Genomic DNA, 62,713 nt, shown 5'->3' with positions numbered 1-62,713 from the left:
GCCATAATAGTAGAAATGGGAATTTTCAGGTGAGGAGCAATTTTAATACCCATTCCTGACTTACGAAGGTCAACAAACTTCTCCCTCATTTGATTTTTATGTTCTGTTATGTTTCCCATGTTAATGAATGAGTTAGGGAATTTATTTCAATGAAATAAAGTGAATTTATTTCAGTGAAAGGTTGGAATTTTTTCAGTGTGAGATGAAGCTACTTCACTAAAAGGTACATTTTTTTAAACTCTTTTGACAAATCTTTACAAGGGATGCCAATAATTGTGGAGGGTGCTCTACATTCTGTGCCACAAAAACATTATTTAGTGAAGAAATTAAGTGATCCTTTGCTGTATTCTGTCCACAAAGCAAAAAAGACTTCACTTTCGTGCACAGAAATCAAAATGAATGTTTCATTTTCTGTACAAATTGATATCAACACTTTGCATTCTATGGATAAAAGAAAGTCATTTTGTGGTCGAAATGCCTTCCATTAATGACAAAGTCATTTTGTGGATGAAATGCATTTCATGAATGAACGTCATTTTGTGGATGAAATGCATTTCATGAATGAACGTCATTTTGTGGATGAAATGCATTTCATGAATGACATACAATCATTTTGTGAATTAAAGACGGTCATTTTATTGACAAAATGCATTTTGTGAATGAAAAAGTCATATAGTGTACGAAATACATTTTGTGAATTAAAGAATCATTTTTTTAATTAAAGAAAGTCATTTTGTGGACGTCTTTTGCTGACTTATGAAAGGTACCACGAAATGCATTAGGCAGTTGACCAGTGATTGTCCTGTTCTGGCTGTTCTCCTGAACACTGTGCTGACAAGGTCGAGTAACTGTAGCTCCATCAGCAGTTTGCGACACCAGTGATTCTACGAGGATCTGCAGACAGTCTGTGACTCCTTGTGTTAATCCATTTATGTTCACCATTTTAACATGCAGGTTACCCAGTGTGTCTGATCTGAACTTTCGGGGACAATGTTATTCAGGGGAAAATGGCATGGTAACATAGCCTACAATTGGAGAAAAATAGTAACACTAGTGAGTACATGCAACAGTAAAAGTATGAGACCAGGGGTTATTTGTATTTTTCTTACATTTAAATGCAAATTAAATGTAATTACGCATGTCTGCAAAATCAAAGCTGGTACTCCACCCAAATTTGTAAATTATTTTGTTGTTTGACAAGTCTATAAATCACAAATGAAATCTATGCTGGATCGATGATTCAATTACCCCACTAACTGTGAAAGCAATAGGAATACTGCAGATCAAACTTACTCAGTCTGAAATAAACACATTTACCTCTTAGGGCATTACAGGCAAATGTCTAATTAGTACTAGACTGCGAATGATGAATTATTCCTTTATTCGTAGATAAAAGAGAAGACAATCTGTACTGTATATGGCACGTGATACTGGCCCAGATGGTAGAATACATGGAACCATTTGGCCTTAATAGCATGGGTGATTTTTTTCCATGCCTTGTTTTTATACTTTGTACTGATTTAATAATAGTTTTCATTTGTGTGAAAATACTGAAGTATACAGACGCTCCTCTACTTACGAATGACATACGTTCCGAATGGCCGTTCTTAACTTGAAATGTTCGTAAGTCGTTATTCAACATCATTTTAAGGTTATATGCAAGTACAAATAACTAGGATGCTGGGAGTATGGACGCTACACTGCTGCACGGCGGGAGTAGCAGCCGGAAATCATACTATCCGGAATTGGCGCGCAGAAAAAAAAAATAATACTGCGGCCAGCAAACAGTAGCCCAAAGAACACAATTTGGACTTACAGTCCTCTTCGTTCGTTTGTCTGAAAGTTTGTAAGTAGAGGAGCGTCTGTATGTATCTTATTAAGCTGAGTATTCTTGAACCTAAATTATGTTAGGGGATTAGTGACTACAAAATGTTAGGCATTCAGTAAACTGCAAACAATTGAAGACAATTTAACAGACAATACTCAAAATCTGTCAGACAAAAAAGCTGTGAAATTTATTTGCCATGGATAACAAGTAATAACCACAAAGACTGTGAAGAAGGAAAACTGTTACATTTAAGAAGTTGCAGATATTATGTAGCTGGAAATGGAACAGGATATCTTTAATGAACGCTGTTCCATCATGTCCCATAAAGAACACTTATTAAGAATCAAGAAAACAATAACAGCTAATGTATTTAATACTTTAAAAAGCATAAAAGGGTATGTAGTATGAAGGCAAATACTGTCAATCATTCAAAAGATTCAATGAAATAGTACATTTAAACAATACAAAAATACAGATAGCTGCTAGACCAATACACCGTGAAACATCTAGATACTGTTTAACAGGGAAAAGTCATGTAAGGATGACTTTTCTTCAGGACCAGGTTTTACAGATGAATTACTGAGAGACTATCAGCCATACAAATACAAGCAAAAAGCTGTTTCATCAATACAGTATCAGTTAAAGAAATTGCATAAAACAAAATTTTTTATCTTGGACTAGGATTTGGAAAATCCAAAACTGTCAATTAGATTTTACACAGATCTATCATAACTAATGACTTAAAACATTTAAAATTACTGCTTTGTTTGTATATCAAGGAATAATGTAGCCTTCCATATTTTAATCCATCTATAAAATTTTCCTTTCACATTGTGATTTAATGTCCTATTTACAAAAAAAATTGTTTGCCTATGATTGACCATAGGCAACATGGAAAATATATATTTTTAATATTTTTACTATGTATTAAGTTTCCAAACTGAAAACAATGCAAAATGAAGTTTCTTTTGCCAAACAATGCATTTTCAACACTTCAAATAACTACACTACATCCTTATTATTTTGAATGGGATGTTCTTTTCTTAAGGCAAGCTGTGTATGACATTCATTTCTTTTCCTAATGTAAATCATTACAACTATAGAGAAAAAAAGAGAAAATAGAGTAAAATGTCCTCAAAAACATGAACTGGAAAATTTTGCTAAAAATTGCTACTACAGTATATGCTATGCAACTTTAAGTCTCCAATATGTAGATTTTGTGAGGGTCATGGCCTTTTTCCTTTTGCTTCATAACAGATATGAATTGGGGAAATGAGGACAGACATTTCATGAAGAAAATGAATATCTTGAAAAGCATTAAAAGCAGTGTTCTTTCTATCAGGTTATCCCTCCTTCAATCATCATCACTCCCAGTTGCCTCAGACTGATCCTGTTGAGATATGAGTACTATTATTAGCAAGTTTTCTGCACAAGATTGTCATTAAAATGGTGCACATGATGGTAAATCCAAGTGTAGCCGTCTGTACCGAACTGAATAGCCTTTTCACTTTTTACCAGTATGTAAAAGCAAGAGGAAGGACATCTAGTCAAATGTGCAGAAAGGGGGAAAAAAAAAAAAAAAAACAAAAACTTACCTTTTCCTCCGGCATTGAAGCACATAAAAACAAGGTTGCAGAGTTTAGAGACAACTGACTGATACAGCGATATATATACACTAACCCATCTGTCACATAAAATTCCACAGGAGTGAAATTACATGAATGCATCTACACTGAAGCTATATTTAAGAAAGATCAACGCATTTAGAAATCAAGCAATGGTATAAGTAACTGATAAATTACAATAGATAATCAGAACAGTTCAATATTGTTACCGAAAAATCAGCTAAAGCCACTGTTTGTCACATCTCCCACACATACATTAACATCCTGGTCCTCCTCAGTGTCATCATCACTGACGACAGGCTTGGCCTTAATTCGGCTCTGCCTCTTCTTTCCCTTTTCATAACCTCTGTCGTCCTTCTTGCCAATCTTGATTTTCACTCTCATTGATTTTGCTGCAATATAAATTTATTTTTGGAGAGAATAATTTTTCATGTAAAACTTCACCCAGCATTTGATGAAACATATATTTTATCTACAAAAATATAAAAAGAGTGTATAGACCTACACTTAATGAAAATGTTACATAGTGCGATAAGATACTGTTATCTTACACTCAGATTCAGAATCTTCATCTTCTTCATCCTCATAGGGACTTTCGTCTTCACTGTCATCCTCTTTAATGATTTTCTGTCTGGCACTTCTGAATACTGACTGCAGAACAATGGAGTCCTCGTAGATCTGCAGGGACATACATCATGAAGCAATAATCATAACATTATTACCAGTAAAAACAAGCAAGCAAGCAAACAAAGACCTGACCATGGCAAAGGATGGAAGAGGGATGGATAAATGGAATTATGCAGCTCAATATGCAAACATCTGTTGCATGTTCTGACACTGAATTATGGGTGTGGAGTCCATTCCCAGGAAACATGGGACATAATACAGTGTATACTAAGCCCGGGATGTCAAACCTCATTATTCAAATAGAAATATTTACATTAATCAATGGCAAAAATCCATGTTCCATTTAAAAAAAAAATTCTATAGGCTACTTTGTCATTTAACTTTGTTTTGTTTTGACTAAAGGCCCTCGAAGCACAATGTAGAATAAGGAATCTGTCACAAGGGGCAGACTTCCACATACAGTACAGTATTTATTCAGTTAGCTGGAATGGCTGAAGGGATGCAGTCAGCAAGAAACGAGTAGCAAGTGATTTACTATAATAATGTGACGATACAATAACTCCCGAAAACCTGAGCAGAGCAGTCTGAAAACTGGATTCACTGTAAATGGACATATTCAACAATATTAATGTTGCATGCAGCCTAAACCGAAGGCAGCATCTCAGCAAGCAGTTATTTTATACACATACACCTATAGTATGCTAGCTGTAACACAGTTACTTGCTAATTTCTGTAGGTTTCATAGGGATCTTGGGATAAACGATAACCGGAGATAGATAAATTGAGTGGTACTAGTCCATCCATCCATCGTCCAACCCGCTTATCTTACTGGGTCGCGGGGGGTCCAGAGCCTATCCCGGAAGCAATGGGCACGAGGCAGGGAACAACCCTGGATGGGGGGCCAGCCCATCACAGGGCACACTCACACACCATTCACTCACACATGCACACCTAAGGGCAATTTAGCAACTCCAATTAGCCTCAGCATGTCGTTGGACTGTGGGGGGAAACCGGAGTACCTGGAGGAAACCCCACGACGACACGGGGAGAACATGCAAACTCCACACACATGTGACCCAAGTGGAGACTCAAACCCAGGTCCCAGAGGTGGGAGGCAACAGTGCTAACCACTGCACCACCATGCCGCCCCAGTGGTAATAGTAAGAACTACAATTCAAATTTCATTTTAATGCTTTGATGATGCTTGTTGGGGCACCACAGTGCTGTTTCAGGGTTCCATGTGTGGAGTTTGCATGTTCTCCCTGTGTCGTTGTGGGGTTTCCTCTGGGTATTCCAGCTTCGCCCCACAGTCCAATTACATGCTCAGGCTAACTGGAGTTGCCAAATTGCCCATACTGTATGTATGTGTGTGGTGTATGAGTGTGCGCTGCGATGGGTTGGTGCCCATCCTAGGTTGTGCGATACTAATATCAACATTGCATGTTATGCACATGCAATTCTTACATCCATGTATGCGCATCCATGTAATAATGTACTTGCAGCAAGTGCTATTTCCCAACTGGCTGGTAGTTGGCTAACTCTGTCTAACATGATCAGGATAGCTATGAACTCAGCGGAAAACTCTACTCCGTATGCCTGCACATTGTCCATTAATTCAATATAATGGGAGACCTTGACTGCCATTATCCATTACTTCTGTGAGCATGTGAACTGGTTGAAATGCATGTGTGTCATAGTCAATGCGTGAGACTTCTGATATTACTTATATGACCCGCAACATGTTTGCAATTCGTAAATAATCTGGCCAGCAGATCGATCTTTCATTTTCCACAGAATAAAAAAAATGATGTAACGATATCCCACTAATAAGCACTGGCACGTTTCACCGTCGGCTTGCAGACGCAAGCAAAAGGTATTCAATCTTACTGAGGTACAAAAGTAATACCATCTACTCTGTATTTTTTTCTGTACTTTTGCATAACTTCCATGTTAGCGTTGGTGCTTGTGGTCAAGTAATCACTGTAAGCACCTCCACAGTAGTACCTCCGAGGACCTGCAATCGAACCGAGTTCTGATGATCTCACACACACACACACACACACACACACACACACACACACACACACACACACACACATAAACTCTCTTTCTGGATGTTTCACATGATACATGACAATGTGGTCAGTCACTATATGGGGGGCATAAATGTGGGGCATATTTGCAAGTAATACTGGTGCACCTGGTTATAAGATTTAGTCGCACTGTATCCAAAAATGGTCAGAAAATGCGACTAAATGGTTGCAGGCTAGAATCCTGTGGAGCCAAGCTTTTGATTTCTTAGACATTTTTCACACCACGGGACAAAAACCACAACACACACGCAAACCAGTTTGCAAGTTTGTCTCTGAGCATACGTTTTTCCTCAGGCCTCTATGACATGCTTGTGAAATGTTACGTTAGACAGCCAATCTCCATTGACTTGTGATATTTACACAAGCATGCTGCATGCTTATTAGCTAACAGGCACTGAGATTTACAGTTTGGGTATTGGAATTTGACACTGAAAGAAAATTAATTTTTCGATCATCGATAGGATTGGAGCATTTCGGTTGGTACTACAAAAGTACCAAACTTCGGTACCCAGCCGTAACTTTAGGTACACTAGCACTCAATTGGAAGTCAGTGGAAGAGGGAAAGCATTGAAAATACCATACCAAAAGTACAGTACCTGGTGTGGTGGAAAAGCGCCCGAAGTGAATTGGAGTGTTTAAATTGACATTATGAGAGTGCACCGTGCAATGGTTAGCTGGTTCTTGCCTCATCCCAATTGCAATATAAAATATAATGTAATATAATACAGTGGTACCTCAGAACTCGAACTTAATCCGTTCAGAACTCCAGATCGAATCCTAAAAAGTTAGAGTTCTGATTGAATTTTCCCCATAAGAAATAATGGAAAACAAATGAATTGGTTCCCGGCCCCCAAAAAATTACACCTAAATGTGTTTTTTTTAGGATTTAAACACAAAATGAACCGGATAAAACAAGAAGAGCATATACTGTACTAAATACATCTAAGCACATTTATCAAAACAGTAATTTGTAAAGTAAGAAAATAAATTTATCCAAACAATGTGTAAAGTAAAAAAAAAAAAAAGTGTCCTTCCCCGATCGTCTGCTCCTTCCGTGTGCCACGCCACCTCATTAACGCCATGTGGAATCCCCATGTGATCAGCTGTTTCTGGTCGTTTTCATTAGGGCTGCAACTAACGACTATTTTGATAGTCGACTAGTCATCGACTATTAAAACGATTAGTCGACTAATCGGATTATAAATTGCATAATTATAAAATGGCTCCTATTTAGCTACCAGCTTTTACATTTAGCATGAGGTTATTGTTCGACATCAATGCCGCAAAACAACACATGTAAAATGGGAAAGAGCTGTAGTGCGATTGATTGTGCAAACAGATTTAACACGAAATGGGAGGTTTCTTTTTAGAGATTGCCAAAAACTAAATAAGTAAGTATAGGATGTGGATTGGTCACACATGGCTGATACCCGATCCGTCAAATAGGTCTGGATCGGCACCGATCCGAATTTCTGATACAATATTTGTTATAATCAGGGCTGCATATAACTGGTACGCAAGTACGCATTCACCTTTTATAAGCGATACGTGCGGCAATCTTTTGCTGTGACAGTGCAAATACGTATTTTATGTGCATTTGTGCTGATATGACAAGAAATTATCATGCATTTAAACCTGTATATGCTAATTCGTACTTCATTTGCGGTATAGGGATTAAAATGCACGGTAATTTCTTGTCATATCAGCTATTTATATAGCCTATGTTTACAAATAAAAACTCATTTTAAAGCAGGCTGAAAAATCCCAAGATCCTGACCCAAAATACGGGAAATTTAGAGCAGCTTCCCATTGCCATTCCTCTGTTAACAGCAAGAAAACGGACTTAAACTGCTGTTATTTATTTTTTAAGGGAGCATAAGCTCTCGCAGCACTTGCGACATCGGAGCCACTGTCCTGAATCTTGAGCTTCAGAGTTTTGGCTTCTTTATTTAAGCAATGGGTTTTCTACACTGTTTTCTGACCTTTATTAGCAAAATTTTTAGCGAATGAGACACTTCATGACACACCACCGACTTCCAAACAAAAATACGTTCTATTCTGATCTTTTTTGAAAATGTAAAATATACTACTACTAGACTATTATTATGCCCTATTATTATGGTTGTTGTTGTTATAATTATTTATTATTATTATTATTATTATTATTAGATACACCAGACAACAAGAAGTCCGTGCTATTCACCCTTTTGTAGATCTCGTCTTTGTTTTCGGACATAGAAGCATTTGAGACTTTAGAGCGTTTAATATGTGACGATGCCTGATTTGTGGCCACCATTCTTCTACCTGTTGCTGAATGCTATTGCGCAAGAGCGAATCTCACCTGTGTGGTGTATTGGTGCAGTCTATTGGAAAGCGGTAGTATTGCACAAGTATAAAGGAAGGAAAACGTCTCGCTCCGTTTAAAAATACGTCTGGCGACAATTATCGACAATCAAATTCGTCGGCGACTATTTTTATTGTCGATTTTTCATTAGCCCTCTGTATTTAGTCCGCGTTTCAGTTTGTTTCCCCAGTCCGGTGATTGTATTGTCCGTCTGCCTTTTGCCTGCCTTACCTGTAATTAAACCCCGTATTCCCCGATACCCTGATGTCTGCGCCTTTGTCTCCGTTCCGTCCCCGCTCAGCACGACAATATTATTATAATTAAATGTATTAATGGCTTATTATTAATATTAAAATGAATAAGAAACCTTTATTTTTAAATGTATTTTATTATATAATAATAATTACTGTTACTATCATTGTCTAAATGTATTTTTACTGTCTAAATATATTCAGCTAGTGTAAACATGCATGATGCTCTCACAGCAAATGCGAGGCAAAGACTGAAGCGTTACCCTTTGTTTCCGCTGAGAGACATGCCACGTGACTCATTTCCTGGCGCATGCAATTTCTTAGGTCGACGTTCACGGTTTGACTTCTGAGATTCAGATCGAGCTCTAGGTAATTTTTTTTTTTTTTTTTTAACTGGTTGATTCAACTTTTAAGAAATTCGAGTTCTAATGAGTTCGAGAACTGAGGTACCACTGTATATGAAAAAGTACTTGATGAACCGTTAGATAAATAGCTGTAGTGCAAACCATGGACTGTCCATAACAAACATCATGTTCAAATACAGGAATGCTAATGTGTACACTGCAGTAGAGCACCTATGGCCAAAAGGTAAAAGATTAACTTCACAGTTCAGTCATATGACTTGAGGCCATGTTTTTTGAACACTCAAGTGAAGAACGGGCAGAGCTACCAAACAATAACCACGTGATGTTGAGTTGTATTTGCTGCATGGGAAGGAGGCCAGATGGACCAGCATGACCCAAGCAAGTAGTCTGGGTTTGCTGAGAATGACTGGTTGCGGCGTCTGTGTGAGATGAATTCAAGTCACACCTCCAGAAAAAATTCTCCGGCATGCCAAGTGAGGTCAGGGACGTTGAGTCTGAATAAACTATTTAACGCCTCAATTGTTGCAACAGCTGCAAAGAGTTGCGGTCAGAAAGCAGTCTGTGCCCATCATGGCAGTAACCCCTAGACCTGCTAGTAGACATATGTGATGAACAATGCTGTCAAGCTGAAAGAGACCTTTAGGGCAATGCGGGAACAAGGCTCTCCTGAGACTTAGCGAGGCCTTAAAATAGAGCTGCAAGCTCCTTCAGATCGAGAGAAGCTAAGGTGGTTCAGGCACGTTATAAGGATGCCACCTGGTCACTTTCCAGAGATCGATTCTGGATAAGTCTCACTGTGTGGAGGCTTTGTGGCAGACATACAATACGCTGTATTTTCCAGACGGGACAGAAACGTCTATAGAGTCCCTGGCCAGTGAGGGAGATCTGGTCTGACTTGCTTAGCATGCTACCACAGTGACCCTCACTAGGAAAAGTGGCATGATGAACGTGAGAAGATTTTGGTTAATCACATACCACACATGACAGTACATTCATGGCTAACCTACTTGAAATTTTTAAAACAAACCTGAGACCCTTCAAGATTGAAAGTCTGGGCATTGTGACAGAGAAGCATCACATCCTTCTCCAGATCACCTACACTTCTGTATTTGTGGTTACGGACACGGTCCTGCAAAACAAAACAATAAAACTTGAGTCAGAACAAGACATACAATTGAGAATGCTTGGAGAAATGCAAATTAGAAAAATAGTATATATTAATAGTAATATATAAATATGGAAAGAAACAATATTTACATTTATTTCTTTAGCAGAGTAAAATTGTGAAAGCAGGGTCAGACATTCCCTGGAACAAATGGGGGCTAAGGACCCAATAATAAAATCACTCTGCCAATCACAGGACTTGAACCAGCAACCTTATGATCGCAGGCACACAGTCCTAAACCGCAGAACTACACACCACCCCAGCATCTGCTTTGATTTGAAATACTGTTAGAAAGCCAAGATAATCTAATGCTAAAATAGGCCTTAATGGTAAAATATGCCTACTGGGTATTGTTTCAAATGATTGACTTAAGGATACCTTGATCTTCTTAAAGTCTACAGGCTTCCGGATCAACTCGTAGTACTCTGGTAACTCTTTCCTGGAAGGCAGCTGGACAAAAACTTCACTGAGCTGTCGGCCTGACCTGGTAACCAGACAAAAATCTGCTATAAAATACCACAGTCAGAAGAGGCTTGCATAATAAAAGTTCTGTGACAGCAGTGTTTCATATATGTATATAATGTACAATTATATAAAATCCATCTATCTACCAAGCTTTTATATTGTTCATGGAGTATGGAGCCTACCTCATGCAGTGCAGAACACAAGGCAGGGTTGCCAGGGATGTACTTTATAATGTATTGAAAAATAACCATTAAAATGTTTTAAATGCCAGATGATCATTTTCTGTCCTTCTGATAATAACTGAAGGAAAATTGTGGCAATGTATACACTACTTATGTTAAATGTTTTCATCAACATAAAACGTATACCTCACAAAATGTAACCAGAATGCTAGCCCAATTACTAAAATACAGATTTTAGAGATTTTTCTGAATGACATAACTGCACTTTTTAATAAATATGCAATACCTCAGTTTGGGAACTCATTAGAACTCGAATTTCTTAAAAGCTGAACCAACCAGTTCGAAAAAAAATTACCTAGAGCTCGATCTGAATCTCAGAATTCAAACCGTGAACGCCGACCTAAGATAAATTACACGTGCCGGGAAATGAGTCACGTGGAAACAAAGGGTAAAGCTTCAGTCTCAGCCTCGCATTAGCTGTGATAGCATCGTGCATGTTTACACTAGCTGAATACATATATTTAGACAGTAAAAATACATTTAGACAATGATAGATAGTAACAGTAATTATTATATAATAAAATACATTTAAAAATAAAGATTTCTTATTATTTTAATATTAATAATAAACCATTAATACGTTTAATTACAATAATATTGTTGTGCTGAGCGGGGACGGAACGGAGACAAAGGCGCAGACATCAGGGTATCGGGGAATACGGGGTTTAATTACAGGTAAGGTAGGCAAAACGCAGATGGACAATACAATGACCGGACTGGGGAAACAAACTGAAACGTGGACTAAATACAGAGGACTAATGACAACAACCAGAAACAGCTGATCACATGGGGATTCCACATGGAGTTAACTAGGGGGCGTGGCACGCAGAAGGAGCGGACGATCGGGGCAGGACACATTGTTTGGATACATTTATTTTCTTACTTTACAAATTAATAATAAACCATTAATACGTTTAATTATAATTATACAAATTACTGTTTTGATAAATGCGCTTAGATGTATTTAGTACAGTATATGCTCTTCTTGTTTTATCCGGTTCATTTTGTGTTTAAACGCTTAAAAAAAAAAAACATATTCAGGTGTAATTTTTTTGGGGCTGGGAACCAATTAATTGGTTTTCCATTATTTCTTATGGGGAAAATTCGATCACAACTTGAACTTTTTAGGATTCGATCCGGAGTTCTGAATGTATTAAATTCGAGTTATGAGGTACCACTGTATACTGAAATAAAATTTTACCAGCAAATGGCAGTGTTCTAAAGGTAGTCAGGAAACTGGCCCATTAGTCACTTTAATATAAGCGGTTTAAGTAACATGGAATCACAATTGTGGATATTCTCTAACATGGTTAAGTCAGTTGAGTAGTCCACCCAAACCCCTGTGCTTAAGCTTGCGATAAACTGCATGGCAGCATACAGTAAGCCCTCGTGGATTCGCGATTCGCGAATTCATAGATCAGCGAAAATGTAATTGGAACCGAACTTATTTCACACCAAATACTGCATGCATTGGTCTATGGTGGTATTATTTTCTGTTTACATGTTTGTTATTTATCATGAGGTGCTGAACACACTGACATATTCATTCAGCAGTATGCTCTGCATGCAAGAAAGAATATCATTGTATTTATGTACACATAAAAACCTTGGATATTTGCATATTCTGAATGACTTGTGGGTTTCCACTAACTGTCAGACATGAAACAATAAAGTTGCGTAAGCACCTTTTTAATTAGACTGATTTTATAAACTGTATACATAGATACATGAATAACTTGAAATTAAAAACCTTACCCATCTCTGTAGTTGATGACTGTGTCAATGATGGCACTCATTTGTTTGGTGAGTTTCGGTGGGTTAGGAGACAACTTTTCTGCAGGTGGACGGCCCCTCCTCTTTTTTGCCTTCTCTCCATCATCCTTCCCAGTATCCTTATCAACATGTCTCTTGCGTTTGCGTTTCTTGAGCCGTATTTCCTCTTCAATTTCTTCCAAATTACCATCCTCAATCGCCTGCAATAAAACATTTTGGTGGTTTTGGGACTAAATAAAGAACAACCTGGTAATTACTGACAAATGAAAACAGTTACAACATTAAAAAGGTCATTTCAGTAATATAAATGTATGCTAAATATCTTACTACCTCCCAAACTACTATGATTTTGTTCAGACAGTTTGTGATATCTGGGAGCATTTAAAGATTCAAACCTGAATGCACTGATTCTTTGGAAGGTACTTCTCTTTTTGACCAATTTATCAGGCTTTTTTGGAGGGGAAAAACAGATTCATACAAGGAATGAAGGTTATCAATGAACCCTTCATCCAGAATTTAATCTGCAGAATTCTGTGTATGTCAGAGATTCTAAACTTATTCATCTCTCTAAGTTTTGAACCTATGTATAGAACATTAGAAAGCTGATAATTTAATCACACATACATTCTCAGGTATTAAACTGAATGAATCCTGGATCAATGCAGATACTAAAAATTTTGTGTTTTAGGTGACAAGGACTCTACCATTGACTCCAACGTTACAATATATCTTTATTTTACTGAATACAGAGATCGATCAATCGATCCATAGATCCAACCCTTCTCCACTTATTCTCATGAATCTCATTAATCACAAGGCAGAATGCCAGTACGATTCTCTTGACAAACATTTTTTAAATTATCCACTGTTCCATATTGAACCTGTCCCAAGAACTAAGCATTCAAGAAATTTCAACTACTTAAAAGACATCTTCCTAAACCTACCCGTAGCCACTGTTTCTCTGTCAGGGCATCACTGTAGTCAACATCCCGGCGGTGACGGGAACCTCTGCCAAAGATTTTCTCCTCCTCCTCCTCACACGTTAGTCGTTCCACCTCTGCATCATCCTTGATGATCCAGGATGGCAGTTCATCCTCCTCCATCAGCCGTGGCTTGCGCTTGGGGTTCCGGGCATCCTCGCGACGTCTGTCCATGTCCATACGCTAGTCACCCAAAAGTTACATTTTTAAAGCAATGCATAGGAAAAGCAGATATTGAAAGTGGATGAATGCAGAGTAAAGTTTACACACCACATACATGCTTTAGTCATATCAAATGCATCAAATGCACAATACCGTTATTTTGCAAAGATGCACATTTCACAAGCTTACTCTGCACTTTGATGGTTTTTGTGTGCTACTGGTCAGTGCTATTGAGTGGCTGCCAGAGGTAAATCAGACAGTTAAGATCAGTTAATTTCCAGAAAGGTAGACTGTTTGCCTTTTGTGTTGTATAATACGTCAATAGGTTTTATAGCAGGATTACCAGACTCAAATTTCATAAGTTGCATCCGAAAACATACAGACCAAGAAAGGTGAAATCTGTCAGACAAAGGATTAAATTCAGCAACCTTTCAAACCATAGATGTAACCCACAGAACCGCACACCACCCCAGTGTTTAAAACACAAACTATAATAAATAAATATTTAAATCATAAATGGAAGGTTTTGAATCTTTAAATGTGCAAACGTGTGGAACTTTTCTTTAGCACCGATTCTTCTTATCAGCCATGACTGATTCTGTTTATTCGACAGCATATTTGACCCGTCTTTGGGGTTATTACATGACACAAATGCAAATGAATTTAGAGCAGTCTGGTGGTATGTTATTCATTTTTTATTTATTTTTTTTTACCAAGTTAGGTAACTAGTTAGAACTGATCAATTAGTTTTTAGTTCACGAGCTAGTCACTAAAATGAGATCCACTGAGATATAATTGACCAAGAAATGAGACACAAACAGTACTAAGATGTTAGGCAGGCTGAAATTGCTTTGTTTCACACCGGCCTGTTTTTGTTGTAAGATGCCTGAGGCCTTAAAACATATATGCATTGTGTGACAGGTGTTTGCCGGTTTGCACTGTCATTATAGTGGAAGTGTTAAGTGGCGGTGTATCAATTCCTGCGATAACTGAAATGCTTATTATGGATACAAGTGTAACCTGTGATGATAAATTATTGTCATACCACCCACCACTAGAAAGCATTATATAAGGTAGGGTACATCCTGCAAGGAATACCAGTCCATCTTAAGAAACATACATACACACACAAAAGGCAATTTGCAGTTGCCAATCAGCTTACTGTATGATGGTAATTATTCACTGCATTAATGGTAATTCTACAAGTAGATTTTTTTTCCTGGTAACAATGGTAACATACCTGGGAATCCAATTTCATTAGTAAAAACACATTGTTATTTATTAACAATGTGGCTCAAGGGCCGAAAGGTGAAATCACTGTCAGACAAGGGATTAAAATCAGCAACCTTTCAAACCATAGATGTAACCCACATAACCACACACCATCACAGTGTTTATTACATCAGTTAGGAAAGATACCAAAAAAAAAAAAAAAAGAAATCACAAATGACATGGCTTCCTTTCTTACCATGAAAAGATCAAATTCTTCCTCTTGACGTGCAATCATTTGATTCAGTGTTTCATCATCAGGAACTTCATCTTCCTCCTAAAAATAACAGCAGGAATAAACACACAAATGAAAATTGGCCATTACTCATTTTTTGCCAAAAACACAAGTATTTCAATCTGCATATATACATGGGATATCTGGACAAATGTTTGATCACCATCTCCAAAAAGCACACTACAACTGTTCATTGTTTTTTCATGCATGTTCAGGTCTTAAATGACAGTATAAAAAAAATAGGAAGAAAAACTAATTCCTTCCTAATCACAGCTTTGTACATTTGAAATACAATACTATACACATTATATTGTATTTTTTAGTTTCATATTTTTGTTTTACAGTTTAAAGGTAAAAATAAGTGTAAGAAGGCTAAAAAAACTAAAGTAATTGAATATGTTAACGGCATACATGTAGAGAGGAGATACGATACAAGTAAATAATGCAAATGTGAATATGGACAGGAATTTGTTACTTGTATGACAGTATTGGTCTCTATTCTTAGTGTGTGTAATTTTTATACCTATGAACTTTTTAAAAGCATATTGAATGAAAATTGCCCAAGATATGTCATCATTTTTAATTTTAAATTTTTTTTTTTTTTAAAGTAAAAATAATCTTCACTTTAAAACCAAAACGATGAAATGACTATTTGTGCATCTTAAGAATAACTTACCTCATTCTGTTCCTCATGCTCCAAGATTGCCTGCAAGAAAGCCCGGCGTTCATGGCTGGATGATTTCTGGTCAAACATCCCCGCCTGAATGACCTTCTGGTCCACATTGAGTTTGTACTTGGCAGCTGCCAAGATCTTCTCCTCAACACTGTTCACAGTGCAGAGACGCAGCACTCGCACTTCATTCTGCTGTCCAATACGATGAGCTCTGTCTTGGGCCTGCAGATCCTACATCAAAGAAATCCAGCTAGTACATAACACATGCATAAATCTCTGCTGAAATACAAAAATGACCAAAATGTTGAACAGGAAAATGTAAGTAGCACTTAACATGCAACAATAATCTTGTTTCTAGAGATCAGTACTGCTTTGGCCGAACTCGTCTGTTAAATCGTTTGACCTATTAAACCATTTACGTGATCTTAAATGATCGCAAATGATCTTAAATATGTTTTGACACCTGCCTTGTCCATTGAACAGTTTACATCTTACTGCTGACATCTTATGACTGTTGTGGTTAATAAGATCCATGTTAGGAACAACAGAATATTTATGATACTGCTCAAGACAATTGTACAGAAGCATTCATATAAGTCTCAAAAGTCTATGCATCCTACCTCCATACAGTACATAGTTAATTGTTAGAATACTTACAAACCTATCAATATCCAGTATGGCTAAGCAGGGCATTAACCGCCTTCTTTATCAGACCAGGCCTGATTCTGAGCCTAAATAAATCCAGTGGAAATCTGACTATCATCATATTATAGCTGTCAGGTTCTAAAGGGTGATCATAAGATCACAGAAGTTTTGAAAACCAACCTGGTGTGGATTCCAGTCACTGTCAAAGATCACCACAGTGTCAGCAGCCTGGAGGTTTAAGCCTAGACCTCCAGCTCTGGTGCTCAACAGGAAAATGAAATACTGAGAGCCCTTCTCATTAAACTTCTTCAGCAAATCTGCACGGTCCTCAGATTTGGTTGTTCCTATCAAAGAAAAAAAGCAGTAAACATAATGATTATATATATATATATATATATATATATATATATATATATTTCCTTCTCGCCTGCATCGATCTGAGACATGCTAACATGCTGTAAGCCTAGCATGGTAAGGTGGAAACAGTCAACAGCAAAAATAAACTACTGAACAGTGAACTATTTTACTCTACTACATTTCGGTTGCCATTATGAAGACTTTTTTCCCCCAATAAATTTATCTAAAACAGTGATAGATAGATGAAAAGCTGCTTCTGTGGTTCATCATTTGTTTTCTCACAGTATGTAGGTTCAAATGCGGGCAACTAGTGCAATGATTATATGAGAATAGAACTGTAAGTAAACTGTAAATTCTGTTAACTGAAACCTGTACAATGTAATTTAACTTAATGCTTATATAATCAGTGAGGCCTACAAACTTCCACACCTACCTGGATGTACCATCACAACACTGTCATTTTATGTATAAGTCAATGTAACCAAAAAAGATTAGATAAAAAATATACCTTTAAACCAATGATTCCTGTATTCTTTCATTATATGAATACAGGAAGAAGGCCTGAGACAGACTAACAAAACATTCCAGATGAAAAGAAAAAGATTTAAGGCTATGTACAATTTGGAGAGGTTCCTCTGAGAGTTTTGGAAAACAGATAAACATTATTTCAGATTTTTATTATTGACAAGAATGGATTTTTTGCAGTGAATCCATATAAGCGTTTTAATTCAAGGAGAAATTTACAGTGTGACCTCATTTCCAGAGCTTCAAATCCCACCTCTGCTCTGTGTGCATAGAATTTGCACATTTTACTCATACTGGGTTTCCTTCTGTAGCAGAAAGGCAATTAGCAGATAGGCTAACTGGTGTCTCTAAATTGCCCCTAATGTGTGCATGCATGTATCCTGCCATGGACAGGCATTCCATCCATGGTAAACACCTGACTTGTGCCCTATGCTGCCCAGGCAACCAGCCCACTGCTCAGTAAAAGCAGCTGGAACATGAATGGTTGGAATAATAAATCCCTATTACAACAAAATATATAAAAATGCAACAGTTTATAGGATTGGCAATGACAAATTTCATATATCTATTTGCAGTAGCCACACAACAAACAGAAGTTGCCCATGAAGAAAAGATTTAATATTAAATTATGAAACTGATTATCCATTTTTTAGTTAATAAGTATTTTGAATTCTTAGCAAGACATGTGACATTGACCAAATAAGCGAAACCAACCATCAAGACGCAGATAGAGAAAATTTCGATAGGCAAAGTAATCCTCCATGATAGTCATGAGTGATGTCATCTGGCAGAAGAGCAGAACTCTGTGGTGGGTCGCTTGAAGTTTGGGTAGAATACGGTCCAATAGCTCAAACTTCCCTGAAGCCCGGTAGAGATCGGGTCTGATTTGAAAAGCAAAACGAAGCATTAGAATTCTTACATTTCTGTTTTAGGTGCCTGTATCTATACGCAATATAATGAAAAATACAGTCAGGCTACATTGTCTTAAAATGATAAAACAAATTAAATCACTTACCCACTGATGATGCCATTTGGGAATCCCAGGTGCTCTGCAAATGATTCCTTTTGGAGGAAAATCAATATTATACTCCAGAAAAAAATACTTCAACTTTGACATGAAGCAGGGTGCACATAAATGAGTACCGACGCTCCTCTACTTACGAACTTTCAACTTATGAACTTTCAGACATATGAACGAAGAGGAATATAAGTCCAAAGTGTGTTCATTGGGCTCCTGTTTCCTGTCTGCAACATAAATTCTTTTTTCCTGTGTGCCAATTCCGCCTAGTGCGACTTCTGGCCGCTACTCCCGACGTGCAGCAACGTAGCGTGCGTACTCCCAGCATCATAGTTCTTTGTATTTGCGTATACCCTTAAAATTATGTCGAATAACGACTTACGAACATTTCAAGTTACGAACGGCCATTTGGAACGTATCTCATTCATAAGTAGAGGAGTGTCTGTATATGGGCGTTTCAAATACAATGAAGCCACGCTCAGCAGAAAATTTAAATATTTCAATAAAATTTTATGTTCACAGATTACTTTTGGAACACGATTCCAGTTTCAAAGACACACACCTCTATATGCTGAAACATGTACGGGTGGTTGCAGATTTTCTTGAGCTGCATTATGGTGTTCATCAAGGTTTTTGCACCTCCTTTTCCCTATTAAACAAAGAAAACAAACCAAAAAAGCTGTGATTAAACAGATAATGACATGAATGTATGATGTCTATACAGAGGCTCAGACTGATTTTACCTTTTTGTCCTTCTCTGAACCATCTGTGAGAAGAATGCCTTTCCCTTGCATATGGCGGTACAGAACCTTCTGAATGGCAGACATGTCACATTTTATGACATACTCCACCTGTCAAAGAGCAATCATAAATAAGCATAATGTTTTAAACATTGTTGTGCCCCCTGCTTACAAGACAGAGGAGGTTGCACTTACTTTTTCTGGCAGTTGGGACTCTACTTCTTTCTTTAGCCGGCGCAGCAAGAAGGGTCTTAGCACCTTGTGCAGACGGCGGATGATCAGAATTGTCTCCTCTTCATTCAAATCCACCTAACATTCAGGTAAAAGACTGAACAATTAATTCAATCTAATAATCAAAGAAAATATATGTGAATTAGACATATTACAGTGGTACCTCAGAACTCGAACTTAATACGTTCAGAACTCGGGTTCGAATCCTAAAAAGTTTGAGTTCTGAAAACCAATTAATTGGTTCCCGGCCCCCCAAAAATTACACCTAAATATGTTTTTTTTTTTTAGCATTTAAACACAAAATTAACAGGATAAAACAAGAAGAGCATATACAGTACTAAACACATCTAAGCACATTTATCAAAACAGTAATTTACCACAGTAACGCAGTAACAGTAACATACCCTCTCTCCAGTCATGGCAAAGGGAGCATTGAACCATTGCTCAAAAGTGCTGCAGCTCTTAAAAATAGTTGGAAGAAGGAAATTCAGCAGAGCCCACAGCTCAGGGAGTTTGTTCTGCAATGGAGTGCCTGTTAGGAGGAGGCGACGTGGGGCCACGTAATGAGTATTTAGCACCTGGGTCAGCTTACAATGGTGGTTCTTCATTCTATGACCCTCATCCACAATCATGTACTTCCATCGGATCTAGGCAGAGAACAGGATGTTTATTACATGTAAATTAATGGACTGTATATTAATTATTTAAAGAGGGACAAATCATACTTTGGCAAGAATGTGCTTGTCCTTGATAATGTACTCGTATGTGGTGATCAGAACATTGAACTTTCCACTACGAAGCTGGGGCACGAGAGACCTTCGCATAGCTGGGGTACCCTTCATAATGAAAGGAGACAAAATGAACAACAAATTGAACAAAATATCAACAATAAAACATCACTGCCCACAGGCCAATTGCTGCATTTAGGCTATTACAATTTATGCATCCTCCACAACAGCTTATATGATGTACAATCACTACAGGAAATGCAGAGCAGGGAAGCCCTGAATGGGATGCCAGTTCATGGTAAGGCACATACTCATATAATAAGGGCAAATTAGAAGCACCAATTCACCTCAATGGATGTTTTTGGACTATGGAGGAAAACCAAAGTACAGACAGAAAACCTGCACAAACAGACCTGGGGCCTGTACTACGAAGCAGGGTTACTGGCTTATTGGGTAACTTGTCGGATTTAAGGTAGTCTGGGCAAAATGTAAGTGAACGAATATGAAGTCCATTTAAACTGTGGTACCTTAAATCCGACAAGTTACCCCAATAAGCCAGTAACCCCGCTTCGTAGTATAGGCCACTGGGGTTGGAAATTAAACCCACAACCCTGGAGGTCTGCACTGTCGCCTCACACCAGAGTGCATTTTTAAGTTTATAACAAGCATGGCAAAATTATTAAAAACAGAAAACAGAATACTAACCTTATAGGCAATTTTTACAACAGATGGTGCCCATTTGTCCAGTTCATACACCCAGTTGGACAATGTCCTACAGAAAAATAAATAACTGCTGACATGTACTCCTTTAAAGCATACTGTAAATGCTTAGGCATTAAACTACCTTCATTTAATCATTCCAGCAAAGACCCATTACGCTAATTAGAGTTAATCTGATTACTCACGAGAGTGGGACAATGATAAGGTACGGCCCGTTGAGGCGCTTGTGTTCCATCAGGTACGTGATTAGGGCAATGGTCTGGATGGTTTTCCCAAGGCCCATTTCATCAGCCAAAATCCCATTCAAATTGTTGTTATACAGCGACACCATCCATTCAAGTCCCTGTACCTAATGGAAATGTATAAATAAATATTTCCATTGTTAAATATTATATTTCATGTATTCTTCATATTTAAACTTCTTTTGAGATTTTTTTCAAAAGGAAAAGCAGGGGAAACTGCAGACATATAAACATGCTGCTGTATATGGTGCAAAACCAAACCCAACAAAAAGAAAAGACCAAACCCAACAACTGCTAATAACCATATGAAGTTCCTGGAAATCCAGTAGAATGGTGCACTGTCACTCAGTCAGATGTAATAATTTTAGTACTGGGAACTTCTATGCTGGTTTTTAGCTAAATGTTAATCGTTAAGGTTAACTTAAAGGCTCTAAAAGAGCAGGCACTGTTCAGTCCAAGCTTTTCCACCAGGGAGCTTGGTGGGAGCTGTGATGTATTTACAAATAAGTCAAACTGTGCTCCTTTAGTTCTCCATGCAAATAGTACATCCTAATTTTTTAAATAGACGGGTGCATTGTATACTTCGACTGATCAGTGGCCAACCTGTATCGTAATAGGTGTCTGTAAGCTGGTCAGACACACTTTTCCAGGCACTGAAGTGTTGTACAAATTGTGGAAAATGGGGCTAGTTTTTAGAAAATATTTGCTCTACATCAAAATGGAAGAGCAACGGGTTTACAACATCTAAATCTCTCGTGATAGGGCCATCTGAGTTCACACAGTATACTGCGGATGCAGATAATGACTAGGGGTGTAAATCACAGCTTTCCTCGAAATACGATACAATATCAATTCCTTAAGCCAACAGTTCAATTTTTGATACCTCAGAAATTCCCACGATACGATACGATGCAGTACGATTCGATTCAGTTCAATACTGGGGCAAGTAGTCGAAATCCTTTACATTTCAATTAATTAAAAAAGGCAAATACACTGAACAAAAATATAAACGCTACACTCTTGTTTTTGCTCCCATTTTTCATGAGCTGAACTCAAACAAACATCGGAAAATTTTTCTATATACACAAAAGACCCATTTCTCTCAAATATTGTTCACAAATCTGTCTAAATCTGTGTTAGTGAGCACTTCTCCTTTGCCAAGACAATCCAACCCACCTCAGGTGTGGCATGTCAAGGTGCTGATTAGACAGCATCAATATTGCACAGGTGTGCCTTAGACTGCCCACAATAAAAGGCCACCCTGAAATGTGCACAGTTTTGCTTTATGGGGGGGTGGTGGGGCAGAAAACCAGTCAATATCCAGTGTGGCCACCATTTGCCTCACGCAGGGCAACACATCTCCGTCGCATAGAGTTGATCAGGTTGTTGATTGTGGCCTGTGGAATGTTGGTCCACTCCTCTTCAATAGCTGTGTGAAGTTGCTGAATATTGGCAGGAACTGGAACACGCTGTCGTATACGCCGATCCAGAGCATCCCAAACATGCTCAATGGGTGACATGTCTGGTGAGTATGCTGGCCATGCAAGAACTGGGATGTTTTCAGCTTCCAGGAATTGTGTACAGATCCTTGCAATATGGGGCCGTGCGTTATCATGCTGCAACATGAGGTGATGGTCGTGGATGAATGGCACAACAATGGGCCTCAGGATCTTGTCACGGTACCTCTGTGCATTCAAAATGCCATCAATAAAATGCACCTGTGTTCGTTGTCCATAACATATGCCTGCCCATACCAGAACCCCACCGCCACCATGGGCCACTCGATCCACAACGTTTATATCAGCAAACCGCTCACCCACACGATGCCACACATGCTGTCTGCCATCTGCCCTAAACAGTGAAAACCGGGACTCATCTGTGCACAGAACGCTTCTCCAACGTGCCAAATGCCATCGAATGTGAGTGTTTGCCCACTCAAGTCGGTTACGATGACGAACTGCAGTCAGGTCCAGACCCCGATGAGGACGACATGCATGCAGATGAGCTTCCCTGAGACGGTTTCTGACAGTTTGTGCAGAAATTCTTTGGTTATGCAAACTGATTGTTGCTGCAGCTGTCCGGGTGGCTGGTCTCAGGCGATCCTGGAGGTGAACATGCTGGATGTGAAGGTCCTGGGCTGGTGTGGTTACACGTGGTCTGCGGTTGTGAGGCCGGTTGGATGTACTGCCAAATTCTCTGAAACGCCTTTGGAGACGGCTTATGGTAGAGAAATGAACATTCATTTCACGGGCAACAGCTCTGGTAGACATTCCTGCAGTCAGCATGCCAATTGCACGCTCCCTCAGAGGTTGCGACATCTGTGGTATTGTGCTATTTGATCAAACTGCACATTTCAGGGTGGCCTTTTATTGTGGGCAGTCTAAGGCACACCTGTGCAATATTGATGCTGTCTAATCAGCACCTTGACATGCCACACCTGTGAGGTGGGATGGATTGTCTTGGCAAAGGAGAAGTGCTCACTAACACAGATTTAGACAGATTTGTGAACAATATTTGAGAGAAATGGGTCTTTTGTGTATGTAGAAAAATTTTCCGATGTTTGAGTTCAGCTCATGAAAAATGGGAGCAAAAACAAGAGTGTTGCATTTATATTTTTGTTCAGTGTATAATTGCCATTTTATCATATTTTACTGGGAACTGTAAACAAAATCTAGTGTAGTCAAGTTTGTCCCATAAAACAAGCAAAATAAAGTGCAATAAGGTAAAAATAAAACATTACATGGACAGGCAATTAAATGGTCAGCGTGTTCAGGAGATTGTGTGCTCTGAGCGTAGCGTCCTGTGTCACCTGCCGTACTAAACACACGCTCTGAAGGTACGCTAGCCTGCGAGCTACTTATAAATGACCAAGTCAAAATGATCTACCTACGATAAAAATGCAAAACATATTTATGTATAAAAATATTGAGTATTCTTTAATAATATTATTATTTATTATTATTATTACTACTATTATTAATTTCCCTTTGGGATAAATAAAGTATTTTTTAATTGAACTGGGATTTTAGTTCCTTTACCTTTCTATTTCTCAGCTCGCTTTTCGGAGGGAAGTTGTATGAATGTCGTAGTTTTTATGAATAGTCCGAAAATGCTGCTCCACATTTCCCTTCTTCGGAATAGCAATAGTAGACTGACAGATGAGGTAAATGCACTTCGAATATGACATGGTGAAAAAAAACCAGTCTTCCTCCCATTCCGTATGGAAGTGGTAGGTTTTTGGCTTCTTACTTGGTCCAGCTCCCCCATTCATTTTTATACCCTTTTCTTAACCCTCTGGCGTCGAGGGCATCATCGGCGAAGCAGCGTACTTTGAGTCTATTTCAGTCTATATCTCGCTGAAATCTTTATGTAGAATCATGAAAAAAAACGCTGGCTAAATCTGTAATCTGTCTTCTTTTCAAAACGTCCATTGGCAGAAGTATTAAAGTTTTTGAAATTAGGTTAAATCGGAAAAAAAGGAAACTATGTCACCTTACTTTGTTTTACCTGCATCGGAGGCGTGTAGTGCCGCTCTCATCCTAAGATCGCTATTCACATTCTAAATAGCCGAATTAGCACATATTCACATCGCATTCGCATGGTAATCAGATGAACAACGCAACGGTGAAACACGATCCAGATACATCCCCATCAGCGCCATAAAAGGGGGGAGGGATGTGGCCTGGTGTCAATGGATCATTCATACTGTACACATGAAAGTTGCTACATATTCAATGATAGGAGCCAGACATAGTGACATGAGTTAGCTTTTTTTTTTATACAAATGAATGTTGCAACTACACTATTTAGTCATCTTCATGTAGCCAAGACTTTGGTGATCAGATATCTGGGATCAAAACAAACTGCCACCATTGCTTACTATGAACCATTGTAATGTTTCTGCAAGTGTTCCAAACTGCATTTTGCAATGTCTATACTGTGATGTCAAATTACAAACTTAAAAAAATCTGACATATTTACAATATACATTAAAATAAAGTTGAGTGTAATGGCAAAACAAATATATAAGAAATTATTTGCCATGAATTAAGTTTATGATATTTGATGAAATGTGTGATCATGCCCCAGTCAGTGAAAGTGTTTCCTACCCCTAGACCCCAGAGGGTTAAGTTTAGTAGAAATAAATTGAAGGCTAACTAGGGGACTCGGTAGCTTGCTAGAATTTTGCAGCAGCTGGTGCGGTTGAACGCGTCATCCATCCTCTATTTTTTATGCCATACGATCTACCCACGCTACCTTTGCGAAAGACCAGTAGATCACAAATCGACGTATTGGGCACCCCTGGTGTAGACCATGTATACGTCGGAGTGGATCATGAAAACAATGCTGGAACCGGCGAGAAAAAAAAACGCTTGCATCGACATTTATGCGGTCACGTCGATGCATCGGATCGTTTGCCGTTGAATCGATACAAATCGATGCATTGTTACACCCCTAATAATGACACCTACTAGTATGACAAAGTGGGCACATCAAATTCCTTAAAGACTAGAGGGAGATGGAACCTGTGTTCTAAACCCCAAAAATATTTAATAAGCTTGGAATTTCCCAAGAGAGCCAACTCTACGTTCAAGCCTAGGATTAGGTGGTGCAGTAACAGCGACTAGCTCAGAGTGATTACATATAATCAGAGTTTTCAAATGCATTTTTCCTTTCTGGGACACACAAATCTCATACAACATCTGACTGTCCCATAAAACACAGACAGACAAGTCAGTGAGGAGATTTGATGCATAATCCAATGACCTGAATCAATAAACTGAATGTGATCAATTTTATTAGACAGTGCATTTAAAAGAGATATTCTCATTTATAAATCTAATCTACACTCCTTTTGGTTCACAAATTTTACACACTCCTGCCTCAATTACATGGGGAATTATCCACATTACTGCAACTGAAAGACTGCATTCTATCTCCTTATAATGCTAATGAGTGGAATATTTCCAAGATAGTATTTATAGTTTTGACTGATTTCAGGATTAACATTTGTAGGCATTCCACCAGTCTCTGACAGATGTGGTTACTCATAGTGAATAAGGTGAAATGTGCAATTATTCAGAGAGCTGTACAGCAATTGGGGTTCCATATGAAGAGTGGATAAGTTGGCCAGCAGATTGCTAAAACTGACTAAAACACAAGTCTAAAAATAACTGGGTCTACAAAACTGCATCCAAGTTCACAAACAGAATCATAACACCACTGACTTCATAAAGACTTTCAAACTTAAGAGTCCAAGAAAACATACCTGGTAATGTTTCAGTGTTCCATTGATAAGAAGAGAAGATTGTTTGTCAACTCTTTCATTGACAGCATGAGCAACTCCATAATAGGACTGCAAGCTTTTCTCTCCAGTCTCAACACTGTATTCATCATCCACATCCTGTTTGGCAGACCTGGGGAAGAGATCCTTTTCACTTTCAGAAAAACCAAAAAGCAAACCCTGATGTTAACCTCAACAAAACCTTTGAAGCTCCACTTCAGACTAATTTGGGGGATGACTACATACTCAATTATGTGCTTTGCAGCAGTCTCCGACACCTCATCACTGTTTGGGTCAATCATCTTTTTTTCTTCAGATTCAGCCCTGGAAACAGTTTCATCCTCATCCTAAGCAAATGCAGAAGAGAAATCCTTTGAAAGGATAAACTGAAATTTACATTACAGAAACAGGTGAAAATTAACAACACAAAATGTAAGTAATAAATATACCCTGAGCTTTTTGTTGAAGAATGATGCCTCACTTAGAAATCACAAGCTGAAAAAGAATGTCACATACCTCCTCCTCAAAATCAGACCCACTTTCTTCACTGTCTGACCTTGGGGCAACTTCGTAACTTTTGGAGGGAAAAAAAAGCATTTTGACCCACAGGTAATCGACAAACAAAAGTCATCATAATGAAATAACAGCTTGTACAAATTGTTACGGATGTTTGACAGGATTTAGAAGAATATATATTGCTTCTTTAATTTATTAAGTAAATGGAAACACACACACTGCACAAATCAAAAAATTAATAAAATTGCATGAGCATTTTTATGAGAAAACAGTAATTATATTTGCATTTATCTTTCTTGCTTTACACAGAAGTAGACATAAAATGGGGATAGACTATTACCCAGGATTCATCTCCAGCCAGGCTTCCAACTGACTAGACTTGGGAGCATCCATACCCTGCAGCACCTTCCCAGTCTCTGTCTGAATGACCTTTACTGGGAGCTCACTCATCTGACTGCTCTCATCCATTGGCTACAAAAAACAAACAAATAGGGGGAAACATTCATGTAAATTCATAAGAAAAATATATTTTAGTATTACATACTACCTGAAATACTAGAGATGGATTCAGTAATACACATTCCTATTCTTGGCTGTCCTACCTCTCCATCTGGCCCAATAGCTCCAAGCACATCAGGATTCTCTTCCATTTTCTAAAAATCAAAGATGAAAGTAAGCGAAGCGCATACATTTTACATTTGATTTAGTACTAGGGCTGGGCATCATTTAAAATTTTTCAATACCAGTGCCAGAACGATACCTTGATTTAGATATCGGTTCCTAAACAATACTTTTTTCGATACCAATAGGTTTTAATCTCAAATTCAACAAAAAAAACATTAAATATTACAGCACTAATCTTATATATGAACAAGTTGTTTTGTTATTTATTGGTTAGTTATCGCAATTATAACAGGACATAGCCTTTTATTTATATTTTACCAGGGCTCTCAAGTTTCATGAAAAGCCTGGAGTAAGATTGCATTTGCTAGGGGCCCAATGTGTGACACTTTAGAGCCTTGCATACTGCATTCATCAGATCTTGCTCTGCCATCCCCACCTTGCCTGCATTCCGAATGTGTGCGCATCCATGTAATAGTGTGCTCGAAGAAGGATCACTTGTAGCTTATTTCGGAATTTACCTGAAAAAAACAAATGCTATTTTCTGATTGGCTGGTAGGTGCCTATTAACTCTGTATAACTCGGGACAGCTATGAACTTGGCGGAGAACTCCACTCCATATACCTGTGCCTTGTCCATTAATTCAACATAACGGGACACCTTGGTGGGCATTATCCCTAACTTCTTAACACAAGGTGTGGCGTGTGAGTGTGTGAACTGGTTGAAATGTGTCTCACGGTCAATGCGTGAAACTTGAGCCCTGATTTTACTTATACGATCCGAGACATGTTTATAATTCATAAATAAATCTGGCCAGCAGACCAATCTTTCTTTTTCCATAGAATAAAAAACGACGTAATGTTATCCTACTAAAAACCGCTGGCACTGACCGGAAACACAGGCAAAAGTTATTCAATTGTACTGAGGTACAAAAATAATTCCATCTACTCTGTCTTTTCTTCTGCATTTCCATGCAGCTTCCATGTTAGTGCTGGTGCTTGTGGCCAAGCAAATCAGAAAGATTATCACTGTAAGTGCCTCCACTGTAGTGCCTCCGAGGAACTGAATCGGACAGTGTTCCGATGATATTGCACACACACACACACCTGCATACACATACACACCAATTCTCACGCTCTCCGGATGTTTCTAGTTAATATACGACAATGCGGTCAGCCACTATTTGGGGGGGGTATATCTGGGCATAAATGAGGGGCATATTTGCAAGTCATACTGGTGCACCTGGTTATAAAATTTAGTCACACCGTCTCCAAAAATGGTTGCAGCCTGGAACCCCCAGAGCCACATTTTTGATTTCTCAGGCATTTTCACGTTACGTGACAAACAAAAACAACAACAACAACACACACACGCGCAAGCCAGTTCACAAGTTTGTCACTGGGCATACGTGTTTGTGCAACATTACGTAAGCCGATGACCAGCGACTTTAAGTCTTTACACAAGTATACTGCATGCTTATTAGTTCACGGGCTGGGTATTGCAATTTGGCACCAAAAGAAAATACATTTTTCGATCCTCGATAGGATTAGAGTTAGAGCTGGGCGATAAATCGATTTAATCGATTAATTCGAATTTACAGTTCAGGAAGATGTGTTTTCATGAAAATCGATTTTATTACTTTTTTTTACACACTAGCGCCAAAAGCGGAACTAATGCGACTCACCATTCTTCACGGGTAAATTAGCGCGGCGCACCCAAACACTGTAGCAGATTCACTAACAACATGGCAATGACAGGGGAAAAGCTGGCGCTTGTGCCCAAGAAAGGTGTTGCTACATCTGTAATATGGAATTGGTTCGGTTTTGCGAGGTCGGACACAGACCAAACAAGTCCTCGTTGCAAAGACTTTAAAAACTGTTGCAACCAAAGGAAGCAGCGCGACTAATTTATTCCAGCATGTAAAGCAGAGGCACGCAGCGGAGTGGGAGAAGTGCCGCTCCCAGCGAAATGAAAATAGCCGCAGCACCAGCACAACAAACAAAGTTAAGCAAGCAACCGTCCCTGACACATTTTGGAACTGTGTGCCATATGATAAGAAACGGGCACGATGGAAGACGATAGCAAACGCTGTCACGATGTATAGTGCAAAAGACATGGTGCCCATACATACTGTGGAAAAGCTGGGATTCATTAACATTCTAAAAGTTTTAGACCCGAAGTACGTGCCTCATTTTTCTTAACACTGGCAATTTTTTAAAAGCTTTCTTTTGCACTATGTCAAGCCCAATGGCATTAAGTATTTACTTAATACCAAGCTGACATGATAAAATTTTGTGTTTTTTTTTCTTTCTATTATTACAATATTACTTATTACTTTTATTTATAAGTTTGAGGGCGTATTGTGTTGTTGCCAGTTTGAAAATAAGCTATAGAGAAAGCTTTCTAAAAGTTTTTACAAGTTTCTAAAAGTGTTTACAATGGCGTGGTCTGCCATCTCACTTACAAGCATCTTTTATGGCTTGTCAGACTGCACTTTAACCCTAAATTAAAAAAAGCTAAATAAAGTTAAAAATTGTTTTGAACCATTTTTGTCATCTGTAGTTTGATTTTGAGTAGGGGGGGGGGGAAATCGATTAAAATCGGAAATCGGATTTTTTGTGAAAAAATCTGAGATTTCATTTTTAGGCCATATCGCCCAGCTCTAATTAGAGTATTTCAGTCTGTACCACAAAAGTACCGAAGTTCGGTACCCAGCCCTAATTGGTACAAACAAAATGAGAACAAGTAACAAATAATATACAACAAAAATGCAAGTGCAAATTGTCCTTACCTTCTTCTTCCTCTTCTTTTTCTTTTCCTTAAGAGCCTGTGCAGCCTTGTGCTCATACACCAGGTCAGTAAGGTTGGCCACATATTCATCAGTTTGCTGCAGTAAGTAGGCCAGACGCTTGTCCTTCTTCTGATCAATGAGTTTACGGTACCCTTCCTCATCTTCAGCCTTTAATGGGTATAAAGAGTGAGCAAAACAACACCAAATTGCAAATAAATTAAATTCTGTTAACATAACAATAATCTATTCGGAGGTGACCGGGTATGATCCAAATATCTTATGTCCAAATGTTAACTACAAACCATAAGTCTTCTCATTCTCTCTTTTTCAATCCTCTCAGTCTCCTTCTTCTGTTCCCTCTCTGTATTAGTGTGCCAGGTGGCAATGGCTTTAGACAGCTTCTGAATTTTCCCCGTAATAGACCGGTGATATTCCTTGAAGTCTTTAGCATGTTGTAGTATACTGTTAAGGTATTCCTACACAAGAGTAAAAGGAATTAGAAAAAACAAAAATGTGCATTTTTCTCTTAATTTAAATAGTATATGTTTGATGCAAAAATGCCACTTAACCAGTACAGGGTTGGAGTAAACCTGGAAATTAATTATTCAGGTAACAGGTAAGGCAAGATGGACTTATACAGGTCAGTTATCAGCAGTAATGCTGTATTTGTTATTGTAGGTAACCTGTACTCATGAATGCCCATGCTCTGCTGTTATTGAAAAGCATTCAGTAAATAAGGTTGCATACCTTCAAAGAAAAGGTTCTAATATTTCCCTGAGAAACGGATCACATTTCAATGTAACAGGAACTTTTTTCAAAGATACCAATATATTTACAGTGCCTTAATTCAGATTCAGATGCCTTAATATTGGTGTAATTTTACAAAACTGCATTAAAGGTTTAAATATTTAAGAACAAGAATAGTTTTTGCTAAAATGAAGTTAGAAACATGTACTTGCATAGATATTTATGCATTAATGCAACATACACTGCAATAGCTTCTCTATTCTATTCCTCTATCAGATTTGCATACTAGCCAATGCCATTTTTTTCTAATTTTTTTTCTTTCTGATGCATTAAAATGCTGACACAGGTAACTTAAGGACGCGTTACAGATTAGGAAGTACTGAGACATACACTGATTGTGCAAGGTTAACTACCTGGTGCTTTTGTCTGCGTTTCCGTTCTTGCTCAATCTTCTGCTGCTTTTCCAGCTTTTCAGTCATGCGGGCTTCCCGCAAGGTCTGACGCTTGCTACGCTTGTAGGCCTTGGAGTTAAGGGCTGTCTCCAAGGTTGTGTCTCTGCGCATGCAAGCTACTACATCCTGCCTCAACTATAAGAGAGAGCACAGTTTTTATGCAACCAGTTTTAAAATTACATATTTTTTAATCAGCACTCAAAACTCAGAGAACCTGTGATACTTTTATACTAAAAAAATAATAATAATTTAACTTTATGACCTGAGACTCATTCTGAAAAATGTAGTATTCAACTTTAAAACATTAACCATACTTTATAAAGCAGTTTTCTTCACTGGATTTTAGGTAAGGGCCCAGCTTATCAGACGTGGAGGGGGGTTGGGGGTAACCATTTACTTTTTAAAAGTTGACTAGCCAGAAGTATTCCTGATTCTTCTTCACTTGATTGTTAGTTAACTATGTGTAGTAGCTGCATATTATTGGGGAAGTTGTTTTGTGTCTAGATGAAAAAATTTAAAAACCAATAAAAAATAATAATAAGAATTTAAAAATTAATAAATCTGATAGTCAAGAAGGTTTGCTTTTCAGTCAGAGGCTGCCACACTGGCCTCCGGAGGCCACCAGTGGCATGCGGGCCATGCAGTGAAGACCACTGTCAAAAAGCATATGTTTAAACCTAAATCAGTAAGCAAGAGTAAAGCCAGAAATTTGATCTCAACCTGGCGTTGGAAGTTAAGCAGTCGTAATGCTTTTAACTCCACAGTTGCCTTGGTTCTTAAGTCCGGGGGCAAAGAACCGGGTAAATTCTCCAGCTCCTGGATTCTGTGAGCAATCCTAGCTTGAAGTCTTGCAATCAAGAAATATTGAGAAAGACAAAAAAGACTGACTTAACACAATATGATATATGTCACTAAGTGATAGGGAGAAAATCATTATAAATAATATAAAGATCAAAAAACTATTTTATAATAACATTATATTAAATACTGATTAAGACCTCACTTCTCAGATTTTAGCCAAAGAAACTATTTTCTGGCGCTATATATTTCACTGGAGCATTCAGCCATATACATTACACACAGCGATTTTCTTTTATCATTTAATTGTAAATGTTTAATTTCCTTCTTTATCAATTTGTATGTGTCACTAAAGAGTATTCAAGCTTAAAATGACCCATAACAATAGACCCACAAACACCTGTATTCTCTTTCCTGAAGTATCTCCACTGGGTCCAGGCCTTGGGGTTTCTGGATGGGTGTAATACGATTCTGTTTCTGTTGCAGCTGAATGATGTGTGACGGTTGACCTGGGGGCTGCGGGGTAACAGAGATGCTGGGAATGGTTGGGGGCACAGCCTGACTGGGAACAGGTGATGGTCTTCCACTTGCAGCAGACACCGGAAGCTTCTGGGAGGAGCTGGCAGCATCAGCACTCTGAACTGAAATATAAAAAAGCAGCTAAAAATCAGTTGCTGCAGATTTCAGCATTTTCTGAAATTGATATATCAACATATAAAATAGTACAGTCAAACTTCGGATTGCGAGTAACTTGGTTTGCGAGTGTTTTGCAAGACGAGCAAAAATTTTTAAATTAATTTTAAATTGATAAATGAGCGAGGTCTTGCAATATAGTATTACGTATAGGCTTTGTCTGCTGAGCATCACGTAATCACAACTGAGCCTATGGTTCTTCTCTCTCTCATGCAGGATTGTGGGTAATAGTGTCCCATGCTCGGTCTCAGTCGGCGTGCCTCACTTGTATAGTCAAAATTTAGTAGAAAAGCACCACCCAAATAAGGGCGTGGCAGTGCAAGCGATGAATCTGTTTAACGACAATGCAATGTCCACATTTCCACGAAATCGAAAATGAGGCAAAAGCGGCTGTTATTGGATAGGTTCCTTGTTAAAGTCGCACAAAAAGAAAAAGATTCCAGTGGGCCAACAGATAGCAGTGATTAGTTATAGTGGTTAGTTATAGTGAAAGTCGTCCTGCAAAATAACCCTCCTCTCTCTCTCTCTTCCCCCACACACCATCCATGATTCTTTTGAAAGGTAAAGTGCAGCATAATTTCTTTTATGTATTTTTAATTTATATTTTGCATTAATCATTTTTATATGAATATTTTTGGGTTGTGGAACAAATCATCAGAGTTTCCATTATTTCTAAATGTGAAAATTCGCTTTCATATACGAGTGCTTTGGATTACGAGCAAGTTTCCGGAATGAATTATGCTCGTAATCCGAGGTTTTACTGTACTTGAATTGCTTGTTCCCCTAAAGCAAAACAGACACTGTGTGGTGAGGAATATTTGACTAAGTACTGTAGCAGATTACAAATAAAAAAGCATTCCGGAATCTGGCCTCATGGCATTAGGCAGTCGCATTGAAGGCCTGCATGAAACATGTGTGGTAAATGTTGCAATTTTAATAGCCTAAGAGCACAGTTAGTACTAACATCACTAAAATAAAGAACTTTGCCTCAACAGGCCAAACTAATGGAAATACATAAACAAGCTTCTCTGCCATGTTTGGAGGCACTTTCACTGAGATCCTTATTCATAGACATATATGGCTTGAAATTCATCCTTGAACATGTTTCTTTCAGCTAAAGATTATCTCCCTTCCTGATAGCTGCCTCTAACACAGAGCAAGCTTCTCTGTAATATTTGCAAGGCAGTTCATTCAACAAGGACCTCATATTGATGGTCAAACATGCTAAGTATATTTCTGAAAGAAGCCTTCTCCGTCATGTGAAAACATACCACTTCTTTTTCAATGTCTCATGATTGCATTTGTGCATTCCTTCCATCTCACATTTGTACTTGATGCTTTTGCAAAATGTCTGATACCAGTTAACTAAATTTGAGTCTGAAGTGGGTAATTCACAAGTCAAACATGTGGTGCTGAACCTGCCACTGAAGCAGCCTTTCATATCTTTGCAAATTCAGATGAACTCTGATCTGATTGCAAAAATTTGTATTGAAAATATATTCAGGCACCTCCCGCACCTTACAAACTTATAAACACAAACTTTTTGTAAAACTGAAGGTAATCAATCTTGAAACTTTATCAGTATTGGTTTCAAACTCCTCAACTAGAAAAAATGCGCTGGAACAACAATGTATTTCCCAGACAACCCCATCAGCCCCCAAACTAATCCCTCCTCCTCCCACACCCCTAACCACTACAATTTCTAGAATTACTGGATGGATCAACTGGATATGTAAAAGTGAAACAATTAAATTACATCTATAAATGTATTGAACATTTCACTTTCATGCCAATTGGCACAATCTTTCCCCAACAATTAGATGGTCAACTGTATTTATTTGTGTGTTATAATGTTCAAGTCTTATAATGTAATTAATTTTTTATATTCTTTATGTCTAAATATTTATATTCCAGTTATTATTTATATTCCCGTTATTACATAACAGTAAGGACTGTAACAGACACATCAATGGTATAACTAAGTAACCACCAAGTAATGTCAGAGAACCCATTGTGATTTTCTTCCAAGCGTCAAATGTTACTGTTCCAGATTTAATCAGTTCCAGTTACAATCTGTCGGCAAAGTTTGAAAAAGAGCCGTCAAACATTTTGAGTTATTATTTTAACAAGAAAGTGTCTTTGGCATTGGATCGGTCTCAAATCCATATGTATCCCCTATCCAGCATTTTGATACCCAAATGGGGGAATAGTATGAGCGAAGATATTTAATAATGCATTGCACCTATAATATTCCTCCCTGGTTGTAAACAACATACTGTAGCACTCAGTCATGACATTCCCAAAATTCACAGATAAAATCAAAACAGTCTGTTAGTGGTGTGATTGAGGAGAAAGGTGAGAAAATATTATTTGGTTTCATTTTTTATTTTTTTTTTTAAACTTTCCAGATGGCTCAGAGGATATAAAATAATAATTTGCAATGTTTGTTTTATTTTATTAAAGGCTAATACCTTAAAATGGGGATCTAAAATTAATACTAAGTATACTTTCAATGGTTGTCACACTTCTGTTTTTAGAGCTACAGTATATGCCAAATAGACTCTAGATTTAGATGGCTTTTTGTTGTTAAACACTGCTCTCAAAACAGAAGGTGAACGTCAAAAACCGAGGAGAAAAAGGGTTAAGAAATGATAAGTAACTTTGGTTTATATTCAACTATTAATTTATATACTAAACATTTATATATAGCACGTTTCACATCATGTATTCTCTCTTAATACTTTAAACTGGAAGAAAATACATAATATATAAAATACATATGGTATACCAAAGCAGTGTTCTGACACTGAATTAAAATTGAAAATACTAATTCCTAGATTACTCAAAGAGCCATCATTTACTTTGGTAACAGCTTCAAAAATCAGCGTTTTTTTAACAAGTCTCAGCAGGAATCATCTAGCAAATTTTCCCAGCTCTTCTCCAGCAATTCCCAGAAATGGGTGTGTCTGGATTTCTTTGCTTTAACTCTTCCATCCATTTCATTTCATAAAAGTTTTATAGGATTGAGATCTGGAAACTGGGTGCCAGGTCATTGGTCTGAGTTATTTCATTTTCCTTCTTCCTCAGTTATTACACTATTTGAGGTCTTCTTGGTCGTTGTCTTGCTGAAGAATGAAGAACTGGCTACTCAGCTATTCTCCTGATGGAGTTGCATGTCTTTGAAGGTATGCTATGACAGTGATGCTTGCTAACACTACCATGGATTTAGTAAATATCAACTCAGTAGTAAAATAACAAATAACAATAGCCATATTTTTTGATGTCTTACAAGTTACTCTTTATGTCTTACAAGTAATTGGTAACAGGAACCAAATGTTTCAAATGATTCAAAATGTTCTGATCTTAATAGACATGTATACAGTTTAAAGCTTAAAAATTATGGTTTCAAGCAGGAACTGGAATTGGAACTGGAATTACACACACACACACACACACACACACACACACACACACACACACACACAAAACCACCTTTTAGTACATGTAAAACTTACTTTCTTGCCAGGGTTTTGATCCTGCACTTTGGGTGTGACCTTGCATCCCAGAGGTAGGACATGGTCCAGGACCAGTTACACCCATAGAATGAACTGGCATACCTAAAATGACAAAGTAACTGTGTAACAATGAGCTCAACAAGGCTTTGATGTTCACTATCCTCAAGCTTACTCAGTAACATCATGCAGTGCACATCATATTAGCACTTTTAAAACTATGCAAACTTTGCAGCACCTACCTGGGGACTTGTTGTATGGGACAGTTGTTGGTTGTTGCTGCATAGTTGGCAAGCTCCTCTTGCCCTGTACAGCCAGCTGCAGGTTCTCTGGAAGGGGCTGCCCTCGACCCAAGATTTTGTAGGCTAAAATCTGGGCTCGCAGTTGCTGCAGTTGGACAGGACTGAAGGCACATGGGCTGCGTCCCTGTTGGCTAATTGCTTGGGAATCTACCGGCATCATGGGGCCAGCCTGAGATGTAGCGATCTGGGGAGGCGTTGGGCCCCCTCCTGACATTGGGCTGGTGGCATGTTCAGGGACACCCATTGGTGAAGGGTGAGGAGATATGTAACCTGTACCCATTAAAACAACAGAGTTTTTTCTTAACATATTAAGTTTCCTTTTGGGTTCTGACAGTTTGCAGGGGTGCTGAAAACTGGCTGACCCTGGGCTGAGACACCCAAATTTGCTCTCACCGATGTATGCATCTGTTTGTCTCATAAGAACATGAGAACTATACAAACGAGAGGAGGCCATTCGGCCCATCAAGCTCGCTTGGGGAGAACTTAACTAATAGCTCAGAGTTGTTAAAATCTTATCTAGCTCTGATTTAAAGGAACCCAAAGATTCAGCTTGCACTATGTTATCAGGAAGACTATTCCATACTCTGACTACACTCTGTGTAAAGAAGTGCTTCCTTAAATCCAGTTTGAAATGTTCTCCCGCTAATTTCCACCTATGGCCACGAGTTCTTGTATTTGAACTAATGCTGAAGTAACTATTCGGTTGAACAGCATCCAAATCTGTTAGAATCTTATAGACCTGGATCATGTCCCCCCTCAGTCTCCTTTGCTTGAGGCTGAACAGATTTAGCTCAACTACCCTTTGCTCATATGACATTCCTCTAAGACCAGGAATCATTCTTGTGGCCCTACGCTGCACCTTTTCTAAGGCTGCAATGTCCTTTTTAAGATATGGTGACCAACCCTGCACACAATACTCTAGGTGAGGTCTCACCAAGGAATTGTATAATCTTAGCATTACCTCCCTTGACTTAAACTCCACACACCTGGAGTAAGATGGGCGAAAAAATAATTTCCCCATGGGGATGAATAAATCATCACTATTACTAATATTACTAAATCTGAAAATTTATTTGGCCAGCCATCTAAGGCAAGCGACCTTATTTGTCAACATTATTCAAAGGTATGGTGCTCTCTTTTCTTCATTGTTTGTAAGCAAACAATGTAACATTTGCACCATGTATACAGTACGTTTAGATTTTCAAGTAATTTTATAAAGGCGGAGATACATGTTCCTACAGAATACAAATTACTAACTAATGGTAAGAAAAATACATTTATGAAAATGAGAGACATTGCATATTGACTTGCATTTTAAAAACTCAATTTCACTGCACCAGAATTAGAAGGACTGCACCAAATACTACAAATGCATCTAATCTACATTTTCATTTCCACCACCAGTGGTAATTAAAGAGCTGTAACTAATACAGAAACTCAGTTGTATACTTCTCCCTGACTAAAAGTGAGAAATTTTAAACTGTCCAGTCCACATTTAATTTTTAAATCATCTTTTAAGATATTTCAATGTCAGCATATAAAGAGTATAAGCCATATGCTGAAGCTTCATCTCATCATTTAAAAACATTTTACCTTGACTGTGCTGATCCAACGGACTCTGTGGGGGTCCCATTCCACTGTGAAGGGACCTCATCCCCATACTCTTCATCTGGCTGAAGTGTAATTCTTCCCCCATACCTTTGTCATGAATACCTTCCAATGGCTACAGTGAAAATCATGATTTAAAAAACAAAAAAAAAAATCAGTGGCTCTCTTATTTGCAAAACACACCATAGTCATTAGCCAAGTTAAAATTTAAAGTTTACATTGTATATTTACAGTGTTCAGAATCTGTCTAGTGACAATGTGGCATAGAAACCATATTCAGCTTGCTAATGATTCAACTCTGTCGCACTATACGGTATTTACCCCAGTATACTATATCACATATCTATTCCATGTCTGTGCAAAATATAAATTTAAATAAATATAAATATCCATCTGCAAATCTGCTGGTGAATACATAACATTTTTCAAATAAAACACATGGGTTAAACGGTTTACGGCCATACACCATGTATCAGCTGTCATTGGGTCGTAAGATTTGCCTGCATCGACTTAGCCAAAGCAAAAAAGACAGAACCCTACATCACTTACCTGCAGCAATATTTGGTGTTGGAATGTATTAATGGCCTTCAATTTGTTAATGTCCAGGTTTTTTATAGCACAAAGATGGTAACCACGGCTCAACCACACATCCCTAATATTATTTTAAGACTTTTGTATACAACATAAGCATGTATTATGACAAATAAATCAATGAATGCCAATAACTGCTCAAAATAAATAAGTGTGGTCAATAGTGCAAAATATACAAGTGCACTCAAGGTAACAACTGTAACCCATATTACGGTCTGGCTGGTGAGACCACAACATAAAACTTAAAACTGCCAAAAAAAAAAGTACCCCAGTTGGTTTGGGATTTTAGGTACTGGAACTAAATTGGAAATCAATGGGAAAGTAAAGAAAGTACCGTACTGAAAGTATTAGGGATGGGCAGATGCACATTTTTTCAGTTCTGATCCGATTCCGATACAACTGCCAATACCAATTCAGATTCCGATACAAGAGCTTTTTTTACCTCAATATTTTAATATAATAAATATATTATATATTTATACTTTATATATTTATATTTTTAAGATAGTAAATACAGATGGAAAAAAAATGTGCGCCATAAAAATCTTTAATTAGGCTACTACAAACATACATAATGTACTGTTCCACCTTGTTTGTACATCTTGTTTTAAGCATTTTTGAGAATTTGCACTTCAATATGAATATCTTCCAAGCGAGCATACGCAAATGGCAAATGCTTAAAAGCCACAATTGCTCTCCCACTGGCAAAAGCATCACTTACACTTCATTGCAATACCAGCCACCCCGTACTACAAGCTGTAGCGAGGTCGCAAAGCAGCCCAAGCAAGCGATATCCAAATCATCCCAAATCATTTTTTCAAATTACTTGCATTGTCTCACACAATTGCATGTACTTAGCTTAATGGAATTTTCCGGTAAATGCTATTCCTACCTCTCAAAACTTTATTTTTATAAAGATTGCAAATGACTGCTATTAGTTGCTGCTAAAACCATAAAATACTCCCAGATTGTCACGTTCTTATGTTCCTGGTACTGCGAAGGGTATGCGTATGATGTCACAGCAGACGGAAGTCACTGCGCTTACACCCACTGAACAGCAAAAAAAACTGAGCGGCAGCATTAGAGTACGACTTAAATGCCACAAATAACAGCTCTAAAAGGAGAAAGATCGTGTGATTGATTTTACAAATAGGTTTAACACGAAATAGGAGTTGACTTTTTAGAGATTACCAAAAACTAAATAAGCAAGTATTGGCCATGGATTGGTCATGTATGGCCAATACCCAAGCTGTCAAGCAGGTCTCGATCGGCGCCGATACCGATCCGAATATCGCATCAGTGCATCTCTAAAGAGTACGGTACGATGCGGTGTGATGCAACACTTTAAAATTTTTAGAATCAGAGAATTTAGAATTTGGTAATTAATGGTCATTGTTGATACACCACAGCACACAGTACACAACAACGAAATGTGTCCTCTGCATCTGACCCATACGTGACATCGTGACATAGCAAGGGGCAGCTAATTCGGCACCCAGGGAGCAGTGCACGGGGGCGGTACTTTGCTCAGGGTACCTCGAAGGTGCCTTGCTGATCGGGGATTCAAACCAACAATCTTTCAATTGCAAATGTGCTTCCCTAAATATTAAGCCACTACTGCCCACTTATGTTCGAGCTTACATGTGGCTTGCTTAAGCTCCCTCTCATTTGCAAAACATATCCTAACCTTTAGCCAAGTTATGAAATTCGTCATAAAATATAGTCCATTATGGGGGGGGAATACATCTGCAAAACTTGGTGAATAACTAACATTTTTTGAATAAAACGTAACCTGCAGTTATTACTTCTTTAATCATATACATTTCCACCAATGTCCCTAAAAATGTAGTCTTTCAAAGTATATTATGTACCTTAAGCATCTGATGAATGTTGTCTTGTTGATAATCTGCCACCCCCTGGCCAGGCATGTTGTGGGAAACACTTGGTGTACCAGGACTTGGACCCATCATGCTATGAACAGAGCCTGGAGAAAGGCCTGGGCCAGGGCTGGGACCCAAAATTGGTCCAGGCGACAGGCCTGAACCAGGAGATGGACCAGGATGGGACATCCCACCTGATGGATCAGTGGGGGTGGACATTTTTTATGATGTTGCTCCTTAAAACCTGCATAAATAAGTAAAAATAAGTAAATTAAATCAGTAAAGTATTTATGAAAGTCAATGTTCTGTATGTTTAAGACAAATTTACATATAAATGCTTAAAGTCCATCTTATGTTTTATGCTTAAAATTAAAGTTCTATTAGCCAAAATACATAATTTCTTATTTTTCAATGAACAATGATAATGCAAGGATAAATTGCACATATTCACCATGTAATACTTCCAATACGGCATCTGCAGCATTTCACTACATAGAAGTGCAGTATATGATTGTGTATGTAAAATTTTAAACTTTAAAAGAGAAGAATATCTGTCATTCAGCTTGTAGTAACGTAACATACTCGGTACATGTTGTTATAGTAACCCAAAAATTATGGATTGTATTTTGCAATAATAATATAATTTTATCGGATATTCTCTTTATAGAATCCATACACAGTGAAGTACGTACTGAATTTTGTTGTATAAATTTTTAAAGAATAAAGTTTTTAAAAATATATATATATTAGTGTTATATATAAGCGCATTAAACCGTGCGAAGAAAAACTAAGAATGAACTACATTAGGCTCGTGATTTCCGGGTCTCGATTTAGCTTCGTGCTGGTACTGTAAACCTTGCAGCCACCCCAGCTCCAAGGCTAATTTAGCATTACACTTTTACAGTTTAGTTCATACTGTAGCTAAATAGCTTCACATCTATAGCACATTAAACTTAAATAAATATAGCTAACAAATATAAGGGCATATTACGTTATGTTACGGTACTCACAGCAAATACAGCAAACTATCGACATGCTGCTCGCCTAAATCACTTTCCTGTAATTATTAAACAGACCAAGCTACAATGTAGAAATATTTTTTTCTATAATACGTAATAGACACAGATTTGCTATTTCTCACGTTTTAATTCGTAATAGCAACTTAGGCATATTTTATGCATGTGACAAGTGTTTACTTGCTGGTTATAAACAATCAATTCAAATTTGTCCAACCGTAGCACTTATCTTGTCGACTCAAAAACCTGACGCGAGTTTAAACAACGTCAGTTCGACATGTCAAAACCATTTCGTTACCCCAAAGACCAAAACACAATTCCAAACAAACGTCTAAAAACGCTGCACTACGTAGCGTCAATATCACTGACACTGACACACACCTAGTTAAGTAAGTGTACAGTATAAGCTTAAGCTATAGCAGCGTTTGGGAAAACGCACGACTTGGATCATGGCTTCCCCATGTCGTGGAGTGTGTGCCCTGCCCTCTCAAGCTAACTTCTCATATAATCAAAATAAGGGAAACTTAGCTTATCATAACACCGTTTCCGTAACAATACACACTGTATACATTAACGTACGCAGCATATTTTTAATTTAATAGGGCGTGTGTGAGTAATTCAGTAAACTTTATTAGACTTTACCCTGACAATCTGTCAAATCAGACCAGTAATAAGTTCATGAAGCCATAGTGCAAACGCTGCGTAGCCAGCCATCACATTTTTTTGTTTGCTACGACTACATATCTACGAATCAAATATCCAGTATTGGTGACAAACATGTTAAACACAGCAATATAAAACACAAAAAACATACATATCCAGTTTACCTTACTGAAATACAAACTTAAAACATCGTCTTTTTCGGTTTGGAAATATGAGTTCCGTCAGCGACTCCCCTCCCCCTCCGCTTCTGCTGACATCTTGCGTAGAGATTTTTTTTTCTTTTTTTTTTGTACGTTCATATTTTTTGATTTGTTGAGCGGACAGGAAACACCACCCAATTTCGTAAATGATTGGTTGAAGATCCAACTATTTTTGGTGGGCAGAAGCCCGGCTACGTAGAAAGTACTGGAACACCAACTGCTGCGTGACATAGGTACTGGTACTACTTTTATCTTTAATTGTCACCTGGACGGAGCGAAGAAGTGGTTACATTCCCCAGCAAAACAACGTAGGAGAGTCAGAATTGACAAGACACAGACAAATTAAATAAAGTATTAATACCGCCACTTAAACCAAGACATTCATACATAAATCATGTGCAGTTCAGTTCCAAAAGGGTATTCGCTTTGGAGTCGTGGGCGAAGATGGAGTAAAGTTCCGCGAACGTAGTTAGGATCGACCCGTAAACTCCTGCAAGAAGAAATATAAGGAGGCAGCAAACCAGCCACCCTGTCAATTTAGCGACATTCGTCAGGCTACCTTTATGTCTTTGGGAGGACACTCCAAATACGGAGTGAGGCGGGACTCGTACCCGTAACCATGGAGGTGTCAGTTGATATGCTACTTCCTGAGCCCCAGTGTATACGCCAAAAATACAGCTTTTGAAAAAATAAATAAAAAAACATGGAAATCCGTACGAATGTAATGTTGATATTGAACTAGTTCATTGATCTTTATGGCAACGTATGACACCAAGACTATATAACTGTTAAACTTAAAATATGTATGTCCTAAACGTATTTAGAATTTTAATCAAGTAGTACAATAGTACAGCCCTTAAATATATGGAATTGTGTTCTTTATAACAAATACTACTTGTTTACAAATATAGCTTCCATGTTCAGGGTTGCAGTGAGCATGGAGCCAATACAGGAAGCACAATGCAGGGTACACCCTGGGCACGATGCCAGGCCGTCGCAGCCACAAACAAAATGTGTTCTGGAGTAATGGAGTCTCTTTCCACTGAACGAGTTGTAAAACGTTTGTAACCACCAGATGGAGCTATTTACTAAAAAATATCCTTCTTCCTTTTTCAACAACTAAAAATGGATTGTAATTTATATTAAAGTTCCAAATTGCTTCGCGTTTACTCTTATCTGGCTTTACATTTATAGTCATGATAGTGTTATTTTAAATTCTACAAGGTTCCACAAGTTTTGACTAAATTTTTTATAGCACAGATTGAAGATAATTTCTATGTCGATTCTTGTGATGAATGACCAAGGTGAATTTAAACTGGTTGTAATCCTTGTAGTGTACAATTTATTATTGATAACACTAAAGTGAATGTTCTATGATATAATGAACAACAATTAAAAATAAGAAAAATATATATTTTTGCAAACAATATAATGGACACATATTCTTCATGGTGTACAGCCTTTTACATATTACATTTATTAGCAGATGCTTTTATCCACAGCCGCATGCATTAAAAGTAGGGTTAGGCAGCCCTTGGAGCAATTGGGGGTTAAGGGTCTTGTTCAGGGGCCCGGTGGTGAAATCATTCTGTTGTCCCTGGGATTCAAACCAGCAACTTTCCAATCAAATAACAGAATATTAAAAAAAATGATAGTACTAATTTTCCATTATCTTTAGACTGTACAGCTAGTGGGGCACTAGGGTGTGGAACTCTTTTTAAATAATTTAAATAAAAATAAAAAAACAAAGAAACCTTTTCTAGCATACATTTAGCACAAAATACAAAATAGATCCAGCATACATTTATAGTGTGGTTAGTTCGTCCTCATATTTATTGCCCCCTAGGTGGCAAAACAAGACAAAAAATGTTTAGAAAGTTGCATATCACATAGGGTGGCATGGTGACTGGTTAGCAGTGTAATATGTTCACAGTTATAGATGTAATTCCTGCTCCTCGTGCAGTGTATGCAAAGTGTCCCAGTGTTTGTGTGAGTTTCCTTCTGCAATACAGACTAAATTGTGTGTGTGTGTGGTTGTGTGTGTGTGTTCACTGGAATTGACAGGCATTCTGTATAGAGTGTGCCCTGCAATTCCTGGCAGAGGTGGCTGGAGCACTGTAACCCAGACGTGGATATGGAAAATCAGTGGAGATAATATAATCAATCCATCTGTTTTCCAGTTGCTTATTCAGTACAGGAAGCATGGAAGCATAAGGCGAAGGAACACCCTGGGTCTGATGCCAGTCAGTCACTGGACACACATGCAATCTGGCCAGTTTAGAAACACCAATTTGCCTAACCACATGTTTTTGGACTGAGAAAGGAAGCCAGAGTACCCAGAGGAAAACCCATGCAAACTCCATAAACACAGAGTGGGGGCCGGATTAAAAGTCCAAATCCTGAAGGCAACTGTGTGACTCACTGTGCCACACACATATACCAGTTCTAGAATCACCTGACTCCTGACCTGATTTTCAATAGGGGACTTTCAATTCTAGGTTCTGTATGCCCCTTGCCTGCCAGTCCAGGTTATACATGGGTTTCACATATAATCTGCAAAGCACAATGTGAAGCATTCTGGCAATACAATGTTTTTATTAGTATGAGAGAGATGTGAACAAAACAATAGTGTATGAGTAGAGAGAAGTTGTGCCAAATCTCCACTATGACACTTGTGGTTATCTTCAGAACTTCAGACAAAAGCTCTCCTGTCGCGGCAGTTTTCTTGGTCGCATTTCAGACAAGGAGACTGAGTAAATATGATTTGTTGCATGCATGTAAGGTAGACAGTCACCACTGTTATACAAAGGTTCGACAGCAAGAACTCAAACATAATTTTAGGTTGCTTGGGGGAGATTATTTTTTTCTCTAAAATTATTGGCTAGGAACTTGACCACAACCTTAGATGTAACATTTTCTTTAGAATTTTTTATTTGCCCTTTTGGTTGTGCGGCCATTAGATGTCTCGACCCATCTCTCTTCTTCCAGTTCTTGCAGGCTTTTGTTATTCTTCTAAGGATATGTTTTTTTTTTTACTTTCCTGCAGAGAAAGGGTTGTGGAAAGGTGTGAAAAGGTCTTTAAAAAGAAACAAAATCTGTGATGTTTTGGAAACAGTATCCACAAGAGTCTATGAAGCTTGTTTTATACACACTAGCAATTAAGGTTAACCCAGTAATATCTAAATTCCTTTCACATTCCTTTTGCACATTTGTACTTGCACATCTTTGTAGTCATACTCATCTTGAGGCATATAAAAATGGACATTTCATGGACTCAAAGGTGCTGGAAGAGTTTGTCAAATGCAGTATGCAAATTTGCTACATAGCTTCATAAAAAAGAGAAAAACTAGTGCTAATTCAGTTCACTCACTCCTTGTTGCTTGTATAGATATACATTTATGTTTACCTTTCATTTGCTTCCATATCTCCATGTTATTTACATCTATTTTGTGGTTCCGACCAGAGATGCTTTTGCAATAATAAGATGCAGTTCAATTTGAAAATGGTTCCATTTGTGTTTTAATATAGTTTATTATTGTTTCTCTGAATTCTGAAATATCATCTAGTTGATAATTAAGGTATAATTTTAACAAAAGAAAAAAACATCTCCATTTGTCCATCTTCCAGTTTCCTGTCCACTACAGAATGTGGAGCCTATTCCGGTAAGCATATATCATCAGCTTTTTTATCATTCAATATAGGCTATCCTGAAACCAGCTTTGTTGATGAAAAAAAATATTGTAATATGTGTATAGTAGCTCTTACATGTTACTACAGCAGGAACACAAACTTCATTTAAGACAGAGCCAGTGGCACTGCAGCATTGAAAGAGATTTGCATAGTCCATTACCAAATAAACAAAATAGACAGGGAGAATACAGACACGACTTCCCCACCTCAAACCCCTCTCCTTTCTTGGCTTCTGTGAAAAGGATGTGTGCAAGACTCCTGAATGGAAATTAATTCAAATAAACTTTACAAATTAACTTAAGAGGTTTCATCCATTATTGCAAATTTATTAACCAGGAAAGAACTTACCCACATTTATTTGGCAGTGAAAATATTTGTGGTTGTGGTTACAAATAACCTTAAAACCATTGAGTCAGTATGCATACAGAGTTACCAGCATGAAAGTATTCAAAGCCCATTGGTCTATTTAAACTAAACAGCTTAACCACTCAATATTTAATAAACAAGCTTCTGAAATGCCTAAATCCTGTACTAGATTATAACAGAAACTTTTGATTGTTTGTACTTGCTTATAATCATTACTATTATTATATTTTCAGAAAGTTAGTCCAGGAATTACAATAGTTGCAGTAGAAGAATGGATTTTGGATTTAATTTTATAATCTTGTAAAGCCAGTCATTTTAATTAATTTCTTTTGTGAAATAAGGAGCTGAACACCACGTAACTCAATATAGTTGACTTTTTAATCTCGTAGATGTGCGTTCTGGTCTCACCATTGCAATAAAGAATTTTCTTAACATCCCTCATGGCCAATTGACCACTCTCTATCTTTTTCATCTTATGGACTTCAGGCAGTGTTTATTTTTCTTACTTCCTCATGAAGGAACTCTTAGTGAGATTTATGGGCAGGTGCAGCGTGCTGTCTATCCCTTGACCCTTCATTTCTCTGTTATGGTACTCAATTCACAAGCATTGTTTTAACTAGCCTCTTGGGACAGGACCTGAGTGCAACCTACGAAATCTTTTTCCAAGATGGTGTGGGATTCCAAAGAGGTCATGTACAAAACTGAAATAAAGGAAGTGCTGTCAGTAAGGGACTCTTTGTAGTTGCCTTAGCTGCAGGTGCTCTGTCAGTCAATATTAAGCCTCTTCTTTTGTTCACTATCACAACCTGCTTGACATCTGCTAGACCAGCAACACTATTGCAGCAGCCTTAAAGGAATGTCTTCACACATTTACAAAGTTATGTGGTGTGAATCTGTATGTATGCACATTTTACAAGCAAAATATTGCTTGTACGTTTTGTATAAACTGTATAAACTTTTCTCAGGGTCAAGATAAAAAAAACAAGTACTGTATTATCTCATCTTTAACAGCAGAAGCACTAGAGATTTGAATACTTGGTTTATACACTATGAGCTGCATCGCGTTTTGTACAGTATAACACATAAATATAATTGTGTGTAAGAACATTTTAATGCAAATGTTTCTATTTTTCTAATGTGAAATTTGTTTTTCTTTTCTTTTAGAGCTTAGGTTTGCAATTGCTCCATATCCATAACTGTTGATTGTTTTTGAGCACTTTTGAATTTTAATGTTTAGTTACTTGTAACTAATTGTATGAAAGATTTTATATAGAGAAAATTTAGATTACTTATTAAATCAGTTTCATTGTTATTATTATCCCAGTCCAACACTTTATTCATCTAATCAGAAACACTTTCACTAAATTTGCTACATATCTTTGTCAACAAAAAAAGCTGAATCATTCTGATAATGAAAAATATGTATCTTCTTTCTAGAAAGCTCATACTGTAAATAATGCCAACAGAATCAGTTTTAGAGAAACAAATCACTTACAGGACATTTTTGCCTGCCAAAAACCCCTAAAGTTTCCATATTTCCCTGGAAACCTGGTTCCACACCATTCCAATTTTTCTGCATGTGTTGTTCATGATACAGGCCTGTAATTTCCAGCCCAGAAATTCCGTGACCTGTGTCAGCTGGTCTATTGAGTGACATTATTTACTGTAACACCAGAATAAATTGAACATCCACACAAGGCATCAAATAAACAAAATCAAGCAAGATTTCATATCAAGCTTCCCAAATTGTGACGTTATTAACTTTAATAATCTAAAAATTAACTAAACATTTATCTTCTAAATACATGGTTAAAACATTCTAAAAATATCTATACTTTTTTTGCAAACGATTGACAGAATATATTTAAATATGATTTGTAACTGCATAAACAATCAGAGCCTTTTTAATTGTTAATATTAAAGAGTTATTATGCCAAATTGGTGTTTATTTGCAAAATTGTTACCTTAGCTATGGCAATTTCATTTTTTCCTTCCTTTGAGAACTGACAGCTGCCGTATACTGTAATTAATTTCTAATTCCTCGGTGCAAACACCCATGTCCTGCCCCATTTTTTTTTCATAATGCAAATCCTTTACATTCGACATTGGGTCGCCTAGCTTACAAAGCATTCATTCAAAGCAAGTTGGATAGATGGATATATTGTACTAGTTATACAGTGCTTGTGTGGGCTTGTTAACGGTAAAGAACTAGAAGCATAAACAGTGTACACTTTTATACACATTTTACAATAAAATGATCAATAATTCAGAACTTTTTTGCTTAAATGCCTGTTTTGTGTGATTATCTGTAGGAGTGTGTACTTTGTGATTGACTGACATCCCATCTGCCTCAAGCTTTGTAATTCCTGCCATAGGCTCTAGGCTTACCACATGTTATAGTAAAGAGATGGATGACTATGCAATAACATTAAAACATTATTCATTATATTTTGTATGGACTTATTTTCCCATAGACCAAGTCAATATATTAATTTCATGGTTTACATTAATCTGTAGAAGTTCGCAGATCAAAATAAACAGATTGCGAAAATACAAATTGCAGTATTATAATATATGACAGACACTTCTTGTCAAAAATGCCTTTGTAAATTGAGATGATTATGTAATGTGCATTACATTACATTACATTACATTCATCTTTCAATGACATAGTACAAAGTACTATCCAATTAGCCATCATGTGCTACATATAATGTTTCACATAATACACATAATTTTAAAAGTACAGAATGAGAAGATTGTTACAGATGCTAACAATGGTTTTTACATTACAATTATGTGAAAACTAAGTAAATTCCTTTTGATGATGCATGGGCTGTGGGTCCAGATTCAAGTTCAGGGATGAAAAAAAAGCAGGTAGGGCAAGAGTTATGGTTACTCCCTAGGGTTTATTGCTTAAGAGACCGTCAAAACACGAAATACAGGGTTGTACACAAACAGACCACTGAACCACAGCTTGAGCTGAAATAGTTTACTCTAGACAGGAGTCTGTTCAAGACTCAGCACTTAGGTAAAGGGGGCACAGGACATAAAGGGACCACACCCTCAGAAGGCAAACGTTGACTTAATTGATCATAGCCAATTGTCACCAGTATGTTTAGATATTTAACACATTTCAGTATCGGTAAAATAATTTTCTGCTTCACTGTTTTACTGCTGGTAAAGCATTCAGCCACAGGGTTGCTGGTAAATCCATGGATTCCTCCTCTGTCTCAGTAATTAAATCCAGAATGAAGACCTGTTAATTTATCCTAGTCTGCCGTAAATAAGGTTGCTGGTATATCAATACATGTCACAAATTTGTCTTGTTTTTGTCAGTCACAACAGTATATGTACTGACCCACTGTATCCCTGTCCGTTCTACATGCCCAGATGCTCTGTAACTGGTGTGAACATCACCTGAGATCATGGACACAGCCAACCACAGGCAAAGATACTGGTCAATAAAAGGCTGAAGACTGGTATGCAGAAAAATGAACAGAGAGCTGACCAACAGATGGTGAGATGACCCCAAATGGTATGAGAGTAGATAGAACCACACAAACTTGACATACAACAGATCAGGCAGCAGACCTTGAATATGTTTTTTTCAAATTGTGGAATTTTGTCTCACCTTCCTTGCCAATTTTCATGTTCATTATTGTTCTCCTTAACTGTTGTACATTATATGAACAAGAGTATTGGAACACCTGGTCTTTACACCTGCAGCAATTTTAATGACATCCCATTCTAAATGCATAGGCATCAATATGGAGTTGCCCCCCCCCCCCCCCTTTGCAGCTATAACAGTTGCCACTCTTCTGGGAAGGCTTTCCACAGGATTTTTGAATGTGTCTTTGGGAATGTTTTTCCTATATGCTTCCACTTTGCACTAATACCACTAACAGTTGACTGTGGGATATCTAGCAGGGAAGAAATTTCACAAACTGACAAAAGTGGCACCCTATGACAGTACCACACTTGAATTCACTGAGCTCTTCAGAATTAATTTCTTTCACTAATGTTTGTAAACCTGACTGGCTGGGTGCTTGATTTCAAGGGTGCTATGCATACGCGGTTCTAGACACCATTTAGGGAGGGCTTCAGGCTCCCTGTTTTTTGAAAATTTTAAAAAATAGTTTTTCTAAACCATTTAGTGATTTGTCCCAGACTTTCGTGTGCATTTTGTACCCCCCAATGCAAACATCATTGTGGGGATCCCCCCTCTTCTCAGCATATTTAATCATGGGGGGGGACATCCCTTATTTCTTCAGGGGGCAGAGCCCCCCTAAGGGTCAAATCCTAAAATCTCTCATGGTGATTTATAAAAATAAATGAGTTTTTTCATTAGTTTATACACTGTGCATCAACCACATGAGCTATAAAACAAGAGATGAACTAGACAAATATAAACCCTAAATTTTAACTTAGAATTAATTTTATAGCTATAGTTAATTTTATAGTTATATAGACTTCATGAATAAAATTGCAGAACTTCCATTGTTTTATATAATATCTGGATTCACATCACAATATTCATAGAAACCTCCATCACATGTTTCATACGCCAAAATATTGTTTTATTGAAAAATTAAATTGTGCAGATGTAATCAAGCTGCATTGCTTTTCTTTTTGTTGCTGAGGTATGCATTTCTTTGGAAAATAGGTCAGGCATACAATCAGAATGCTTTTTGGATGGTGCTGTGTTACAAAGTCTCACGCTGTTGTTTCTGCTGAATTTTTAAATAATACTCCGCCAGTATTTAAACAGATAGGCTGAGACAAAGGTAAAGTTTACACTGTCAAATGTTCATCATTAATCTTCTTCTCCCTTCATATTGAGTGCTACTCTTTCTCTGTTACCAAGCTGCTACATGTCAGCTTGTTTGGTTACATTAGCTTGTGATTTCAGGAACTTTTTGACTAGCAATAACATTGTACTCATTGAACCCTAACTGTACATATTTTTAAACTTTTACATTTTATTCGTATGTTTGTATTTTTATGTTAAATTTTCATTATGACACAAAGCAATTTTTTATCAAGGTATCTAGTTTTAGTCACAGCTTTAACAAATAAAATTTAGTTACATATTCACATATTAGTAGGCAAAAAAAAACCATTCTTATATAATACTGTGACTAACCTTACAAATCCCACAAAAACAATGCACATGATCTCAAGTGCACATGATCTCAAACCCCAGTGGGGTTTTATAATCCGGAAACAAAGGTGTATGACTAATGTTGGAATTTAGCAAGAAATCAGCTCTAGTTTCACAAAACATTATTATAATAAAAAGTAATGCTGATACCCAAGTCAATGATTAATGAGAATCTATAATAGGTTCAATCTTTCAAATGCTTTCTTGTATTTCACTTTTGGTTTGGTGGTTGTGATAATGAAAAGTGTCACAGAAGCATGTAATGAGCCGTTTCACTTTGCTGCTTAAGGTTGTGATGTCAGTGACAGCACTGAAAAAGAGCACTTAGCCTATTTTATTAAAGGCTAGAGTAATGTTTTTTCTTTTTTTGTGCTACTTGTTCTGAATACTTAAAACATAACCAGAATGAATGAGAGTGATCTCAAAGGAATTATGTTTTATTCAGTGATAATGTTTGTTTTTTCAAATACACTACCCATCTATAACAAAATTTTTTTTTTTTTTATATTTATTGTAATAATATTGTAATAAGATTTACAGAAGCACTTTAGTGAAGGCCTTGTCTTTCATAATTTATATAAACATCCATAACAAATAGTACATTCATAAAACATAAATATGGCTATAAATATTTATCAAAAGGCATAACATTATACATTACAGCCATGTGTATTATGCATCATAAATGCTTTATGAAGCTCTCATCTATAATGCACTATAAATACCTTAAAAATGCATTGCAATGCATATGAATTAAGGATGCTTTGCACTGCATTATAAAGGCATCTATAGTGCATTACAGATGAGAGCTTCATGAAGCCTTCATAATGCATAATAAACATGGCAATGATACATTATGCTTTTTAAATAATATTTATAGCAGTGTTTATAATGCATCATGAATGCATTTATAAATTACTAAGAACATGGCCTTAAGTAAACCATTACCAGATGTCCTTCAGATATAGATCCAGGCACACAGTTTTACCCTGTCCAAAATTCCAAAATACAAATCCAGTACTCTGGTAGGTGGACTATAGACATTCAGGTTCCAACTAGGGCAAGGAAGACTAATGAAAACCGTAAACAGAAACTAATGAAATGAGAAACAAGTAATTGCAGCTACAGCAAAGGGACAGGGGTTTAAATGTCCACACTGTTAACAAGCAACAGGTGAAAGTAATCATCAAATTAGTATTCCAATGAAAAGCAGTGCTAATAATTGCATGTGGGTGAAACAGAAATGACACATATGGTTAATTTGGCCGGTAGGAAACAAATGTCCTCAATATCTTAAAATCATATCATCTATCTATGGGTTTTATCTATTGTTATGAAAAGTTATATCCATTCAAATTATTTGTTCTATTACACCATATTCATTTAAAATACAAAATAATCAATAGAGAATACAAATATTTGATCACCAATATTCAAATTTTTATATTCAAAATTGCTCATACATTAAGCAGAACAAACAGAAGAAAATAACTCCAAACACATCTCAATGTAAATGTTTTTTGCACAAAACACCGATTCATTTTAAGTCAAAAAATAATCTAGAGCAGGGTTGGGCAAACTTATCCACACACATACTGTACACACAGGGCCTGTATGTTTCAAGTTTTTGGAATAACCTTTATGTCGGCTGTTCAACCCCAGGTGTGAGAACTCTTCAGCCAATCAGTCCTTTAATTAGTAATCTAATTAGGGATTTGCAGCAAAAACCTGCATACCCAGTGGCCCAGAAACAAATCCAATTTGAATAATTTTAATAATATGGACACTTTTTAGCATAGAAATGGCTAGAATTTTAAAAGGGTTAATGTTCTGTAAAATGCTACCCCCTCAATGAAATGATAAATGAATGAAAACAAAATTTTACTTCAAATTGTCTGTTCATCAGAGCTAGATAATATGTAGCTGCACCATACTAGAAAACCATGACCGCCCCGCCCTATAGGCAGCATAGGCGATTGCCTGGGGCATTATTTGATTACGGGGCACAAAAGAGCGAGTGAAAAGATCTGAAGAAATTCTTCTGGCTGCATTCCGTGACATTTTGTAACAACAGTTATTTACACAAGCTTTAATATCTCACTACTTTTCTTGTGAAATAGACTTGAGCTAGCTAGTTAGCAACCAGATACCTCACGCTACCGAAAAGCTTTTATTATGAATGAATTGACAAAATGTGTTTTCTGCTGTTTGTGGTGTGTGGGGCACTTATCAGAATCTCTCCTAGCGCCCCAGAATACCCAGGGCCAGCCATGGACAGAACATAGCGAAAGCACCATATTTGTTCATCATGCATTATGCCACTACTAACTGTACAGTCTCTTTCTTTAATATCTGCTCTTTAACTAACTATAGAGGTAGAATTTTCCCTACCTTTATTCATTCATGCTCGAACAGTCATTTGTTTACAATAACAGAATTTATTCTAGGATATGCCACTGATACAGTAGCTAATCAAAGGCTGGATTTTTAAAAATGTTTTATTACCAAATTATTTAAACAATCCTTAAAATATTTGCAACAAATATTCAATGACTGGTCAGCTAAGTGAGTTATGAATGAGGATCAATAAGCTATACAGTAAAGCTTAGTTTTATAAAAGTAATGGTTCAAACATTAAAGCAACCATTAATTTTTCATAATGCTGTAGCTAATACATACTGCGGTTATCCAGGACATAAGGGAAGGATAGCCTGTACATATCAGCCCATAGCAGGTCATCTGGTGTGGGAAGTTTAGAGAATGCAATTCACATTTACATGTTCTTTGTGAGTATAATCTCACATAGACACGGAAAAACATGCACAAAAAAACAGTTCAGGCCACAGTACAGCCCACTAAAGATCTGCGACACCATGTACTGCTTACATTTGCATAAACAGTATAATAAGTTAAATATGTTGATATCACGACTAATTACTAGAAATGGAATAAGGAATTTTAAGGATTTAATTGGGGATGTCATTGAGTTTTGTTCTGGGTTCTACACACTAGTCAATCTTTTTTATCTGGCCATCATTAAAAGAAAGGAATGCGGCTCACAAGATAATAGTTCTGTCCTCTTTTTGTCTGCTTACTTGTTCTTTGTTTTTCAGAAACCCACTGGAATCTTTCGTCACCTCAGTTTTACTTTGCACTGAAGCATAAAAGCATATATTTATATGCAGGTATTTTTTGTACATGTCAGAACTAAACAGCTCTCTGATGAATTGTTGATCAGAAATTATTTTAACCATTATAAAACAAGTCCCGTATCTGTACAACAAGCACGAGCACCCTACTTAATCAGATTAAATCATCCTAAATTCAGAAAAATTAAGCATAGTTACTGGAATAGAAACAAAAAATGCCAAATTGGATGAAACATGAATTAACACTTCAAGGAATTTTCACTTACAAACTGCACAACTCTCACCAGAGGTCACATCATCTACTAATTTGTAATGAAGTGCACTTTTTTCTAGAGTTTGGGATGTTAATATTCATCTCAAGTCCTACACCCTGATGTTGATGCACATCTTTCCCATGCATGAATGAATGTTATCTGATGCCAGGTGTCCAACATTTTAATCTTTACACAAAGCTGTCATTGCCACTGAAAACAGCACCTACAATCTATTAACAGTTTTCTGTGGCTGTATAACACAGCTGACATAGAATGGTTCACTGCAGGAATGCTGCAGGAAGGATTGCTTTTCCCCCATTTGGACTGGTATTTTTTTTAGCGACTTGAATGCAAATTATGCCTATGTAGAGGTGTATATGGGGACAGATTGGTTCTTCATGCAGTATCTTCATAATAAAGCAGGTACTCAATACCTTCTCAGCTCATGAACATTATAGAGTTGCCATCCCAAACTGACAAGCAGTGTTCATTACAATGGGAATTGCACCAAAAGAAGAAGTATCAGAGATCCCATGCAGCTTTGCCAAAGGAGGGGATAGTCCTACCTTAAGAGAAAAGCAGTTCCCAAGCCTAAAGGGCAAATAGGAAACCAAACAATGACAGCAGTCCATTTTTTTCTTGTGCATTTTTAATCAAATTTAGCTATGTTGAAACTGCATGAATCTCCATGAATGAATGGGGTAAAAGTCCTATAGATTACATCAACCACTACTACGGGCAGCATATATTCTCTATGAAGGAATAAGGTCAGGCTGTGATTTGATTACTTCTTTCTAAACACCAAGTGCATTTAATAAAACAAAGATACGAGTTTATTACGATATTCTCAAGGAGTCTCTTGGTTGTTACAGTACACCAACGAGAAAAGCAAGATAAGTCACTTTTCTTAGTGGTGTAATGAGGAGGCTTGGCTTTCAGGGTAAAGAACGCCCTTTTATTAAAGCCCTTAAAAAGACTGACACAGGCACCAAACAACCACCAACAACACAGTGGGGAAATGCAGGGAGGTCTGCCGCCTTTGACCCTTTCTTGCAATTAGTCACAGTGTTCCCACAAACTGCCATCAAAACAGAGTCAGAGCTGTCAGGGAAAATAATGTGCTGTGCGTGTCGTTCTGCATGTTCCAAACACCTGCAAGTATAATAACTGTCATCCAGGGCTGCACAACAATATAGGCTGACATAGGCAACCACCTAGCGTGCCATCTTCGGGGGGGGGGGGGCTCCCCCCACCAATGTCACCACCAACGTTTAAAATTATTCTTATATTTTCTTGTGTAATTCAAAATAAACAACAAATAATAATAAATAATAATAATAATAATAATAATAATTATTATTATTATTATTATTATTAGTAGTAGTAGTAGTAGTAGTAGTAGTAGAAGGATTGCATATGGTGCAGAAATATTTTCTCAAAAACACAGTTACTTCAGAGCTTATGCATGTCCTTCATAATTGTTGCAGTAACATCAGTTCCAGAGTTCCAGTGCTCCCAGTCGCCAGTTTACTGACTGGGGTGTTTCACTGTCATGCTTCCTAATTGCCAGTGATCATGCCTCATGTACGTCACCAGTGTTGTCTCCCTATATAAGTCAGCATTCTGCCCGTGTTGCTTCTCGATTGCCTTGTTTCAGCTTCCTGTCTTTATTCAGTGTAGATGCTTAATCTCCTTAATCTACCATAATCTCCTTGTCATTATTTGTTCTGTGTTCAAGTCAGAGTCCAGTGTTTCCTTTGTGCCTATTGTCCCTGCATTAAAACCACTATGCACACTTGTATTCCAGTGTCTGGGCCTTTCTGTGTGTCTAGACCTGGGACCCCATGACAGCTGTGTTCTTATTTATTTAAGGAACATAATTATAAGACTGATGTGAATTTGTTTAATGACAAAGGTGACATATTCAGCTACATCACTGGAATGTTCCAGCAATAATCTTGAAATGGCACTCTCTTGGCAGCACTGCGGGAAATGTGTGTTTGATTTAAGTCATGGTTGATAAATCAGTTCTTTGAACTTTCCCACTTGGGAGTCAGTAAGGTGTCACATTTTGGAAACACATGCTTGAAATACTTTTGCAATCAGGTATAGATGAAGTTCATCCTTGGTCAGGTTGATTATTGTGTAGTAGACATCTTGATATGTGAAACACAGGGAACATATTTATGTGTTGTGATTATCTTCTGAATGGTTGTTCTTATTATTATGGACATATTTATTCATATATAATAGTCTGAAATAGTTCAGATTTGAGTCCTTATTTAAGGATCCTATAGCAAGTTTCCTTCTTAAGAGAAGGTTTTCTGTAAGCTATTTGACTGTTTTGTGCCAGCTAAACATTAATAATAATAAAATTCATTTGTCAACAATATAGAAATGCAATTAAAATTTAGTTATTACTTTGAAGCAATATTATAATCACATAGATATTTCTTTGAACATGGTTTATCTATTTCTATATGTATTGCGTACATGATTATAAAAAAATCCTTTTTTATAAATCAAAATTAATTGTGGTGTGTGTGTGTGTGTGTGTACCCTGCTATGAGCAGGTACAGAATATGGATGGATTGATGGATGGATGTGTCATAATCTGTGCAAAAAAATCCACAGAACATGAAAAATAGGCATTTTATAGCAATTTCATTTAAAACCACTGATACTGTCAATTCCATTTTATTCCATTGTGAAATGTGAGTTTTCAGTGCGATGACCAAATCATCATGTGTCAAAGGGGACAATCACCAAAATCATGACAGAATATGGTTTGCCCAACATGAAAAATTGACAAGGAGGAACAGTGGTTGCAAGTCAAAGCTCACTGACTTAACAGCAGAAAGGTACGGCCTCAAACATGACCACAGAACAAAATCAGCATCTCTTAATAAGATTTGCATACTCATTTAACTAGCATGCCAATCTAAAGTGCCCATAGTGTGTGGTTGTGCATGCTTTCTACTGCAGGCTATCCCCTATTCCCCTATCTGCCATAGACAGACTCTACGATCATTATGACCCTGTTCTATAAGTAAGTGGATGGATGTTTATTTCCTCTACAGGCTATATTAGCAATGGGTTGTAAAAGCAATGTTTTACGATATGAAAAAGCTACAGATACAAGATATACAGATATAACAATACTGGAAACAATATTAAAAGACAAACACCTCATTAATCCCCATGTTTCTACTGGTAATTATTAATATTAAAAATGAATATGGAATAATATTCCAAAGTGTGTTTCAGCACAGCTAGGGCAAATATCTGAAACTGGGCAAGATAAAAGTCAAATCCCAGCCTTTTACACCTTAGGAAAACAACTTACTGTACTATAGAACAAGAGCTAAGAGTTAAATTAAAATCTACCATAAACAAACACTGGCCTGCCGGAATATCTGGCACAATCTTGATGCCTCTTTTCTGCAATGATGTCAGCAACCTGGCCTCCCCCCCTTGTCCTCTTCATCCAGAGTCTCCCGCCTATCTAGCAGACAGCCCTGGACCTTATTCAAAGCCTGGGGTCTCAGCGGACCAAGAGTGAGAGGCAGATGTGCAAAGTCCTGCTGACCACCTCGGCTTTGTACATTTCACTCCCACATTTTCAGAATTAAATATGCAGGGTAGGAGGTTGTCAGAGACGTGCCAGGACACAAAAATTAGATTGTAGCTGTTAGAATGGAAAGCCAAGGGCATTCTCTTGGGAACTATTTGTCTTCTCAGGGAGCCCTGTGAACTGTTCTTTGGTATCAAGAGCATCATCTTGAGAATCCATCTGACATTCCAAAAGGAATTAGTTTGTAATTCCCACATTAAAAGTACTAAGACCAGGTGGCTGACCACTATATGGGCATGCTGTGTAGAACTAAAAAGGTTTGCATGTCTGTGTGTGGAATGTTTGGCAATTTGCACAGACATTTTTGTATTTAAACCATGGCTACTTAAAACTATCTGTCAATGTTATGGCATGCTCTACTCTCGCGTACAGTGAAAGAGAGAAAGCTGAAAGTAAATTATGGATAATGAAATTAAAATATTATAAGATTCATGAAAAGTTAAATTTTTCATGCTGATTTGTCAGATTCCATTGTGTTAAACCACATAGTTTTAAATCTGTTGGCCACTTTACCCCTATTTTTCCACATATGCCCACATGTGTTTTTCGAATAGCTTTCTGCATGACAAACTGCAGAGTTTTATGTTAGTCTACATGTGTTTCAGTATGGTTATGTTGTAAATTATATGAAGATATTTGTTAAAAGTGGCTGGTTAAGGGTTCTGTAAGAATAATTTTTTTTCTGATGTTAATGAAGATGCCTAATATATTTTGCAATATGAATCTTAGGATATTTTTCTTTTAAACAGGCATCTTTATCGTTATGCAGTTCCTCATGTGAATCATGACTTTTAGACATTCAGCAATACTGTGTTCAGTTGTAACATCTGTAACAAGAGAAAGAGGATAAGAGATTCAGTTTTTCCTTAACGCTATGAATACAATGATCCATGAACCCCTCCTGGAAAAATGGTTGAAAATGGATGAGTTTTACCAATTAATTATGACTGTCAGGCTAAATAAATCAAGATGCTCCATTCGTGATTCATGAATTATTATTAATTCTGACTTTTTGTACCAATTTGGAAGGTCGCAGAAAAATGGTGTCTACACAGTATCATTTAAAATCTCCTATAAAAGAAATGTTGGTTGGTCTTTGATAGTGCTATTACAATAAAAATCGAATAACCCTTCAAAATAATTTGTTTGGTGGGGCCCTTTATAGTTGGAGTGGTGATATATATGGTGTTAATATATTACAAGTGGTAACATAATATGAAATGTTTTATACATAGAAATAGGCTGCTAGTGAGAATGGAAAGAAAGAAAAAAGTATAATTTATTAGGCTACCTAAACAATTGGCAGTTTGCCTGTATCCTTTTTATTATTTGCCCTTATTGATGTTACAAGATGCCAGATGAAGAACTCAAAGGCAGGCATTTGGCGAACAAAAAGGGCTTATTGAAATGAACAGGAGCAGGGAAACAAATGAGACCATGAGGGAAGAGCAAGCATGAGGAAAGATAGATGCAGACAGGAGGAACGACATCAAGGTCCAGACTGGGGATGTCCAGACAAACAGGTAGTTAAATGCAAAGACTAATGAGGGGTAACAAGCAACAGGCATGACTCATCAGGGCCACGTTAAGGAGGAGAGAGGGGGTCAGGCAGACATGACGGGCAGGATGTAACACTGTATTGCCTTCTGCATCAAAGTTATATAAATTGATAAATGTGTATGATATTCCATTATATGTTATGATGTGTTAGGATTCCTCAGATGTATCCAATTACAAAGACATTTTGTTGTTTTCCTTGGAATACCCGTGTTACTTGTTTAGTTAGCAGGGGTCTAGTCATGAATGAATGAGCTTTATTGACCACGTAGGTTCACACTTAGAAGGAAATTCTCTTGGCATGGTGCCTGCCATGACAAAACAAACAAGAAGCAAGAACAGATATGAGAACATTGAAACATCTCATACGCATCAATCATCGTGCATGACATTGAATAGCACAAAAGTTCAAAATAAATAAATGTGTATCATCACATTGTTACATGTCATCACATTGCCAGACGTACCCATGCTTTAATTGAAATGCAAGGTTTCAGTTGTCACAATGGCATTCCCATGGTTTGGTCACATATACAGTGGTACCTCAGTTCTCGAACTCATTACATTTAATTATAATAATATTGTCATGCCCAGCAGGGACGGAACGGAGACAAAGGCGCAGACGTCAGGGTATCGGGGAATATGGGGTTTAATTGAAGTTAAGGCAGGCAAAACGCAGGCGGACAATACAATGACCGGACTGGGGAAACAAACTGAAACGCGGACGAAATACAGAGGACTAATGACAACAAGCAGAAACAGCTAATCACACAGGGATTCCACACAGGGTTAATGAGGGGGCGTGGCACACGGAAGGAGTGGACGATCGAGGCAGGACATATTGTTTTTTTTAACTTTACACATTGTTTGGATACATTTATTTTCTTACTTTACAAATTACTGTTTTGATAAATGTGCTTAGATGTGTTTAGTACAGTATATGCTCTTCTTGTTTTATTTTGTGTTTAAATGCTAAAAAAAAACATGTTTAGGTGTAATTTTTTGGGGCCAGGATCCAATTCATTGGGTTTCCATTATTTCTTGTGGGGAAAATTCGATCAGAACTTGAACTTTTTAGGATTCGATCCGGAGTTCTAAACGGATTAAGTTTGAGTCCTGAGGTACCACTGTAGTTGCAATCTTGGAAAAATAGTATAATAAGACTAATAGAAAAGCTTTTAATTTCATAGTTCAGTGAACCAATGAGCAACATCGCATCTGTAAAAACAAAATGTCATAGGAAAAGAGCCCATTTTTTTTTTTTTGAGCAGTTAAAAAAAAAAAACAGGAAAGTGTTTGTCTAGCTCATTGTGCCCTTAGGTAATAGAACTTCAAATAGACTCAGCCACCTGGATACAACAATGTCTAGAAAATGGATCCATGTGTTCTCATAAACCATGATATTGATGCAGTTGTCTGCAGTACTCATCCCCAGTCTCTTCTCATTCACATCTGGATCAGGTCAATCTCAGTTCTTGCTTTTTGTGATCAATTCATTCATTCATTCATTCATAATTTTTACAAAATTAGGAAGTACTTTTCAAAAGTGCTTGGCCTTTTTGAATAGTCAGGGAGTACATTTGATTTTTTTTGTTCAGATTGTTATAAAAGGTTGTGAAGGATTTTGTAACTGCTTGCTTATAAGCAGTACTGTAGGTAATAAAAGGACACCCACTGACTTTGCACCTATGTGGTATATTATAGTTACCACCTAGCCATTTAACATGAAGCAGTAACAACATTTGGTATATAAAGTGAATATACCCTAGGAAGTTGTACTGGTCATCAGAAAGACTAGAACTACTCATAGCAGGGATTTTGGCTCTATAGGAATAATGAAAAGGAATGCTAGTGAAGGTTATAAATCCATTCATCTTCTATACCACTTATCCAATATCAGATCATTGTGAGACCCTGTTCAA

The 62,713-nt window shown here is 37.4% G+C and overlaps 1 protein-coding gene across 4 annotated transcripts; it reads right to left on the bottom strand.

Moving 5' to 3' along the window:
- Nucleotides 1-1,991: 1,991 nt before the first annotated feature.
- On the bottom strand, nucleotides 1,992-43,098 carry smarca2 (SWI/SNF related BAF chromatin remodeling complex subunit ATPase 2). Of its 4 annotated transcripts, none has more exons than XR_002839340.2 (34): nucleotides 42,942-43,098; nucleotides 41,090-41,342; nucleotides 38,613-38,742; nucleotides 36,960-37,289; nucleotides 36,721-36,822; nucleotides 32,913-33,153; nucleotides 32,435-32,561; nucleotides 31,676-31,849; nucleotides 30,818-30,991; nucleotides 30,516-30,683; nucleotides 27,706-27,756; nucleotides 27,444-27,574; nucleotides 27,104-27,161; nucleotides 26,834-26,934; nucleotides 26,573-26,720; nucleotides 21,247-21,410; nucleotides 21,047-21,113; nucleotides 20,339-20,449; nucleotides 20,018-20,260; nucleotides 19,578-19,691; nucleotides 19,386-19,493; nucleotides 19,205-19,291; nucleotides 18,640-18,686; nucleotides 18,339-18,505; nucleotides 16,923-17,086; nucleotides 16,101-16,328; nucleotides 15,389-15,466; nucleotides 13,723-13,941; nucleotides 12,761-12,978; nucleotides 10,677-10,782; nucleotides 10,161-10,262; nucleotides 4,005-4,131; nucleotides 3,424-3,845; nucleotides 1,992-3,218 (listed from the first exon to the last, which is right to left on the bottom strand). XR_002839340.2 is itself a non-coding variant. In XM_023820648.2 (34 exons), exons 2-34 carry the CDS (start codon nucleotides 41,315-41,317, stop codon nucleotides 3,183-3,185), a joined length of 4,686 nt encoding a protein of 1,561 aa, XP_023676416.1. In that variant the 5' UTR covers nucleotides 41,318-41,342; nucleotides 42,942-43,098; the 3' UTR covers nucleotides 1,992-3,182. The 4 variants fall into 4 exon arrangements, 1 of the variants encoding a protein (XP_023676416.1); XR_002839341.2 differs by having other exon boundaries at nucleotides 42,947-43,060; XR_011989245.1 differs by having other exon boundaries at nucleotides 42,929-43,054.
- Between the last annotated feature and the right edge of the window lie 19,615 nt (nucleotides 43,099-62,713).

The sequence above is a fragment of the Paramormyrops kingsleyae genome, chromosome 2 (genome assembly GCF_048594095.1).
Source record: "Paramormyrops kingsleyae isolate MSU_618 chromosome 2, PKINGS_0.4, whole genome shotgun sequence".
Taxonomy (NCBI): Eukaryota; Metazoa; Chordata; class Actinopteri; order Osteoglossiformes; family Mormyridae; genus Paramormyrops; species Paramormyrops kingsleyae.
The sequence above is the reverse complement of the archived record's forward strand: the minus strand, read 5'-3'. Positions and strand labels throughout refer to the sequence as shown.

What these genes read in the sequence shown, in the direction of transcription:
- smarca2 (XM_023820648.2), bottom strand. Translation starts at nt 41,317, where the DNA reads ATGTCCACCCCCACTGATCCATCAGGTGGGATGTCCCATCCTGGTCCA. An exon ending in ACAAGCACATTCTTGCCAAA is followed by an intron (nt 20,261 to 20,338) that starts GTATGATTTGTC and finishes TTCTCTGCCTAG; the next exon opens with ATCCGATGGAAGTACATGAT. An exon ending in AAGAATTTGATCTTTTCATG is followed by an intron (nt 13,942 to 15,388) that starts GTAAGAAAGGAA and finishes TTGGGTGACTAG; the next exon opens with CGTATGGACATGGACAGACG.